Source organism: Nicotiana tabacum, chromosome 12, assembly GCF_000715075.1.
Source record: "Nicotiana tabacum cultivar K326 chromosome 12, ASM71507v2, whole genome shotgun sequence".
Lineage (NCBI taxonomy): Eukaryota > Viridiplantae > Streptophyta > Magnoliopsida > Solanales > Solanaceae > Nicotiana > Nicotiana tabacum.
Genome location: NC_134091.1, coordinates 16768880 through 16834116, shown reverse-complemented (window position 1 = coordinate 16834116; position 65237 = coordinate 16768880). Strand labels below are relative to the sequence as shown.

At 36.7% G+C, this 65237-nt stretch overlaps 3 protein-coding genes across 8 annotated transcripts; all 3 read left to right on the top strand.

Moving 5' to 3' along the window:
• Positions 1-7161: 7161 nt before the first annotated feature.
• On the top strand, positions 7162-8656 carry LOC107808346 (BRI1 kinase inhibitor 1-like). The gene has a single exon (XM_016632859.2). It carries the CDS (start codon positions 7408-7410, stop codon positions 8380-8382), a length of 975 nt encoding a protein of 324 aa, XP_016488345.1. The 5' UTR covers positions 7162-7407; the 3' UTR covers positions 8383-8656.
• Positions 8657-14794: 6138 nt separating this feature from the next.
• LOC107808338 (phosphatidate phosphatase PAH2) lies at positions 14795-25496 on the top strand. 4 transcript variants are annotated; one of them, XM_016632846.2, is made up of 11 exons: positions 14795-17588; positions 17848-18152; positions 18280-18353; positions 19694-19778; positions 20068-20154; positions 20245-20317; positions 21263-21306; positions 23010-23144; positions 23225-23323; positions 24789-24908; positions 25122-25496. In XM_016632846.2, exons 1-10 carry the CDS (start codon positions 15653-15655, stop codon positions 24834-24836), a joined length of 2886 nt encoding a protein of 961 aa, XP_016488332.2. In that variant the 5' UTR covers positions 14795-15652; the 3' UTR covers positions 24837-24908; positions 25122-25496. The 4 variants fall into 4 exon arrangements, with proteins under 4 accessions (XP_016488332.2, XP_016488335.2, XP_075082295.1 ...); XM_016632849.2 differs by having other exon boundaries at positions 23003-23144; XM_075226194.1 differs by lacking the exons at positions 20068-20154; positions 20245-20317.
• Positions 25497-29965: 4469 nt separating this feature from the next.
• On the top strand, positions 29966-37596 carry LOC107808344 (phosphatidate phosphatase PAH2). Of its 3 annotated transcripts, XM_016632856.2 has the most exons (10): positions 29966-30144; positions 30308-30995; positions 31125-31198; positions 33479-33563; positions 33836-33922; positions 34014-34086; positions 34821-34864; positions 35598-35726; positions 35801-35899; positions 37090-37596. In XM_016632856.2, exons 2-10 carry the CDS (start codon positions 30615-30617, stop codon positions 37138-37140), a joined length of 1023 nt encoding a protein of 340 aa, XP_016488342.1. In that variant the 5' UTR covers positions 29966-30144; positions 30308-30614; the 3' UTR covers positions 37141-37596. The 3 variants fall into 3 exon arrangements, with proteins under 3 accessions (XP_016488342.1, XP_016488343.1, XP_075082294.1); XM_075226193.1 differs by lacking the exon at positions 29966-30144 and having other exon boundaries at positions 30297-30995; XM_016632857.2 differs by lacking the exons at positions 33479-33563; positions 34821-34864.
• The last annotated feature ends 27641 nt before the right edge of the window (positions 37597-65237 follow it).

Sequence of the window (65237 nt, the reverse complement as noted above, 5' to 3'; positions counted from 1 at the left end):
AATATACCCCTCTTCTTTCAAAAATGGTCTAAGAATATCCCTCGTTATACTATTGGGTTATTTATACCCTTGCAATCATACTTTGGGTTCAAATATATCCCTCATTTAAACGGAGGGACACGTGTCACTATCATGTTGGTCAATTCTAAATATCTTCTAATTAATTAAAAAGACTCATTACTCATACCCGAAAAATAATTTTTTTTGTAAAAACTGGAAAAAACTAAAAAACAAATTTACAAAAAACTGAAAAATATTTTCTAAAACAATATTTTTGTAAAAACTGAAAAGTAATTTTAAAGAAATTAAAAACTAGAAAAAAGTGAAATATTTTTAACTAAAAACTGGGGAAAAAAAAAGAAAAGAAAATATTTATTTTTTCAGTTTTTACAAAATATTGCTTTAGAAAATTACTTTTTAGTTTTTTTTAATTTTTACAAAAATATTGTTTTAGAAAATATTTTTCTATTTTTTTAAAGTAATTTTTTTGTAAAAACTGGAATATTTTTTTTCCAGTTTTTAGTAAAAATAAATCAGTTTTTACAAAACAAATTGCTTTAGAAAATTGATTTTCAGCTCTTTTTTTTTCAGTTTTTACGAAAATATTATTTTAGAAAATATTTTTCAATTTTTTCTAACGAAGTTTTTTTGTAAAAATTGAAAAAAAATTATTTTCGTTTTTTCAGTTTTTAGTAAAAAATAAATAAATAGTTTTTTCCAATTTTTACAAAAAAAATAATTATTTTTTCGGGTATGAGTAATGAGTCTTTTTAATTAATTGGGAAATATTTAGAATTGACTAACATGATGGTGACACATGTCCCTCCGTTTAAATGAGGGGTATATATGACTGCAGGGGTATAGATAACTCAATAGTATAACGAGGGGTATTCTTAGACCATTTTCGAAAGTAGAGGGGTATATTTGGCCCTTGGCCGTTTTACAAAATTGGACTCCAAAAATAGATACTTGTTATAAATATATTATATTATGGATGTTCATTTAGTACTCCGTTGTAAATAAGCTTCCTAAAGAAGCTTCTCCGTATGAGACTCCACCGTTAATATGTTTATCTATTTAGTACTCTATTATATATAAGCCTCCTGAAAAAACTTATCCTTTCAGTACTCCGTTATGGATAAATATTACCCATGGTAGAAGGTTATCTATATCTGGTACAACAGCTTAGAGTAGCAGCTTACAAGCAGTTTGCAGCAGCAGCTTACACAATAGCTTGCAGTAGCAGCTTACACAGCAGCTTCCTTTCTTCTATAAATAGAGGAGAATTCAGTTCATTATGTACATAAGTTTGAATAATATATCAATTTCTCTCTATACTTGTCTTTACTTTACTGTCTTTATTTTATAACACGTTATCAGCACGAAACTCTACCATCTCGAGAAAATACTTTGAAAGTATCAGAGGTGCGAATTTTCTTTTTCTAAATAATGTCAAATCTTTCTAAACTTGAGTTTGTAGCCCTGGATATATCAGGCAAAAGCTACATGTATTGGGTGCTTGATGCCGAAATTCATCTTGATGCGATGGGTCTGGCAGACACCATCAAAGATAAAAATCATGCATCAAACCAAGACCGTGCCAAAGCAATGATATTCCTACGCCATCACCTTGATAAGGGCCTGAAAATGAAATATCTTACTGTTAAAGATCCAGTCATAGTGTGGAATAATTTGAAAGATAAATATGACCACCTGAAGATGGTCGTTCTTCCACATGCACGTTATGATTGGACTCATCTAAGGCTACAAGATTTTAAATCTATCAGTGAGTATAATTCCGATATGTTCAAAATTATTTCCCAATTGAAACTATGTGATGACAATATTACTGATCATGATATGTTGGAGAAAACTTTTACCACTTTTCATGCCTCGAATATGCTCATGTAACAGAAATATCGAGAGATGGGATTCAAAAAGTATTCTGAACTTATCTCACATCTTGTTGTAGCCGAGCAACATAATGGGCTATTAATGAAAAACCATGAAAGTCGACCTACTGGTTCTTGTCCATTCCTTAAAGTGAATGAGACGAACTTCCACCAAGCTAAGCGTGGAAGAGGACGTGGCCCCAGTCATGGTCATGACCGTGGTTGGGGAGGAAACTCTAATCGTAGTAATAACAATGCACCAAAGAACCCTCCTCACCACCAGTAGTGGAAAAGGAAGGAACAAAAGCATGAAACGGTGCAAGCAGGAAAGCCAAAAAATGCATGCTATAGATGTGGAGGAAAAGGGCACTGGTCACGTACATGTCGTACGCCAAAGCACCTGGTTGAGCTGTATCAAGCCTCCCTGAAGAAGACAAAGAAAAATGCTGAAGCAAATTTTATTTCTGAAGATAATTTAGACTTTATGCATTTGGATGTAGCTGATTATTTTGCACTCCCAGAAGGAGAAACAAGTCATGTGATCGGTAGTGAATCTGTAGAATTGTAAATATTTTAATTTTTGTTGTTTGTAGTAGATAGTATGGTTATGTAATTGTTGTACATAAATAAAAGTTATGCTTTGAAAATGATGTTTACTATCATATTTATTTTATTTTTGAAGAATATGGATAATCCTCAAATTATGTTTGGATCAAAGACCAATCATGAAGATATTTGTATAATTGATAGTGGAACAACTCATGCCATATTCAAAGATCAGAAATACTTTTCTTATTTTCAAAAGGAAAAAGCAAATGTTTCTACAATTTTTGGTAATATAAGTTTGATTGAAGGCTCCGGAAGAGCTATTGTATTTATGTCTAAGGGAACAAAACTTATTATCGATAATGCATTATTCTCCTCAAAGTCCAGAAGAAACTTGTTGAGTTTTATAGATATCCGCCGAAATGAGTATCATGTTGAGACAATAGATGAAATGAACGTGGAATATCTTTGTATTACAAAGAATATTTCTGGCCAGAAATGCATTGTAGAAAAGTTACCAACTTTATCTTCTGGCTTATACTATTCAAAGATTAGTACAGTTGAAGCACACTCTATCGTAAACCAGAAGTTTACTGATTCAAATACTTTTGTGCTTTGGCATGGCCGTTTGGGCCATCCTGGATCAATAATGATGAGACGAATTACTGAAAATTCGAGTGGGCATCCATTAAAGAACCTGAAGATTCTTACAAATGATGAATTTTCTTGTGATGCTTGTTATCAAGGCAAAATGATCACTAGACCATCACCAATGAAGGTTGGCATTGAGTCCCCTACCTTTTTAGAACGTATACATGGGGATATATGTGGACCTATTCACCCACCAAGTAGGCTATTTAGATATTTTATGGTCCTAATAGATGCATTTTCAAGATGGTCTCATATGTCATATGTGCTTACTATCATCTCGCAACCTGGCGTTTGCAAAGTTATTAGCCCAAATAATTCGATTAAGACAATTCCCAGATTATCCTATAAAGGCTATTCGCCTTGATAATGCTGGAGAATTCTCATCTCAAGCTTTTGATAATTATTGTCTATCAGTTGGAATAAAAGTTGAACATCCTGTAGCTTATGTTCATACTCAAAATGGCCTTGCAGAGTCATTTATTAAACAACTGCAATTGATAGCAAGACCACTACTTATGAAAGACAAAATTGTCCACTACTGTTTGGGGGCCATGCTATCTTGCACGCAACATCACTTATCCGTCTCAGTCCAACATATTATAATAAATATTCTCCGTCACAATTAATTTTTGGTCATGAACCAAATATTGTCTATTTACGAATTTTTGGATGTACTGTATATGTGCCAGTAGCACCACCACAGCGCAGTGAGATGAGCCCCAAAGAAGGTTAGAAATATATATTGAGTTTGAATTACCCTCTATTATTCGCTATCTTGAACCATTGACGAAAAATTTATTTACTACACGATTTGCAGATTGTCGATTTGATGAAATAAATTTCCCACAATTAGGAGGAGAGAAAAAGAAAATCAAAAGAGAAAGTGTGTGGAAAGTTTCATCATTATCTCACTTTGATCCACGTACCCCTATATGTAATCATGAGGTCCAGAAGATCATCCATTTATAGAATATAGCAAATCAAATGCCAGACGCATTTACTGATTTGAAAAGGATAACTAAGTCGCATATCCCTGCAGAGAATGTGCCTATCCGAATTGATGTCCCATCAGGAGCATCTACTAGTATGGGAGCTAGTGAACCTAAAGCATGCCTGAAGCGTAGTAGACCTTTGGGTTCTAAGGATCGAAATCCTAGAAAAAGAAAATCGACAAATGATCAAAATGATATTATGAAGGGATCTCCTAAAGAGACCCAAGATCTGATTAGTTCTGAGATTCCTGAAGAAATCAATGAACCCGAGACTCAAGTGAGTGAGAAACTTTTAATAAGTTCTACTCGTGCTGGGATTAATTTAAATCGATCTGAAGTAGTGGTAGATAGTATTTTTTGCATATAATGTTACACTTAACATTATACAAAATAGTGAGAATCTTGAACCCCGATCTGTCGAAGAATGTCGACAAAGATCTGATTGGCCAAAATGGCAAGAGTCAATTAAATTGGAATTTAAATCACTTGCTAAAAGAGAGGTCTTTGGACCAGTAGTCCAAACACCTGCTGGTATAAAGCCAGTTGGTCATAAATGGATTTTTGTGCGAAAAATAAATGCTTAAAATGAAGTTGAAAGATACAAGGCTCGCCTTGTTGCACAAGGATTCTCACAACGACCTGGAGTCGATTATGAAGAAACATATTCACCAGTTATGGATGCCATAACATTTCGATATCTCATCAGTTTAGCGTTACGTGAAAGGCTTGAAATACATCTAATGGATGTGGTTACAGATTATCTGTCCAGGTCACTTGATAATGAAATTTACATAAAAATCCCCGAAGGTTTTAAAATGCCTGAAGTATATTCAAAATCTCGAAAAATGTACTCAATCAGATTACAAAGATCTTTGTACGGTTTAAAGCAATCTGGGCGCATGTGGTATAATCGCCTCAGTGAATATTTACTGAAAGAGGGTTACATAAATGATGTTATTTGTCCATATATTTTTATAAAGAAAATTGCTTTAGAATTTGTTGTACTTGCTGTTTATGTTGATGACATAAATCTTGTTGGAACTTCAGAAGAGCTCCAAAAGGCAATTGAATATCTTAAGAAAGAATTTGAGAGGAAAGTTCTTAGAAAGAAAAAACTTTGTCTTGGTCTACAAATTAAACATTTAGCAGACGGGATCTTTTATCCATCAATTTGCCTATACAGAAAGGGTCTTAAAACACTTTTACATGGACAAAGCGCACCCATTGAGTACACCAATGGTTGTTCGATCACTTGAAGTGAATAAAGATTTGTTCCGACCTCCAGAAGAGGATGAGGAACTCCTTGGTCCCGAAGTACCCTATCTCAGTACAATTGGTGCATTAATGTATCTTACTAATGCTACAAGGCCTGACATAGCATTTTCTGTTAATTTACTAGCAAGATATAGTTCTTCTCCTACACGGAGATATTGGAATAGGATTAAGCATATATTGCGATATTTAAAGGGAACTCTTGATATGGGTTTGTTTTATGCTAACAAGGATAGTGCAGATCTTGTTGGTTATGCAAATGCAGGTTATTTATCCGATCCAATAAAGCTAGATCTCAAATCGGGTACATTTTTACACGTGGAGGTACTATCATATCATGGCACTCCACAAAGCAATCTATTGTTGCTACTTCTTCAAATCATACTGAAATAATAGTTATTCATGAAGCAAGTAGGGAATGCGTATGGTTGAGATCAATAATTCATTTTATTCAAGAAAAATATGGTTTGGAATGTGAGAAAAGACCCACAATTTTATACGAAGATAATGCTGCATGCATAGCCCAATTGAAGGGAGGATTTATAAAAGGAGATAGAACGAAGCACATTTCACCAAAATTATTCTACACACACGATCTTCAGAAAAATGGTGATATTGATGTGCAACAAATTCGTTCAAGTGACAATCCGACAGATTTATTCACTAAATCTTTACCAACTTCAACTTTTGAGAAGATGGTATACAAGATTGGAATGCAGAGACTTAAATATTTGAAACAAGATTTTCATCAGGGGGAGTAAAATACGCGATGTACTCTTTTTTCCTTACTAAAGTTTTTTCCCACAGGGTTTTTTCCTAGTAAGGTTTTAATGAGGCACATTATCTTTTAATGAATATCCAAGGGGAGGAGGGGTGTTATAAATATATTATATTATGAATGTTCATTTAGTACTCCGTTGTAAATAAGCTTCCTGAAGAAGCTTATCCATATGAAACTCCGCCGTAAATATGTTTATCTATTTAGTACTCTATTGGAAATAAGACTCGTGAAGAAGCTTATCCTTTCGGTACTCCGTTATGGATAAATATTACCCATGGTAGAAGATTATCTATATCTGGCACAACAACTTAGAGTAGCAGCTTACACAACAGCTTGCAGCAGCAGCTTACACAGCAGCTTCCTTTCTTCTATAAATAGAAGAGAATTCAGTTCATTATGTACATAAGTTTGAATAATATATCAGTTTCTCTCTATACTTGTCTTTATTTTATAACAATACTCTTGTTAACGATACAAGTCGAGGTGCATTCAGAATGTTTTAAGTGCGTGTATAATAATATAATAACAGTACGGTTAATATTTTTTATCAATCATTTATATTTATATCCATCAAATAAATACAAATATAAATATAAATACATACGTATAGTTTGAGTTTAAGACAACAAGTACATTTCTTACGCTTATAAAAAGCTACATCATCCCATGAGTAGTAGTAGATGACAGTACATTTATACTTAAATAAGTTATATTCATTATTTACTTTTTATAGTTATATACCTAAATTATATATTGATTATATATGATTATACACATCTTATATATATATTATAGTCAAGCTATTTTTAGTTTAAGCGATTGAGTGAATGACCAATCGTGTTAATTTTTCTAATTTTTTTCCCCACCAATTTTGGCAAAAACATTAAAAAAATAATAATAATAATAATAAAGCTAGAAAGCATTGGATTTTGTTGTGTTAGGGTACTTTTCCTGAAATTAGCACCATATAGCTGTTCATATAAAAAGGACCCCACTTCCCTTTACAAAATAACTTCATCTCCATCTCATAGCCACCACATAACCCCTTCTCTTCATTCAACAATAAACAATATTCATATCACTATAATTGCCACACAAAACTCTTTTGTATAAGACATTTTAGCCTAAATTCCCAACACCCCCTTCTTCACGTATCTTATCTTCTTCTTTTTTCTTTTTCTCCTCAATCAAAGAAAAACAAGAAAACTTGAAAAAAAGATCCAATATTAGATCTTAGTACTAAATTTATTACCCTTTTAAAACATTTTTAGTCATGGACAAGATGAGAGTCAAAGAAGAATTGAAGCAGCCCAATCAAGAAAGCCAAAAGGCAAAGCAAATACAACAACAACCACCACCGTCCACCACCGCCGCCGGCAGTGCAGCTGCAGCTTCACCACCTTCAGCTTCATCATCTCCATCACATGAATTTTCCTTCACAATTTCCTTTAATGAAAATAATTCAACAAAAACCCCTCTTGATAATAATAAAACAAAGCAAAATATCCCACCATCTTCTTTTGCTATAGATTTAACTCCAGCTGATGATATTTTTTTCCACGGCCATTTACTTCCTCTTCACCTTTTATCCCATCTTCCAGTTTCTCCTCGCTCTTCTACAAATTCCATTGATAGTTCACTTCCCATAAAAGACTCATTAGAAGAAAAGAAAATCCAAAATTCCAAAAACCAAAAAGAATTAGAACATGATGATGATAACTCTTATTATGATCTAAACCATAGCTTTCATCATCCTCATCAAACAAATTCTTTTACTACATCAAAAGATCAAAAACCAAAGTCCAAATCTTTTTCTTTATTTGGATTACCAAAAAGGAAAAAGGAGGAAAAAGAAGACAAGGAAAAACAAAGGAAGCTAAAATTTGATGTGAGTCAAGTCTTGAAAAGGTATATTAGAATGGTGAGACCTTTTTTATCTTTTAGAAGCAGAAAAAATATGCAATTACATAGACAAAGTTATTCTTATTCTGGGAATTTAAGTTTTAGAAGTGGGAAAAATAAGGAAATTAGAGGAATAAAAAGAGGTGCATATTCAGCTCCAGTATCTATGAAAACTTCTCCTACAAATAGTGGTCTACTTGTAGCAACACCAGGTGCTAATTATCATAATTCATCTTCAAGTGATAGTACTATGGAAGAATTACAAGCTGCTATTCAAGCTGCTATTGCTCATTGCAAGAAATCTAGTTCAGTTGAACAGAAAATCAAATGCCAAGAAAATGATTAGGTTATTGAAGTTCACTGGCTCGACTAATACAGATTCGCGTCGCTAAGGATAAAATGCTCCAGAAGTTACCTCTGGTTATAATTCGATCCTACCCCTTGTGGTATTTTTATCCTTTTTATTATTGCTTCTTTCTTGCATACTTAAAAATTGTTTTTTCATGTATCATAATCATGAAGTATATTTGTAAATAAAGTATTGTATTACATGAGTTTAAAATATGAATTATTTATTTATGGTGAATGATTAGCAGGCAACAATGTCTGAATGTTTTTTCATGAGTTCTTTTTCTATAATTTTTTTTATGTATATAGAAGTTAAACTCTTTTTCTATATAGAAGTTAAACTCTTTTACGAAACTGATATCATTTCGTCTGAGTGAGGCTATTAAAAGAATAGCATTGGTCTATTATTGTTTTGAAAGTTTGAATGTTCAAAGTTTGTTATATTAATCGAGTGTCTATCGTCTAGGTAATGCAAATTAACACATAGATTTATCAATAAAATATAGATGTATCGTTTACTAATACCAGTGGTGTTTTTCAGATCACATTTTTCTACAATTTCAATAAACGACATATAATCACTCGATTAGTTTATAAATCTACTAATGTAGAAATCAATGTTTGCGGAAAAAAGAAATAACTATAAATAACGTCACTTTTTTTAATCTTTTTTTTAATTTTCTTCCCATTTGATTCCATTTATTGGAGCTATTGCTCCTTTGGTGACTCGAACCTACAATCCTAAAATTGTACGTGAAAGGTGTTGACCATCGGAGCTAACCCCTCTTATCTTTTTTGATCATTAATGTTTGAACATAATGAGAAAGCTCTGAATTAGGTAATTAATGATTAAAATGACAAATCAGAAGTCATGAAACCTTTTCCATTTTCTCTACTTCATCTGTGCCGACTTTTTCTAGTTCTATTAATGAATACTTTATACATGAGAGATAGGCATTCTAAAGAAGGCCCCCCCCATAAAAACTTAGAGCAATAGATTAGCCATAGATGAGTGAGACATTGTCTATGACTATATAATGTTGGTGTAATAATGGAACACCAAATACAGAGCATGTGTTACATGTAGCTTTCAATGTGTTCATGCACAACTCAACTTTTAAATTTTTCTTCACTCCATTCTTCTTTTTGGTCTTTGACAACTCTTCTTAATTAATGGTGACAACAAGCCCCAAATCCTTGTGCTTTTTAGTCTCTTCCTTTTCGAATCTTTCCATCTCTTTCATGTCATGGCATAGTCTAATAATTTTACATAAAATTTTATGAATGCTATATTGCTATTGTTCAAAAAGAGATAGAAATGTGAATGCTTGTAAATTATTAGTTTAATTGATTAATTACGTCGAACATAGCTTTAGAGGCTCTTATTAGATAAGGCGACAGAATAGAAGTCTCACTGCTAGGTTTTAGTCTTAAGCATGCAGCGGTAGTCATGAATGAATGTTATACTAAATTATCCGCTATTTCATTAGGATAGCACTTGCTTAGTCTTTTTCTAGCTTGATTGCGAGGCATGGTTTGGAAAGTTCAGCGGAAAGATGGTGTATATCCACATTCAAACATATTCCTTTGTAGTTGCCCCCAATGTTTAACATCATATTTCCTCTACCTACATATGAAAAGTAAGCTAGCCGTATTAGTTTATCAACTCACGTTAATGCACCCTCACTTGCGGACTTGTGTACGGTATCACTTGCCTAACAGCTTGACAGACTTACTATCTCATTTCTTATCTTAAAGAAAGAGAAATGAGAGAGAGAGACAAATTAGGAGAACTTCTCCGAAGCAATTCAAGTATCACTTAGGTAGTAGTACGAAACCTTAAGAAAAGGTGATCTACTAGTTGAAAAGGATGCAGTTGAAGTTTTAAATATTTTTTCATATATATTTATGCTAAATCTAAAAAAAGAAGGTAATAAATTCTAGAGGTACTACTCTATACTCGCCTCTGTTTCCATTTACATTTGTCCATTGTCGTCATGATTATTTTGATTTCTCATCCGGTGTCTGGTACCCGTATTGGACCCGACTATATACGAATTCACATGGTGTAGAGCCCCATTTGGGGGGAGCACCCCCTACCAAGAATTTTTTCATATTCAAAACTTGAACCCGAGATCGCTGGTACTGCACCACATCCTTTGGTGGTAAAGATAAGAAAGAATAGCAAACTAGTGGAAGTAGATCTAAAAGAGGTTCTTTACTGGAAAAGACAGTAGACAATAAGAGAGTTTCATCTTGTCAAAAACAATGTTAGGAGCTTTGAAAAAGTAAGGAATAACAATTAGGACCAAATATGCAGTGGGTCACATGAGTTGATGTTTATGGAATTTCTTTCTTTAGTGCAAGTACAACAATAATGTAATGTGGTACTTAGTTTGGTCCAGTTTCACATCCCAACAACTAAGGACACACTGCTTTTTCCTTTGTTAATTTACACCTTCTATGATTATGATCATTAATATGATTTGCTCGTGATGATCTGACCTGGTGAGCAAGTAAAATAAGCAACAAGAATGGTTTACAATCATAAGGTAATTTCCACTGCGAAATTGGATTTTAAAAAATATAATCAAAGGTACAATTGTTTCTAATTGAAAAAAGGTATTAACAAGTTAATATTTTTTAATGAAAAATTTTCAGAAACCACTAATTAACTTCCTACAGCTACCATATATATAATTACTTCCTATAGCTACTATTCAGTTGTTACGGTAGTGTATTCGTTGTATTCGCGTTGCTGTATTCATATCAGGGCAGTCCAGCTGTACGCACATGTATTTGCGTTGTTGTATTCATGAATACAACAGTAAAAAGTGTCTAAAATCAGGACAGTTCAGTTGTACGCGCATATATTCACATGTATTCGCGCCATGTATTCATGAATACAACAACAAAAAGTGCCTAAAATCAGGGCAGTCCAGATGTACGCGCATGTATTCACTTATATTTGCGTCATGTATTCATGAATACAATAACGTCAATCACCTTAAAAATAAGTATGTCCGGCTGTCTAAGAAAGAAGAAAAACATAAATTGCGTATTTCATGCCTTAATTATTTCATGCATCAATGGTAGTATATGCCATAAATATTTATTTTGCTATAAAATATAAAATATAGAAGGTAAAATTTCCTTTTTATTTATTTATCTATACTCTATGTGGGCTTGTAGAGTAAACAAATCATTGAAGCGTATGATATAAAATGAAAAAAAATGAATTAATTGACTATCGAATGAAGCCCTTACCAAGATGACTATGAGTAATTCGGGTGAGTTTATAGTTTTATACTAGCATAAGATCCATGTCAATCTTGCAACCAAATTATTTAACTTTAACTGCGGGAACCTCCAAATAAGCACATAATTTTATACAAGAATCAAAACTCTTAAAGTAAAAATAGTCGACGAATGTATAATATATATATATAATTTATGTGTAATATGTATATAACCATGTATAATATATATAGCGGCTAAAAAAAAGTAAACTATGAATCTGAAATTTATAGTGGCTCACTTATATCTTCAAAACTAGAAACTAAAATCAGTGTCTTTCTTTTATCCAAGAAGTCAGCCATCTTACTTCCAGTACGCGGAAAATTTGGTTCAATTCACAAGTTGTGCACTATATATTAATTTAAATTTGTACCGTATAGCTATTTGTTAAGTAGCAGATTAATTAAGATTTTTCTGAAAAGTGCCTCATTAACCATTTTCCCAAATGTTTTTTCCTACTTTTTGACTGAGGGGCCACATTTCTGAAGATATCATGCAGAAGTTGGATCCGATGCATAGAAACTAAGTAACAAGTAAGGCTTTTAGTTTGGAATTCCAAAGAGTATTAAATGAAAAAGGGTAAAGAAAACAAAAAAGAAAAGATACTTAAATGGGCTCGATAAAGATTTTAGTTATCCTTTTCTCGTGATTGGAAAACCGTGCAACCATACTTGATTTAAGTTCAGTCCTTTTCTTTTCTGACATTCCCAATTGAATGAAGAAGAATTCAAAAAGAGAAAAACAAAAGAGGAACAGATTTTGATGGTCATTTTTTTCTTTTCAGTTTGGTATGATTTCTCGTAGAAATGACACCATGTAGCACTCTAAAGAGTTGTTATTTACGAATTAGTCAATGCGTCTTGGATTTCAATTTTTCAATTCAAAAATATCATTCAATGCGTCTTGGATTTTAATTTTTCAATTCAAAAATATCATGAGTTGTCCTGAAGTTAAAATTTTTTGTTTAAAATTTTAAAACAAAAATAAGTACTAGTCTATGCACTTGCCCCATTTCTTTTTGTTGTTCTACTGGGCTTCAGATGTTGATGTTCCTTTAAATGGGCTGCAGTAACATACAGTCCAACTTGTACAAACAATAAATTACCAATTTCAACTCTTTTAAAACCCATAGTTTATAGTATTAAAAATTGGCCTGGGCTGGAATTTGGAAACTCCGCGTGGGCTAGAGTTTAGAAGACGTTCGAGATTTTAACGTAAATTTTTTATGTGGCGTCCAATTTTACGCTGCTCGTTGAATTTGTACCTATTTTTAAAAAAGAAATTGTAACAGATACCCAATTTTTAGATAATTTTAGATACATACATTTTTCTCTTCTTCTTCGTTGTTGCATTCTTCTTCTTTGTGCTTAGAATTTCTTCTCCTTCTCCTTAGTTGCAAAATGGATTTGTTAAATTCGTTGTTGTTTTGATAATTTGATAATTGAGGTTTGTTCTTTGTGATATTTGAAAGTTATGTTTCAAATTTGAGCTCATTTGGAGTAGATTTAGGCATTGAATCGTGTGTTGGATTGTTGAAATTCGAATAACAAGTTTATGATTTGGAACTTAAGATTCAAAATCTAAAGTTGGATAGGAGATTAAAGTACTTAAGATTCGAATTTCTGAAGTTGCATTTGAGAGATAGAAGAACTTGAGATTTGATTTTTGAAGCTGCAATGAAGAGCCTGAACTACTTAAGATTCGAATTTTCGAAATTGCATTTGAAAGATAGAAGAACTTCAAATTTGATTTTCTGAAATTGCATTGAAGAGGTTGAACTACTTCATATTCGAGTGAGTACACTTTGCAAATTTTTGTGCAATGCGGGTATAACTTCAATGGTGACATCAAAAATGGGTATATATGAAAATGCCCCGCTTTTTACATATTTTGCCGGTCGATTGAAACTAATTACAGCTGCTACAAATATACATAAAATATATACTGATATATATATATATATATATATATATATATATATATATATATTCTGCTATTGTTTTGACTTTTGGGGAGCGTCTATATTGTGTAGATTTCCCGAAAAGAACTCCTAGTTATTCGACTATTTTGTTTCAACTCTTAATGAATTTCAAGAAATTTGTAAGTTTTTGCCTTAATGGGATATCCGAGACCAAATGAATGAAACCTGTTTATAGGAAAAATGACACTGTATAGCCGCTTCTCAAAATAATATATATATATATATATATATATATATATATATATATATATATATATATATTTTATGTACTGAATATATTTTTCGACTATCGAATTTAAATAGTTTCTCGCGGGCTAAAAGTGAAAACCCCATTTAAATACTGTGCTGAGTTAGTGAGAGTGACCTTTTGCAAAGTACATTGTGTTAAGTTGTAAGAGCATTCTTAAAACAAGATTACTCTTAATCATTATGCCAAAGTATAAGCTTTAGATTTGGTCAACGATAAATTTATCAAGTAAAACTAATGAAAGTCACGCATTGGTCTAGAAAATGAGATGTTGTCTTGACAATCCTCACTTAATCAATTGAGTTAGACCCAAAAATTATTTTTATTACGGTTATAATCTTTAGTTAAATGATCGTTTATTTTGTCTCTAATTAATTTATCTAATAGTCTTAATTATTTATGTTGAATTAAACTTGTATTCATAAAATCGCATACAAATTTAATTGTTATTCAATTTTGGGGTAAACAATATTTCCCAAAAATTAGGAACTGAAGTCCGAATTTATTTAAAAAATTGGCATAACTGAACCCTACTTATTTTAATTGGATGGAATAGTTTAAAGAAAAGGAAAATAAATACAGCAGAGAATTTTAAGACACAAATTGAAGTCTCCCAACTAACTCAGAGTTAGGGGTGTCAATGGATATTTGAAAACCGACTAAACCTGATACGGGCTATAAAAGTGAAAAAAGTCCTTATATTATTTTAATTGGATAGAATAGTTAAAAGAAAAGGAAAATAAATACGGCAGAGAATTTTAAGCCCCAAATTGAAGTCTCCCAACTAATTCAGGGTCCCTCATTGAATTCAAAACTGACGTGTCACTGTCACATGTAGAAATCTTTTTTTGCTTCTCCAAATGTTGTAAATCCTGCAAAAATATCAATCAATTACTAGTACTAGTACTATATACCAAATATTAACGTTGTATTTCCTGTTCAGTGTCTTCTCAGGTAAGTTCATCTTGTCTTTACAGAAAAACCCTTTTGATTTCACACTGTAATTTTATTCTTCATTGATTACTTACACGTTATATACGTGTATTCATTTACGTAAATACAGGTCAGGCAGTATATAATTATAAGTAATAAAGTTTTAGACACAAATGGCGGTGTCGTTTTATTGGACTGTGTCAAATGATTATAACAGAAGCACATTCGGATCATATTAAAAAGAATATACTTTTTTTCAGCCAACTGTTCTTCAACTTATAGTCTTGGCGGTTATTGGTTCTGAACTATGATTTCTTTTCTATTTTATATTTCTTTTTTTGGTTTTCTTGATTTGGGACCCTAATCAGCTCAACACTGAATTTTGAGCTGGGTTCAGTTTCTGATACCATTTTATTACTGTTTTTTTCGTTTGATTTGCTGGGTATTCAGCAAATTTTGTGTATTGTTGTAGTGTATGTGTATCCCCTTTTAGTTTTCTTCTTCTTTTTGTCTGTCTTTTTTCCAACAAAGACAGATTCTTTTCTTGATCTGTCTTTGAATTTTGATCAATTATTGTTCTTTGATCCTTTTCTTGAAAATTCAAATAAGCCGGGGACAATAAAAATTGGGGAAACTATTAAAAATTGGATCTTTGTGGGAAATATTTGGAAATTAATGGATGTGATGAGTGAAATGTAGCAATTAAGCTTAAAAATTTACAATCTTGATGAATTGGGGTTGTGATTTGTGATGTGGCAATAAGACTGTGTTAAGTGGAAGCTTTGGCAGATATTCGTATTATTTTTAAAAATGAATACTATGGGGAGGATAGGTAGCTACATTGGGAGAGGAGTAAGTAGTGTTTCTGGGACTTTCCATCCATTTGGTGGTGCTGTAGATATCATAGTGGTGGAGCAACCAGATGGTAGTTTTAAATCCTCTCCTTGGTATGTTCGGTTTGGGAAGTTTCAAGGGGTTTTGAAGGCGAAAGAAAAGGTGGTTCATATAACTGTCAATGGCGTTGAAGCGGGATTTCATATGTATTTAGATAATAGAGGACAAGCTTTCTTTCTAAAGGAGTTGGATATAGAAGATGGAGGAGACTCTTTATTTTCTTCTTCATCCTCGGGTGAGGATACTGATGGGCAAACGAGTAGTAAGCCGCCAACAAAATCAAAGAGTTGCAATTATGATGCTGTTGACTCTATTTCAGTTACTCAGATTAATGTGAGCGGTGAGGATGTCTTGGTGAGGGCTAATTCCCGAAAACCTGGGATTTTAGGCAGGGTTTTTGGGAGGAAGTCGATGAAGAGTTACAGGCCTCTCGAGGAAGACACTAATGCCAGTGTTATCAGGGCAGACTCGTTGGAGTGTGCTGAAATGGCAGCTGATCTGTTAGAAATGAAGTGGTCTACTAATCTTACCCCCAAGAGATACAGTAGAGATTACGCCACACGAATTTCTGTCGAAGATACATCACAGGGTGTTAAAGATGAGTACTTGCAAATTAATGACACAAAAAGTGATATGAGTTTTCCGTCACATGATAACAAGTTAGACAATCTTGATTTCCGTGAGTCTGCTCGTGAGAAGGATGATGGTAATCAACTGATCTTTCAGGCTCTAGAGAAGTCTGTCAAGAAATCTAGTAAACATGTGTTATTTTCAGCATCTGAGAATGCTGCAAGAGTGTCAACTGTTGTCCAAGGTGGCGAACATTATAGTGGTGAAGAAAGCTTAAAGAGTTCTTATGACGGTGGTGACCTAGGCATAGTTAATGCTGATCATGATGCCAAGGGTATTACATTTATATCTGAGGTTTCAAATTCCAGTTCACAAGTTGTGAACTCCGCTGAGCTTGAGAGACACGATTCTTTTGCAACTAACCATCTTTCAGAGGAGGAAAATGAAACTGCTGCGGTCCAATCTTTTTCCTATTGTGAAACTGAAGAGAACTCAACAGCAGTGCTAGATGTTTCAATTGAACAAGTTACTCAAAACTTGTGTGCTTCTCGTGATCTAGAAGCTTGTATGCATCCCCAAACGCTTCTCGGTGTGAATGATTTAATGGCAGTGGGGAACTCTCAACCAGAAGAGGATTTATTAGTTGAAAAGGATTCTTCAAATGTTCAAGGATTTGAAAAAAATGAAAACTGTTTCAAGGATTTAACCAACAAAATCTGTGCAAACTCAACCACTCATTTTTTAGTCTGTGAGAGTGGCTCATTGAATAGCTCTGCTGCGGAAGCAGATTTTGGGTGGATTTTGCCTATGTCTTCTTCAGAAGCTCTTGGTGATCCTCATGAATCTAGCGGCAGTTTGGTCCCACTTACTGTTCCTTCATCAGAAAGCTTGGAGGAACAGCAGCTTCTCTTTGGTGACATTGATGGTTGTGGTGACACGGTTGCCAGATACGCAGAGTCCATTTCTTTAGATTATAAGGAAAAAGACTATCTAGTCCCAAAGAATGAGCCTGGTCCTGCTCTGGAAAAGTCTATCCAACGTGATCCGCCATTTGTTGCAGATGGAAGAAAACTCAAAACTGTATCAAGCAACGTTGACATTCCTGTAGTAGTTCAGGATAACGAAGTTATGCGGATGAGCAGATCTCTACCCAATATGTGGTCTCCTGATAATGATATGCCTTCTAACCCCGATGACCTAAACTCATCAATTGTACTACAGACAACAGAAGTTGCTGAGGTCGCAGAGGAGGTGCAAAATATTTCAGCCACTCCAAAAATTGGTAAAAGAATATTTAAATGTGCACCTTTTTTTAAATCATTTTGAAGCTTATTATAATGCTTTTTCTACTCTTTACTCGTGTACTATGTGTATTAGTTTGAGTTTCAGATAATTTTCTCATTTCTCCGGTGAAACTGTGATTTTACCTTGAGACACTTGAAGTGTATTTTTGTTTTAGATCGCCTGAGTGGTTATGCCTCTTTGCTGGACCAATAAATTAGGAAAGATAATTATTGACGAGTTTAATTGAATCTTTACAGAAAGAGATGCCAGATCCAATAATTTATCGAGTGGGAACTGGAGATCATGGTCTTTTTCTTATAAGAGATCAAAAAGCCAGAAAAGTTCTGGCTCATCCGTGGATGAAGATGTAAACTCTGATGCTAAAAGTATTTCAAATAACACAGGTGGTGTCAGAGAAAAAGATGTGCCCAGGTCAAGGATTTCTAAGAAGAAAATAATGTTAACCACTCCAACATCTGAACAGCTGGCCACTTTGAATCTGAAGGAAGGAAAGAATATAGTTGTATTCACGTTTTCGACTGCGATGCTGGGAACACAGCAGGTCATTTGCTTGGACTTTTATTTACATCCCCCTTTTGTGTTTGAGCACGTTCAAGAAACTTTACATCTATCTTTCTGTGTGCAAACGCTTCCATGCTTATAATTTGTCCTAGATGCATACTTCACAGGTTGATGCACGTATATATTTGTGGAGATGGGACTCAAAGATTGTTATATCTGATGTTGATGGAACAATTACTAGGTAATTGATTCATTTCTACTATAGATTTTGAATGGATGCCTCAGTGTTTATTATTCAATATCTATTTGTACAGGTCAGATATGCCAACCTTTTTCTGTTACAAAAATCTGGCTTATCCTTTTTTTTGGATAAGTAGGAATCGTCTTGTCCGATCATCAACTTTAGCAATTACATTTTTAGCCGTAAATTGCTTTCTACATGTGGTTAACTTTGTAATTCACTTCCATGTCCTACAATCTAAGCATTGGATGTGATATGTTCTCAATTGATGAGCCTTAACATGATGCACCTGGAACTGTTGAAAATTCCACAAGCCGAGGACTCACCCTTCCCCATAGATTGTCATAAACCAGATTTAAGAATAGAGTTCAATTTATAATTTATTGTAGAGAAAAACGGTCAAAAGTTAGATATGAAGTGGACGTTTAGGTACGAGTGAGATTTTATCTTTTAAAAAGGGAACCTTCAAGATGGAATTTGGAAAACAAATTTGGAAACTTCTTCCAAATTCTCCCTTAACTGTGTACCAAAATTGTTTTTGATCGGTAATACATAAGTGTATTGTAACTAGAAATCAATTCAAACTTCTGACAGAGAATCAATGCTGAGAAAACTGCTGAACATTCATGTAACAACGCCCATACTTTACACCATCTGACCTTGAAACATTCTACTGGAAAATAGAGATTGTTTGGTGGTGCAGCCTGAAGTGTATGGTTATCAGAAAGAAGGAAATGAAGGATCTGATACTTATTTACTGTACTCCAGTAGGAATGCAATTTAGCTGAGTTCAAGCAAATAATTGATAAGTTTGGCATGCCTCCTGACTTTTAGATCAGCTAGATTGAGCCGTAGAATTTTTTGATTGAGATTCTATGTTGTGTCTTTCCATCAAAACATGGAATATCAACAGAAAAAACCTGTCATTTCTAGCAAATTTTCCCTCCCTTGTCTTTTGTTTTGTTCTGCCCTCACTTCTACTAATTCATAAGTGTTACTTTTTAAAGGCGGAAAAATTACAACTCTTCTTGGTTGAGTCATTCTTTATCTGGAAATATCTATAAACTGAGACGATATATTGAAACAAGTGGAAGTTGGTTTACATTTTTCAACTTGTTCGATCAGATCTCTAGGGTCCAAACTTTGTTATGCTGGTTTTCTTTTCTCCTCTTCAAACTTCTGTTGGGTCCACTCTTTGGTTCCTTAGCGAACAAGAAGAGTAGACTTCTATCTGAGCTGATTGATATATGACAAACACTATAAATGTTTTATATAACAAAGGTAATATCCCCTCCTTTTCCCTGTGCGTCTTTGATGTGATATTTTTCTCAATTAAACAGATCTGATGTTCTAGGGCAGTTCATGCCTTTGGTTGGGATGGACTGGTCACAGACAGGCGTTGCACATCTTTTTTCGGCTATCAAGGTCCGTATACTTCATTTGTTTTCTCTTCTCCCCTTTTCTTGAGGTTTATTCAGACTAAGTGTGAGAAGGTATTCTGCCACTTCTGTAGTTCTGGCAAGTAATCTGTCATTAGATCCCGGATTTTACTTTAAGAATGTTCGTCTTATATATTGTGAATATGTTTTCTGCCCTTTTTCCTCTGTTTGCTCAGGCTCGAAATGTTTCTATACTTCTTCTATGTAAATAAAACAATTTGTCACTCATTATAGGATAAGAGTGCATAATCACTAGACAATCCTCTTTGCTGCAGGAGAATGGATATCATTTGCTTTTCCTAAGTGCACGTGCTATTTCACAGGCCTATCTCACTAGACAATTCCTGTTTAAACTTATGCAGGTAGTTTGATGAAAAGAAAATTTGGCTCAAGTAATCACTTATTTTCTCCTCATCCACTAATTTGACTTCATTTTTTTAAAATAATTTCAGAATGGGAAGGGATTACCGGAAGGACCAGTTCTTACATCTCCTGATGGAATTTTCCCTTCTCTATTTCGAGAAGGTCACCCGTTATTCCTTTCTTTATATTGTGAAGAGTTTGTTTTTCTTTGCTCCAAACTATGCATCCCATTGAGTTGCAAATATAATGTTTTCCATATTCTTATGAATCATGATTATTAGAATTAAACAAACCCATCCATTATCACCTGGGTAGACTAAAAATAAGACCATGTTGTACTTTCTATCCTATGTATTATTTTTATTGGGGATGCTGGTAGAGCATTGAAGTAGAAGTAAGCTGTTGTTGCTTACTGTTTGCTTCCTCTCCTCTTTGATGAGCATATTTGCACCGTAACCCCACTCTTGCTACCCCACGTTTCTGAAAAGCATTTCCTTACTGGCAGAGTGCTCACATTGCTGCTCCCACTTTTATATGATTTTTTATTTAAGTGCATTTAAAGAGGGAATATATTCAAGAAGTAACAACTATTTTATTGGAATTATCTACTCCAGTGAACATGATATGATGCCTGAAAGTTATATGCTATCAATTGTTAGATATTTTCTGATTTTTCTTGCACTTTTTTATGTCCTTTTTTAGTTCTTTAGTTGTTTTTGCGATTTTTAACTATCCTACCATTGACAATTACCTCTATGGCTCTGTGATAAAAAGGAATGATAGTTGTTATTTCTGGCAAACGTGCCTCAAACTGTATTAGTAATAACATGCATTTAGAATGCAAAAGGCATTATTGGTTCAGTCGCTGCTGGTTTCATGCAAAACGCATTATTGGTTCACTGGCTGCTGTTTCATGTTTTTGCTACAGCATGAACTTAAAATGTGAAAGAAGCTATTTTCTTCGGCATTGCAACTTTAACCTCCATGCTTGCAGCATGTCTTGATTGAGTAACTAAATATTAAGTAATTCCTTCGAGAAACTAAAAATGCTCCAAATGTTGCTAATATTATGATTGAGATATGCATCTACCCTTTTACCTTTTGCAGTGGTTAGAAGAGTTCCTCATGAATTCAAAATCGCTTGCTTAGAGGTCAGTTTCTTGATTCAGACATGCTTCCTTTTTTTCTTAATAGAACTTTTAGCTTATTAAGCAAACAAATTTTTGTACGTCTTCCAAAGCCATGGGGCTAGGGAGGCTCTCAGACTTTTGCTTCGATGATCTGCATTTGGTAGAGTGCTTTTGTCTTTTTACTGAATTAATGACGACTTAATTCTATGTTTAGTCCAATCTTTTTTTTCTAGCTTAAGGGAGTTTTAACATGTAAACGTAATACAATCCGAGTAAGAGAAATAGATGGGTATTTAGTGCTTTTGAATTTTGATGCACGAAGACTCACTCTTTACACTAGCAGATTTCCAAATGCTCAAAATGTCTAAACCAGTTGGTTGATACACTGAGATTTGGTCACTGTTTAACTGATCTTACTGCTGTTTAAGGTGATGAGAAATTGGGTTGTTTGGGGTGCCGCACTTAAAATATGGCTGTGCAGAAACATCAAAATGTATTTATTGAAATAAATTGCAAGATGGATATAATAGCTGTTGCTTCCAAACGCACACGCAAGTATACGTGGACAGGTAATATAAGATTGTAAGTCAAGATATCTTACCCACAGGGACTTGTGATTAACTATCAACTAAATTAAACTAAGACAATTAATCTATTCAAGCGATTTTCTAAAGATTATTAACTACAACTAATCTAGAATAGCAAACTAAGAGATTAAAGTAAACAATTTGGCGACAATATTCTAGAGCTATAGGTTAGCTAACAATCCCGTTGAGTTTTCTACCTAAATTGTCTAATTAATTTATCTAGTTTATTGATTGACAGGGTTAATATTACTCGTAGCCTTCTCCCGAAGTACTAATCGCCTATTCAAGCTAACCTAACGCCTATATTCCTATGGAATTAGGATTAACAAGAACGCATTAATAATTCCTGTATAGTAACCAAGTAAGGCGATTAGGTATATTCCTTTCCTAACCGCAAATCCGTTCCCGATGCTCAGGTTAAAGATCTTTCTCTACTCAATCTTATATGCAATCTAGAATTCCCTCTCCCGAGTTTAATCCTAGATTCGTAGATAGTATTTAATTGGTGATCAAGCAATCAAATAATTAAGCCCAAGATTGAATAAATAAACCAATATGATAAAATAATAAGAACAATTCAAGCTTCAAACTACAACGTTCATGTAGCACCCACAACTCTAGAACTAATGAACTATAAAGTTAAAGGAAGAGAAGAGAAAGAAAAAATTGAGAATCCTTGCTCCCGAGTGTTCCGTGCGTGTTCTTCCCTCTCAAAGTGGCGTCTCCACTCTCAAAAATATGTTCTCCCCCTCCAAAATAGGTTTAGACTTGCTTTTATACAAGTTGGGGGCGTCTTGGGTCGAAATAACCTTGTCCCGGGCGAAGTAGGACAACTTCCCGTCAACATACTTTAAGCCGAATATCAATAGCTAATAAGAGAAAACATGAAACTTTGGGAAACATCTTTTACCATAAACGCAAGAAAGGTTTTCTTTCTTTTTCTTTTCCTGTATTTTGTTTTATTTTTCTGTTTATCATGGGTTTTCTATGGGAATAATAAAGTATGCAAATTCTTGAGGTCAAGGAGTATCTAAATTACTGTCTCTGCAGAAGATATATTTACTAACTTTGAGCAATTTCTCTTATATCTATGGCAAGAATTGCAGATTGATAACCTGTTAACTTTCAAGTTTGCAGGATGTAAAAGCATTGTTCCCTCCTGATAGGAATCCCTTTCCCTTCTATGCTGGTTTTGGAAACAGACTCACGGATGAGATCAGCTACCTCAAGGTTGGAATACCTAAAGGGAAAATCTTTACCATCAATCCAAAGGTATGTAGTCAACTGTTACTGTCAACTGTTGCAGATAACTCTTAAAGAACGTTTCTGATGACATTTTTTATAATCTACAGGGTCAAATTGTTGTAAATCGCCACATAGATACAAAATCATATACCTCTCTTCATTGTCTTGTCAATGGCATGTTTCCAGCCATGTCCTCATGTGAGCAGGTTGGATTTTTTCCTCTATGAATGATTATTAGCTGGTTAATCATGTGATAGAGTAAAGAGCAGTATGTGATCTGTTCCTTCAATTTTTTCTCATCTGCAAAGAGATGTAGGATGTAATTAGATTTCTTGAAGTGGAGTATCAGAGTCACTTTCGTCGTGATGTTCACTTTAACGACTCATCATCTTGTTCAGTCATGAACAAGGTTTTCTTTATTTAGAGACTTAAAACTTTTTCTAAAGTTATAGTAGATTCGCTACACTCAAGTTCTCTTCCTTGTCTTCCGTGGAAGCTGAAACTTCTGCACTTGTCATCATTCTGTTTCAAAAGAATGTCTGTTGTGCAAGGTCCGGCAGTGAAGTAGCAGCCATTTGGTGTGCCCCTCTCTGCAGCGTTGCTGTAGTAGTGTTTTTTTCTTCTTTGCTGATTATTACTATTATCGAGGTTGGGATTGAGGCATAGTTGGTGTATCATCGTTATCTTTATTCTGTTGGATGACACCTACTTTTAAGCGTGTCCCCTTCTTGAACACTCTGTCTATGAAACGGGGGTTGGACAAAATTCTTTTTCGATAATTGAACCAATCTTAGAAAGCTAAAAGGTAAAACTTTAGGAATGTCCTTTGGCTGGAAAGTTTTTATGGCCAACATGAAAAGTCTAATAGTTAATGAATTGGAAGAAGTAATTGGTTGCATTGTTTTGCAGGTTATGGAGCCTAATAGTGCTGAAATTTGAAATCTTATTTTAGAAAGTTAAAACCATGTTACGGAGTAAAGAAAATTGAAGTAAAGAGCTTTGAACCTCAGTCCTTTTCGCTTGGCCGGACATGTTTTTGTTATTGTACTTAAAAAATCAGAATCAAATAAGGGATACCTAGCTTATCCTGGATAGCAAAAATACCAACATTTTCAGTTGAAGCTACACTATTTTTTCGATGTTAATGTTAAGAGTATCCCACACCACATTGGTTGTGGGAGTAGGTTGTGTCCTTGCATGGTTTTGGAAAAATCTCATCATACGAACTAGCTTTTGCGGTTGAATTAGGTTCAAAGTTAATTTTCTTAACATGATATGACAACCAGACCCGTCATTGTTGTTGTGTTTTCCAATGTTGTGGCCCTTCAATTACGTTACTCATGTTCAAGATGTCTAGTGCTGGGTGTGCGGAGGTGTTACAATATCCCAATTGAGGAAAGTTTTTATTGTTCCTTTTTGTGTGTAAATGTTAAATTAGATGGCAGCTTGTTGAAGAAGTAATTAAGTAAATAAAAGTATGCTATTTGTAATAGCTTAAGCTTTTAGATCAGAAAGTCGCACACTTCAAAATAGCTTAATCAAAGTGTTGCTTGATTGTATCCCGTATTCTCTTGGAATATGAGTTCTTCGGTGCTATATGTCTGATATACATCCAATGCTGACTGAAAAGCAAAACCTTACTCTTGCCCAACAATTTTCGGTTTTCTTCAGGAAGATTTTAATTCGTGGAATTTCTGGAGATTTCCACCTATTGATTGAAAATTAGCAGTCCATCCTAAACTATTTTTTAAGATTCAAGGGTGGTACTCCCACGGCCACGGAAAGATTCAGGTAACTATTGTTTATGCTTTAACTTAAAATTTATTCTTGTTTCTAAGCGATAGCCTGTCTGCATGCTAAAGATATCATTTACCAAAGACAGAGAACTGAAATTACAGGATTTTGTTTGCCAAGACATAAGAGTAGATTCAGTACTCAATCTGTGGTCTAATGTATATGCTTTTACTTTTACTTTTACTTTTTCTTTTACTTTTTCTTTTGCAGCAAAAGGCTAGAGTCAATACTATAAATAGCTAGCATGTGCTTGACCGAACATACAGACAAGCTCCTTGTAACTGTATATTTTGTACACTCATCCTGGAGGAAGAAAATCGTATACTCAATTTTCCGATATTGTACTCATCGATCATAGGCTTGTCGATTTGCTTGGACATAACATGTATATACATAATTATGGGAGGAAAATACAAACAGGTTCCACGCTTCAGGATGAGGTGAACTTTGTAAATTGTTGTAGTATTATATGTTCTTGAGAAGGTGTAGATTTTGTAGTAGTTCAGTCATTTATATATACATTAGCTTATAATGAACAGAACTGTTATAGCAAAGTGTTATTGATATGAAAAGCTGTTTTTAGCCTGTGATAGTTCGTTGACTGTAGAGCGTGATACTAATGATGCATACATATTTGAATTGTGAACGAGACATATGAGTATATTGGACCTGCATTTGAAGTAATTTTTTTGTATGAAGGCTTTAAGTACTGGATTTAGTACTTGAAGCTGTTTAAATTTACGGCGAAGGGCCAAATATATTCCTGTACTTTCGAAAATGGTCTAAAAATATTTCTCGTTATACTATTGGGCTATATATACTTTTCCCGTCATACTTTGGAACAAATATACCCTTATTTTGGATCGAACGCCACGTGTTAGCACCAGATGAAAACGATCCATTTTTTATTTTACCCGATCCGTTTTAAAAAACCCATCACCCGATCCGTTTTAAAATTCAGTTTTTTTAAAGCATATATTTTGTAAAAATTGGAATTTATTTTTGTAAAAACTGAAAGAAAAAAAAAAGGAATTTGCAAAATATATATATTTTTAAGTCTTTTCAGTTTTTTTTAAGTATTTTTTTTGTAAAAATTGAAAAAAAAATAAAAAGAATTTGCAAAATATATATTTTTAAGTCTTTTCAGTTTTTTTAAAGTATTTTTTTTGTAAAACCTGAAAAAAAATATGTTTTTTAAAAACTAAAAAAAAAAGACTCTCCTAAAGCAGTGGACTACATATGCATTAGTTTTAAAAAAATAAAAATATTTTGTAATTATTTATTTTTTTCAGTTTTTACAAAAAAAAAACTTTAAAAATGCTTTAAAAACTGTAAAATATATATTTTACAAATTTCTTTCTTTTTTTTCTCCAGTTTTTACAGAATATATATTTTTCAGTTTTTAAAGCATTTTTAATTTTTTTTAATTTTTTTTTTCATTTTTTACAAAACAAATACTTTAAAAAAACTGAAAAGACTTAAAAATATATATTTTGCAAATTCCCTTTCTTTTTAAAAAAAAAATTTTACAAAAAAAAATTCCACTTTTTACAAAATATATGCTTTAAAAAAATTGAATTTTAAAACGGGTCGGGTGATGAGTTTTTTAAAACGGATCGGGTAAAAAAAAAAATGGGTCGTTTTCATCTAGTGCTGACACGTGGCACTCCATCCAAAATAAGAGTATATTTGTTCCAAAATATGACGGGAAGAGTATATATAGCTCAATAATATAACGATGGTATTTTAGACCATTTTCGAAAATACAAAGGTTTATTTGGCTTTTCACCGTTAAATTTAATACTTTCTCCTGGACCCCGCGCAACGCGGAAACTTAGTGCACCAGGATTTTTTTTTTTTTTTTTTTTTGGGGGTAGTACGAGTTAGAGTTTGCGATTTACCTGCGGACTATTCTCTCTCCTTTCCTCCTATGTAAGCGTGTAACAAAAGAAGTTAAAAGAATTTTTTCAAAGGAAAGCGATAGATTATATTAAATTAAACCACAAGTGTTACAAGTCTCAAATAATATTCAATAAGTACATGCAGCAACATTTGTGAGAGACCCTTGAAATTAAAAAGAAAATACGAGTACACTCTAATACACTCTTGCCTTGTCTTCACTTTGTGTCCTCTCAAGTAAATACAGCTTACACGCCTTAACAAAAAAAAAAACTTTTGATTTAACCGTCTATTTTTTTAATATACTATTTTTAATTATTTACACATTTGATACATGTGTAGTTTAACAATATACGAGTCACAATATATGTTTTTTCGGGAAAAAAAAATATATAAAATAGCTAGATTTATAACTGGTAATTAAAAAATAGCCACAATTTCAAAAGTAATCGAAATTTAGTCACTTTCATGTAAAGATAAAATCTGAATAAAAACAACCTTAAAGATCCTGAACAGGGGCGGCTCGACCAATTTCGTGGCCTAAAGCCAAACTTTATGAGGGGCCTTGACTTTTTTATTAATAAAATATATTTTATTTTATTTGAAGTCTATTTTTCTAAGTTTTTTTAGATGCAAAGTTATTATTAATTTTTATAATCAATTTCTCCTAATACGTCTTTCTCAATTGACAATATAGTTAATTCATTTAATATCTTTAAGACATTGTTGATCTTAGGTAAGGTTTTATCAATTTTAATTTTGAAAAACTTTTTTCCGTTGAAGCAACAGTAATAAGAGTTATTAACATTATTCTATAAGTAAAATAGGCATTTGAAAAATAATCAAATCCTTTTATTTGATTGAGTATATCAATTAAATTGTTATCTTCTAATTGTACTATTTTTCTTAATATTTTTGATTCATAAAATAAATATAAACTATCAATACCGGGTTGATTATTATGATTTAAGGAGCATTCAAGATGAAGGAAATATTTTTCAAATTTTCATCAACTAGTGATCTCAGTTTTTACTGCTAGATAGAAAAATAAAAATATTTTCATATGCCTCTAATTGTTCAGATCTATTTTAAAGTGAAAAAACAACCTTGTCAACTACTATCTCCGGCCCATAATAAGTATTTTTTTTTTGCCTTTTATTTTGGTCCAAAATAAGTGTCCTTTTATATAATCGAGAATGAATTAACTTTATTTTTCCAAAATTTGCCCTTATTTATATATCTCAATGTGTCAAGTTAACAACATATAAATTTTAATTAAGGATAATTCAATCAAAATACATTTTTGTTCTAGGAGTCAGTATTTTTTTAAAGGGCACATTAAAGGTTAAAAAGTCATTTATTATGGATCAAAGGGAGTATGTATAAAAAGTAATCAACTCTAAAGGACACTACGAGAGATTTTGAGATTTTACTATTAACATTCTCCTCAAATTGTTTCTTCATATATATTACAGGTTTCTTATGAAATTCGGGTTCGATATTAATTTCAAATGCAATTTCCTTGGCCGATCAAAGCAGTTGCAAATCCTTCATCCCTTTATTTGTTAAATAAAGAAATCAAACCTTTTCACTTCACATAACTTTTTTAAAAATTTATATATAGCCTATTAGGTGGGAAAAAAAATTGGGCCTCCACAAATGTGGGGCCTAAATCAGTTGTTTTACCTGCTTTATGGACGGGCCGCCCCTGATCCTGAAATATTCCAGCATAATATGCTGGAGTTCGAAATTTCTACATATGAGGTTCCAGCATAATGTGCTGGAGTTCCAACATAATATGCGGGAAGTTTATATGCAGGAGCTCCATAATCCAACATATTATGCTGGAACTTTACGTGTGATGGAGTTCCAACATCATATGCTGGAAGTTTATACGCAGGAGCTCCATAGTTCCTCATATTATGCTGGAACTTTCCGTGTTTAAGCAAAACAATGGCTATTTTTCAATAACTTTACAAATAGTGGATGTTTTTGTGCTATTTTTTCCCTTCCATCTCAACTTATATAATACGCTCTCCTTTTAGTTGATAAAAAAGAATATTGTATTTTATATTAAATAATTTATTTATTTTACCTTTAACGAGATAATTTATAAATACATAAATATGTATGATTTATTTTAAATCATAAATTTAAAAGTCTTTTATTTTTTCTCATTATTAAATGGAGACAAAAGAAGTATAAGTGTATAAAAATTACTACTCCATTAGAGACATTGGCGGTGTCGTCTTATTGGACCGTGTCAAATTAGTGAGAAAAAATATCAGCTATGTCCATTTATAAGTAACCTATTATAAAAATTGGCCAATTTATAAAATATTATTAATATTAATCAAATAGTTATTTGTAGCCAAAAAAGGTCAAATATTTGCTTTCTTTTGAGTGTGTGTTATTAGAATAGATTTGGTAAATCTTAAGGAGCTTGAATCTCAGTTTTGGGACGATTTTGTGGAGTTTTGAGGTGGTTTGAATTGAAAATTCGAAGTAGAAGATGAACATGAAAAAATGATAGGTGTATCACACTGTGTATCACTTTGTATATCATATTTGTATCAAATGTGTATCAAGTGTGTATCACATGTATATCCATGTATCCACTACGTGTGAGATACATGCGTGATACATGTGTCGCAGAAGAATTTTTTGAACTCGATTTTAACTACGAATTTTGAAATCAAATCAGTTCAAATCACCTCCAATCTTCCCCAAATTTTGTATATTGATTCATCTATATGTTTTCAATGAATCTCAACCATACCCATTGAAAAAAGTCATTTTTTGCTTAAATTTTTAGAATTCTGTTTATATATATATATATATATATATATATATATATATATATATATATTGTATTTCATCACCTTATTTGTTACTTCATTCATAAAATTTTCTTCCTGTCTTAGCATTTAATACTGCTAATCACGCTTAAAATATAAAATTTGTATGTGATTATTAGAGAGAAAACACCTTATTTTTTTGAGTTTTTAATTTTTATATATATTCCGCTAGTTTTGATAAGTACTACAGTGCGGTAAGTTAGGAGTTAGGACATTTCGGTAAGATTCCAATTAATTATAGCAGTGGCACATTCGGATATCTTTTTAGAAAAGAATATATGCTCTTTCAGCCAACCTTTTTTTTTTTTCTTGGTCGACCTTTCAGCCAACTATTATTCAACGTTTAAGTTTGAAGTCTTGGCGGTTTTAATACTGCAAGAATACTATCTTTTTATTTTTCGTTTTTTTTTCATTTGTGACCCTGTCCACTGATTAATTTCTTGAGCTGGATTCAGTTTCTGCTACAATTTATTTAGGTATACTTTTCTGTGTTTTCAGCAAATTTGTGCATTGTTATAGTATATATATGTTTTCCTTCAGATATTCGTCTTTTATCTGCCTTTTTCTAAGCAAGAAAGCTCGTTTTTTCACCGGTCTTTGAATCTTTATCAATTAATGTTCTTTGATCATTGTTGTTAGAATTCAAATACGTGAGCGAGAGAATTGATTTGGGAATCAAGTAAAGATTGAATCTTTGTGAGAGAATCTAAAGATTTACGTGAGGGAATGAATGGATTGTTGCAGATGAGCTTAAAAAAAATCAATCTTGATGAATTGGGGGTTTGATTTGTGACGTGGCAATAAGACTGTGCCAAAGTGGAAACTTGACAGATTTTCTTCTATTAAGAAAATGAACACTGTATTTGCATAATATTGGCATGAGATGATTTAAACGAGTAGCGGAACCGAATTGGTACTGAGGCGTATTTGTTGTTGTTGTAAGAGAATGAATACTGTGGGGAGGATAGGTAGCTATATAGGTCGAGGCGTACGTAGTGTTTCTGGGACTTTAAATCCATTTGGTGGTGCTGTGGATATCATAGTGGTGAAGCAACCAGATGGGAGTTTGAAATCCTCTCCTTGGTATGTTCGATTCGGAAAGTTTCAGGAGGTTTTGAAGGCAAAAGAAAAGGTGGTTAATGTAAGTGTCAATGGCGTGGAAGCGGGTTTCTGTATGAATTTAGATAGTAGAGGGCAAGCATACTTTCTAAGGGAGCTGGACATGGTAGATGGAGATTCTTTAACTACTCGAACATCCGAACAGCTAGCAACTTTGAATCTGAAGGAGGGAAAGAATGTAGTTGTATTCACATGCTCGAAACAGCAGGTCATTTGCTAAGACTTCTTTTCATTGCACATTGCTTCGGTGTTTGATTCTTTTTTTTTACTATTGGTTAACTATTGTGTGCTTATGCAAATGCTTGCTTATAATTTGTTTGAGATACATACTTTGCAGGTTGATGCGTGTATATATTTGTGGCGATGGGACACAAATATTGTAGTCTCTGATGTTGATGGAACAATTACTAGGTAAAATTGATTCACTTTTCTGCTATAGATGGTTGGTGCTATTGATTTCTCTATGAGCTTGCTGTTGTGTCCAAGACTTGCTATTTTGTTCTACTTTGATCACGGAGAATGTAACAATTATCAGCTTTTTTGATTAAAAAAGTTGATAACTGTTACATTCTTTGTGATCAAAGTTGAACATAATAGTTCAAAAAAGTTGCTACTTGTGATATTCTTTATGATTAAAGTTGAAAATAGCAAGTCTTGGACACAACAATTACTCCATCAACTTTTGATTAGTCCAAATGGAGTGTTAATGGTAATTATTTGATATTTTCTTGTGTAACTCTTTTCTGTTACATGAACCTCATATCGTAACATCAACATCAACTTTATTAAGTACAATGTTTGGCTGTAAATTGCTTTTTTGGTGTAGTTAACTTTGTGATTCACTTCCATGCACATATCCTAGAAGCAAGGAGGCGTTCTTAATTGATGAACCATAGTGTGATTCACTTAAAAGTGTTGAAAACACAAGTCCAATATCCCTCTTCCTGATTAGATTTTCTTAGTTTGCCCTGGAGATTGAGAACAGAGCTGATATATAATTTAGTGTAGAGAAAAGTGGGTCCCAATTTAGAGGTAATGTTGTCATTTTTGGTATTTTTGAGGTTTTATCTTCGTACTTTCGAAAGGGAACTTTCAAGATGCAGTTTGGAGTCCCAACACGGAGACTCCTTCCAAATTTACCGTTGACTCTGTCCCTTAAATTTTCCAGAGAGTTGCCATGGTATAATAATATAACCAGAATTGAATTCAAAACTACAAGAATCTATGCTGAAAAAACTCGTTCACATTCATGCTATGTTGCTCGGACAGTTGGACTCTCCAAAAATGTCTCCGGTGTGTGCCGGATCCTCCAAAACTAGTGCATTTTTTGAGGATCCGACGCGGGTGCGGCAGCTTTTTTTGGAGAGTCCGGGCAACATAGCATTCATGTCACGTACTACACACTAGGTTACTTCAGTCATAAACTATTTCTGAACCCAAGCTGACAATGAACTAAATGTTGTCTAAGACTTCATTTGTACTTCTAAGGCAAATTAGTATTACAAGCTTTGACAATGGACATTGTTGAATATTTATCAATTCCAAGTCTATGAACAAGTGGTACTTATTGTGATACATGGAGAAAGCATATTACCTTTATTTAAGATGCCGTCTTGTTCGTCTTCTCTCCCTCTGTGATCTATGCCGGAATTGAAAGCTTTAAATAGTGGACCTCACATCATAATATTATTTCTGTTACTCTTGATCTCTTCTGGTCAAAATATTTACCATTTGATGATTTTCAAGATCAGTAAATTTTGATCATGATTTCTTGAGCATTTTTAATATTTTGGATTGGAAAAAGATCCTGTTTGTAGTAGTTTTATATAGTCTCTAAATAATATTTCAAATGGTACATCTTATCATATGTCTATTATTGCTTTGACTTTCAGTCAAAAGTGAGTGGGATGGAAGAGTATCAGTGTAGGATTAATTATTAGAGTATCAGTTTAGGATTAATTAATCTTTTATGCACATGCAGCAAGTTCTATTTGACATTTGCGATTTGTTTTTTAGACTACTTTTGTGATCAGTATAGTGTTCAAGAAGTACTGGATAGTTGAAGTGAAGATTTCCGTTGTCAAGAGAGGGAGGGAGGGTTTCTAAGATATAACCAACTTGAATTGTATAGCTATCAGAAAGAAGGAAATGAAGGATATGGCCCTTCTTATATGGGCCTACAATTGGGATGCAATTTAGCTGAGTCAATCAAACAGTTGACCAATTTGACTTGGCTCATGACTTTTGGAACAGCTAGATTGAGCTGCGGAATTTGTTGATTGAATCCAACTCTATGACTATATGTGATGTCGTTCCATCGAAACATGGAATAGCAACGATGACAACTGTCATTTCTAGCTAATATTGCCACCTTTGTCTCTGGTTCTTTTTCTTCACTTGATTGTTGGCAGGATTTAAAGCAAATATCTACTACCTGAGACAATATTTCGAAACAAGTGAGAAATTGGTTTACATAGTCAACCTTGTTAGAATGAAGCTCTGGGCTCTAAAATTTTCTACGCTAGTTTCCTGTTATCCTCGTTGAACATCTGTTGGTTCGTCTTCTTGGTTCCTTAGTGAACAACTTTGTGAACAAAAATGCTAGACTTCTGTTTGAGTTGGTGATAGAAATATGGATGATATTATTTCCTTGTGCCTGCCTGATGTGTGATATTTTTCTCAATTAAACAGATCTGATGTTCTAGGACAGTTCATGCCTTTGGTTGGGGTGGATTGGTCACAGTCAGGCGTTGCACATCTCTTTTCGGCTATCAAGGTTTTAGGCTTAGTTCATTTTCTCTAATCTTTTTTGAGGTTTATTCAGACGAGCTGTGATGTGGAATGATGCCAATTTCATAGTTATGGCAAGTAATTGGTCAGAATTCAAGTCTTTAGTTCAAGGATGTTCTCTTATGTTGTGAATTTGTTTTCCCTTTTGCTATGCTTGCTAAGGATTGAAATGTCTCTACAGTTCTTCTATGTAAATATATGTTTTAGTTTTCGTCTGATAGTAGAATAAGAATGCATGATGTTGTCCTCTTGTTGCAGGAGAACGGCTATCAATTGCTTTTCCAAAGTGCACGTGCTATTTCACAGGCCTATCTCACTAGACAATTCTTGTTTAATCTTATGCAGGTATGAAAAGTAAGTTTGTCTCAAGTAACCACACTTCTCTTTTTGCTCCTCATCAATTAATTTGGCTTTTTTGTGTTTTTGATAATTGCAGGATGGAAAGGGATTACCAGAAGGACCTGTTCTTACATCGCCTGATGGACTTTTTCGTTCTTTATTTCGAGAAGGTTACGGGCTATTCCTTTCTTTATTTCGTGAAGTGCCTTCTCTTTATATTTTTCGTTGCTCCAAACTATGCATCCCATTGAGTTGGTTATATTCTGTTTGTCCTGTTTGTCTGTATTTTTATGAATCATGATTAGTAGAATAAAACAAAATTATCTATCAACATATGGGTAGACTAAAACCTGATATGGACGGTGCCTGGAAATTTTGTTTTTATTAGATAATTTATATATAGCACGTTGTGCTTTCTATCCTTTTATTGCTACCCTTTTTAATTTGTGTCTGGATTGCTCAATTGCTGGTCCCCTTTTTATTAACTTGCTCTTTGGTTTAAATGTATTTAACATTGAACTTAATCCTGAAGAGAGAACAACTATTTTGATGGTTGAAATTATCTACTCCATAAAAAAATGGTAATGACGCCTGGAAGTTTTTTAGTATCCATTGTCAATATTTGCTGACAATTCTTGCAGTGTCATGTTCTTATGTCCTCCTTTTTACTCTTTAATTGTTAGCAATTTTTAATATCCTGCCGTCGGCACCCTATTCTCTAATTGGTTCAGTGGACTGGCTGTTTCATGCTTTTATCTATGAGCTTAAATGGTGAAATGTGCTATTTCCTTCTGCATTTCTTGCACCATTTAGTAATATGATATTAAATTCTCCCAGAAGAACCGCTTCAAATTCTGCTCATAATATTGATTGAGAGGTGTATCTACCTGTTTACCTTTTGCAGTGGTTACAAGATCTCCTCATGAATTCAAAATTACTTGCTTACAGGTCAGTTTCTTGATTCATATTTTCCCCCCTAATAGTAACTTTAGCATTTTAAACAAAAAAGTTATGCATGTCTGCAAAAGTTGTGAGGCGAGCTGCATCTGGTAGAGTGCTTTTATCGTTTAATGGAATAAAGATGACTTACATCCGTGTTGTCTAATCTTAACTTCTCTGCTATCTTAAGGGAGATATGCCTTGTGATGTAAACAAGTTGAGTGAGAGAATAAATGGGTATTTGGTGCTTTTTAGTTTAACTGCACAAAAACTCCCTGTTTAACACACGCAGAAGTCCCAAATGCTCCAAAATTTACAAGTGGACGTTTGATACAACGCGATTTGGACATAGAAAAATACCATTTAACAGATCTTACTCCTGCTTAAGGTGGATGAGAAGTTGTGTGTTTGTTGTGCCACACTCAAAATATGGCCGTGCAGGAACATCAAGATGTAACTAATGGAATGAATAATCGCAAGATGGATATAATGACTAATAAGAGAAAGCTCGAAACTGTAACTCAGAGTGGATTACGTCTTTTATGATAAATGCAACAATGGTTTTTATTTTGGTGTTTTTCCCCCTATTTATCATGGGTTTTCTCTTGGAATACTATAGGCAGGGAGTATCTAAATTACGGGCAATTGTAGAAGTTTTAGTGGCTAACTTTCAGCACTTTATCTTGTCATCAGCTTTGGCAACATATGCAGATAATTAACTTTTAACTATTGAAATTTTCAGGATGTCAAGGCATTGTTCCCTTCTGATAGGAATCCCTTCTATGCTGGTTTTGGAAACAGAGACACCGACAAGCTCAGCTACCTCAAGGTTGGAATACCTGAAGGAAAAATCTTCACCATCGATCCCAAGGTATGTAGAATCAACTAAGGACATTTGGCAAGTAACTTTCTTCGAGTTTTTGATGGTAGTTCTATAATGTACAGGGCCAAATTGTTATGAACCACCACATAGATACAAAGTCATACACCTACATACATGGTTGCGTCGATGGCATGTTTCCACCCTTGTCCTCACGTGAGCAGGTTGGATTTCTTTGCTTTTCTTGTTCTGAATAAACGATAATGGGCTATTTAGCACATGATAGAGCAAAGAGAAGCCTGTGATTTCTTGAGCTTCACTGTTATCCTTCTCCAAAGTGATGTGGGACGTTGAAAGTTAGCTATCTTGAAGTGGAGCATCAGAACCACTTTCACCATTATATTCGTTTTGACGATTGGCTATTTTTTTTATTTAGTCAGCATGTTTGTTTTTTTTGGAGACTTTAACTCCATCTACATGGCACCTAGAAATTATATATTCAAATGTGGATAATTAGAATTAACTGCTAAAAAATTAGTAGGTTTCGAAGGGGCTAGTTTTATCCCAGTTTTAAAGTTCATGCCATGTTTGCGATGTACGGCGTAGACGACCCAAAGCGTAAAGTATGAGCGGAAAAGTCTCACCGTTGCAGTATTATCCCCATGACTATTTAGGCTCCCTTGATCATTTCAGGGTACATAGAGCTTGCATGTCTCAGCTTTGCCTTCTCAAAACAATTTTACATCGTTCTATGGAGTCCTGGAAATACTAGATTTTGCTGGTTCGAAATTTAATTTTATAATACATATCTAGTGTTTTCTTGAAACCTCAATCATCTTACAGTCGCCAAACAATTTCACTTTTCTAGGAGGATTTTAATTCATGGAATTATTGGAAGCTTCCGTCTCCTATCCGAGATTAGGCCAGTCCATCCAATTATTTTTTGAGATTCAGGGATGGCACTCCCATGGCTATGAAGAGATTCATATAAATTTTTGTTCAAATATTAACTTGGAAGCAACTTGTCCCCATTTCTGAGAAAAGGAGGGGGGGGGGGAGTGATGGATTCGTGAGAAACTGCTAATTTATGTGTGCACCTTACAACTAAGGTTGACCAAAGACAGCCTCATTATAGCTGTATATTGCACATGGAAGTTTACTAGTATGCTGTTGTATTATACACCCATCCTTCAAAAGGAAGTATTTTACTCAATTTCTGATATTTTACGCATCAATATTCGATAGTAGGATTGCTCATTTGTTGTGCTTTCTTGTATATGAACAAGTGTGGAAGGAAATTACTATATATATTCCACATTGATTGAATAATTTGAACTCTGTATAATGTTGTAGTTTATGTGTGGATGAGAGGTATAGATTTTGGTCATTTATAGAATCTTTTGTTAATGAACAGATTTGTTATGGACAAAGTGTTATTACTAAGAGGAGGTTTTTTCGCCGTTGATGGGTAAATGACTGGAGAGTGTGATGCTACTGATGCATTCATCGTTGTGAATGACACATATACTGGAATAATGGAGACCTGCATTTGAAGAAAATTCTCTCTGAACTTTATGTAGGGGATCTGGTCTCTGTGTAACTGGTTTTGTCAAGAAATGTCCACCTTAAGAGCGAAAGGAAGGTTCGTTTTATCAAATGCTCTAGATATTAGATTGTTAGAATAAGATTTTCCCCTTTTACGCATGAAGAGCCCATTGTGTTTGTCAATCTGTATCCTATAATTCATGTGTAGGTTTTTTTTTAATCACAGATCGACAGGTGATCCGTCCTATCTCTCCTTTTCGTCATAAGGCTTGGTCTGACTTTGAGAGAAAAAAAATCATGTGTTTAGGTCCCTTACTAAGTAGAATTCGTAAACTTTGCAATGGCTATTTGAATGCTTTTTCAAAAGCTTTTAGCATTTCTCAGCTTCATGCTACGTGTTAAATGTGAAGTACAATATACAGGAGTTATCCATAGAAATGTGAGGGAGTAAGAGAAAGTGAAATAGAAAATAAACTTAAGTTTGGAATTGTTAGGTGGTTGTCATAATTTTTTTACTATATTTGGTTTTCCTATCTCACGAAGGAAATGACTACATATTTACCATATTTAGGTTTTTTTTTTTCCTTAGCTAGTCTTTTTTCTTGAAGGAAAATGTTTGGACTTCTATAAATTGAAGATCATTCCTTCTCATTCAGTAGCATCCACAATGTAGCCATATAGGGTTTGAGAGTTGTTTAGGGGAAGAATTTCGGGACAAGTGTTAGCCTGCCACTTGTGTTTGCCTCTTCCTGTGGTTGTTCTCTCGATATTTTGTACTCTCTTTTATATAGTAGATTGCTCATCTTCCCCCGTGGACGTAGGTTAATTGACCGAACCACGTTAAATGTTTGTATCTCTTTTGGTATATTTTTTTTTTGTTATCTGATTTATCGTTGTTCAAAGTTAGCTTTACTAGCTTCCGCATGATACCTGATTATTTCGATCCTAATAGAAATATATATACACAAGTAGACTTTTTAACACACAAAGACCACTTCAAAACATAATCCTAATACCCAAGTGCTTCTGCGCAAACTGCACAAGGTTGTTGATTTCATCCTCATCAATGCACCCATTGCCGTTAGAGTCTGCAGATTTAACAGCCCGTTTGCTCTTTAGCCGGTAGAACCAGCCTCCGTTTGAACTAAGGGTGGCATGTGGGTTGGGCCCGATCCTAAGTGGGCTTCGTAGTTTCGGTCCTAAGTGGGCCGGTCCTAAGTGGTCCCGTGCTTCACAGGCTTCTTGTTGGAATCGGCCCGGGACCACGAACTAACGGTCCCGGGTTAAGTGGGCCGGTCCCAGGCCTAAGTGGGCCCAACATATATATATATATATATATATATATAACTAATGGTCCCGGGTTAAGTGGGCCCAACTGATATTTTCTATTTTGTTTTTAAATTTTATAGAAGTTAGAGAAAAAAATGGTAATAAAAATATCTAAGGCAATTCCTTGTAAATTATATTATAGAATTGTGACCTAAATTTTTTAATTCAAATTTAAAGACAAAAATATTGTAAAGAGATATTCAAAGTAATGCGTTATAATATATATATACTATACTATACTATATATACATCTTAAGATATATAAGCTATATTCGATAAAAAATATAATTATAAAAAGTTTGGGGTTAAAACAAAGTTGTGGGGGTTAAATGACTATTTTGTAAATAGCCCACAACTATTTTGGCAGAGGAAACGACTAGATTTTAAATGCCCAAACAGATAGATTTTTTTTAAAATTTTGGCCGTTGGGACCGTTTGGGATCGTTTAGGCCCGCTAGGACCGGTCCGGTCCCGATCCCAAACGGTCCGGTCTCGACCGGCCCACTTGCCTAATGGAATACGCGTAAGTTATATTCCTAATGGAATAAGTTCGAATTCAAAGTGTTTCAAAGGAGTATAATGCTCTCAAGCCATTAAGTGTGATTGTAAAGCTCAACCTATGTACCATATCAAAATTGATGATTAAAATCGAGTAACATGGGCATTGAATTTGTGTACCTATTAACAATATCGGAAGTTTTTGTAGAATCTGTTCCAATCAATTGCTCGAATCTGATTTCGTCTCTCTTGGAAACGAAATTCTTGTTCACGAACTAAATACCTTGTTTTTGTTTATCATAGTGTGTTTCTTACTTTGGGAAAAATCACTTCTTAATCCCATTCTCTGTTGAGGAAGATAAATATATAAAGGAGAGAGAAGTTTAAACGGATCGCACATTCCCATTATTTTTTAACGTGCAATAATTTTTTATTTTATTTATCTATATTTTAACTTTCCTAGGTAACCTCTTTAAGGTTTTATCTCTTCTAAATGAGTAGGGTCAGTCCATATGGGTGACCCGCGACCCAAACCCAATATCCAACATCTCCCACTTCGCACATGATGGGCTAGATTCAAACTAGTGCCATGTGAATAACACACGTAATTTATACTAGTAAATAATTCGTGTGACTTGCGAGCAACTGGAGCTATAATATTTCTGACTGTTTAAGGTTATTTAATATATATAGCTTAGTCTAGAAATCCAATCAAATTAGAAAAGGATTCACTACTAACACGAAGATTTTATTACTCGTTATACCCCAGACATCGTTGGCTACTCTAAGTAGTTAGTTATTCGACCCCTCATCCTCGAAAGAGGTGAACTCGAGTTCATGTATAGCTTTATCCACAATTACACTTGTTACCCTATGGTAAGTGTAATGGCCAACCAATGAATATAAGTTATATTATTTATTTATTTTAGTTGTCTCCCTTTTTTACTCGAAACTATCCATCCCAGATCAACTGCTTTCCTAGACATGCACTGCATTGCTAAATTACACGTAGCTATTAGTGACATGCTAAAGTAACAACATTGATTGGTACTTCAAGATACAATAAAATGTCAAAGGGTATTCCAAAGAAAGTTAATTATGATTTTCTGGGTCTCGCACAATGAAGAAGCAGGGATCCATTCTTTCATTAACCCATTGGTTGCTAAGCACACGTGGTATGCAATACGTGCTACAATATTCTTGCCTTATATTGGCGCATGCGTCTTATTATTTTTAAATAATTCATTACCGTACGGATCTTAGTCTAGACACCCACAAATGTCTAACTTGAATTTCTCACTTCAATAATCCTCAATCCATCTTCTTAGAGAAACTCGCATCTGGCTTACAAAAATAAGTCATAATCGAATGGTGGAATTTATGAGTCTGACTAGTTATCAAGACCGACCTTTTGCAAGTGAATATAACCTCGTATTATCCAAGGTTCTATAAGGTCTTATGTCTTCACGATTCTTAACGTAAGAGGCAATTGCTCGTGTGAAAGAGCCAATCTCGCGACTTGTTCGACATACTTTATCAACAAAACATCATCACATGTATACGAGATATAAGCATAATTTTACGAGTCAAATATTGATGAGCATATTATAATAATAAAGTCATTTTACAATACATAAATATGTTCATATCCTTTGCAAACCAAGAGCCATAGCATGTTTCTCAAACAAGTCTCTAGATATCGCCTTTATAAAAGGACTAGCTATCATGCTTCGCGTAGGAATGTATTGTAAATTTATCTCTCCACTTGCTACCATGTCTCTCACAAAGTTATACTTGATGTCAATGTATTTGGTCTTGTTGTGATACTTAGGATCTTTTGTGTATGCCTATCACAATAAAGAGTCATGGGACCCTGAGAATTCTTTGTAATATCCAAATGTTCGAAGAATCTCTTCAACCAAACAACTTCTTGTACGTCAGATGCACAAGCCACGGACTCAACTTCTATCGTCGGAAGATTAGTACACGTTCGTTTTTTACTTTTCTGTAAAATAGCACTACCATTAAGTAAGAAAGCATATTCGGATGTTGGTTTTCTATCATTTCGGTCACCAACCCAATCAACATATTTATATCCTCTCAAGTATAAATCATTTTCACTATAACATAGTGAATAATCTGTAGTCCCTTCATGTATCTGGAAATTCTCTTCACAGCTTTTCAATGATCTCTTACAAGATTGGATTGATACCTGCTAACCAGACCTACGGCATAATAAATGTCTGGGCTAGTACATATCATAGCGTACATCAAGCTCCCGACAACACTTGAATACGGAAATCGAGATATGTCTTCCTTTTCATTTTCAGTCTTGGGACACATTTTCAAGGCTTAAAGTTTCACTTCTCGCTATAAGAGTATTCATGGATTTGCAACTATTCATGCAAAAACGCTCCAAATTTTTCTTTATATAAGTTTCTTGAGATAGACTCAATACCTTTTTGGAACGGTCTCTTTGGATCTTAACTCTAAGGATATAGTCTGCCTTACCCATATCTTTCATGTCAAATGACTTTGAAAGCCATGACTTGATACTTTTCAAATACTCTAAATTATTTTCGGCCAATAAAATATCGTCCACGTAAAGAGAAAGAATTATAAATATCCCATTGGACTTCTTCACATAAATGCAATGGTATTCATTGATCATGGTGAAATCATACGAGATCACCTCCTTGTGAAATCTCAAATACTATTGCCTTGCCGATTGCTTCAGGTCATAAATAGATCTTTTCAATTTAAAGGCCTTTTCTTGGATTTTAACGATGAAGCCTACAGGCTGTTCCATGTAGATTTCCTCGTTTAGTTCTCCATTGAAAAAAGCTATCTTCACGTCCATTTGGTGTAATTCCAAATCCAAACATGCAACAATAGCCAAAAGTAAACGAATTGAGGTAAATTTCATAACTGGTAAAAATATTTCTTCATAATCTATTCCAGCTTCTTGAGTAAAGCCTTTTGCCATTAATCATGCCGTATATCTTTCTATTGACCCATCCACTTTGAGTTTAACTTTGAGAACACATTTGTTCCCAATGGCTCCACGCCCTGACGGAAGGTTAACTAGATCCAGACTTTGTTGGTTAGTATGGACTCTAATTCTTCTTTCATTGATTTTATCCACTCATCTTTTTTAGGGCTCGATAAAGCCTTAGTCACAAACTTTAGCCCATCCATTTCTATGGGAGATACCAAGAAAACGTAATCATCAATCTCATAAGTACGTTTGAGTATATTTTTCTTGGTACTCTTTCGTAGTGGAAATTCAAATTCGTTAGAAGAATTTTGGGATGCGAACTCCCACTCCCACTCGGATCAAGAATAAGATCTTGATCGATTTGATTATCAGCTGTGTCAGAAGACATTTGCTGACTAACTGAGTTCAACATTTCATAAAAAGGCTCTCCATTCTTTAACTCGCCCTTCTTTGGAAAATTATTTTCCAAAAACTTGACATCTCGTGATTCAATCTCAGTAACACTTTCATCCTCTAATTCACCAATGAACATATACCCTTTGGAGTGTTTTGAATATATTATAAAGATACATTTCTTGCCTTTTGGACCTAATTTACCAAATTTGCTAATTTTTTTTTTACATATGCAGCACAACCCCAAAGTCGCAAATCATTTAAGTTTGATTTATTACCACTCCATAGCTCATACGGAGCCAAAAAAACTGATTTAGAAGTCACTTTGTTCAATATATAGACTGTAGTTAATAACGCATCTCCCCAAAAGAAGATATGTAAATTTGCCTGTGCCATTATGGACCTTATCTTGTCTAATAGTATTATATTCCTCCTTTCTACTACACCATTTTGTTGAGGTGTGTAAGGAATAGTTAATTGTCTTGTGATGCCCTTTTCATTATCCAATTCTTCAAATTATTTTGATAGATATTCATGCCCTCTATCGGTTCGTAAGGTCTTAATCCTTTTGTCTAATTGATTCTTACCTTCATTCAAATATTTCTTAAAGCATTCTAGTGCTTCAGATTTATGAGAAATCAAATAGATATAACTAAAGAGCGTGAAAACGTTAATAAACGTTATGAAATATAAAGCACCCGACATAGCCCTCACATTCATTGGACCACATATATCATAATGGATTAATTACAATGGAAAATAAGCTTTCTTAGCCTTTCCAAATGGTTTATATGTAATCTTTCTGGCAAGATAGTTTTTGCAAGTTGGCATTCAATTTTAGAGAAAGACCCTAAATGTCCTTTCTTAACCAATCTATTCATTTGATCTTGCCCTAGGTGACCTAATCTTGCATGCCATGTAATAACATCAACACCATTATCACTAGAATAACATGCCATAACACAACAGTCAAGATAATAGTTATACGTAGAAGGATTACAATCTAACACGATAAAACCATCATAACGATGTCCAAAACCATAAAAAAATACTGTCTAGAGTAATTCTAAGACCAATGCAACTAAAGTTCAAATTGAAATCTAAATCTAGAAGAACAGACACATAGACTAAGTTTCGTCGAATCTCTAGAACATATAGGACGTCATGCAACATCAAATATCGGCCACAACGCATGTCCATTCTGCAAGTGACTATCCCTTGGACTTCAAGCTTTGCATTATTTCCCACATATACATGCTTTGATCTAGGTGGAACTCGGCGAAACTCTATAAATACTTCTCTATCACGGCTCACATGGTCGATGGCCCCTGAGTCTACAATCCACACAGGATGAAATTCAGTTAGTAAAACAGTGCTAGAAACATATATAGAACTAAGAGATACGTTTTGAAATGCTACATTTTTCGGCTCAATGCACTCACGAGCAAAATGCCTTAGAACTTGGCAATTGTAGCACTTCATCCTACGTTTGTCTTTCTTCTTGTACCGTTTTCTTTCTTAGAATATGGCTTGTTTCTTTTCTTGGAGGATCCTTCTCCGGTCTCTTTATCCTTTCCATTATTTTTTTGAGTTTCTCTTGCGCTTGAAGCTTGATCTCTTTGTACCACTTGGTTCTGCCACAAAGGCATTAGGCACAGCTTTAGCTGCACCAAGCCGCTCATCTTCAAGCTCCACATGATGGACAACATTAGTAAAATTTTTGATGCTATCATTGTGGATCAAGTTGACCTTTAAATGTTCCCAATTATTGGGAAGAGACCGAATCACTGCCTGAACCTGTTGCTCATCAAAGAGAATATGACCAACATTTTGAAGTTGAGCAATCATATCTGACATCACCCTTAGATGTTACTTGACACTGTGATCATGCCATTTTTTGTATGTGTCAAACTTGATTGTTAGCTGTCTAAGGCGAGTCACAGTGGCACCGCCATATGCCTCTCTTAAATGTGCCCACATGGCTTGAGCAGTAGGATATTGCTTACATTCGTGGATGAGATCATCATCAACTGAACTTACAATAATTTCACGTACAGTGGATTCTTTATTTTTTCAAATATTGTAAGTTTCCATATCCCTCATGTGTTGGGCAGTGTTACCCTCCTATGAGTGACTCATAATATGGTTAATACTTTCAAGAGCATCTTGTTCTTTGAGTACATACCACATCTTACGACTCCAGATGTCGTAATTTTCACCCTTCAGTTTGTCACCCTTGTTCAAGTCCGCAATAATACTTTTCGATGCCATGTCTGTTATTAGAGACAATATTACAAGTTTAACTCATCAATATATACTTTAGTCAATTTATGCATGTCGAAAGATCAATATATTTCCATTCATCATCTATATCTAAATATTTTAATTAATATTAAAATCACTTCTTAGTGTGTACTTTATTTCAAGTATCAATCCATTATAAAATAAAATAATAAATAATATTTGTAACTAGTGAGACAAACAACATAATTTAAATTTCATGAAAATAAAATATATAATAATAATTTACATGTTTGCTAAGACATACATGTACCAATCGAACACTAACTCTTGCACAAATATACTAAAAGGTGAACTAGGCCAAATATTATGATAAATCTCAGTTAAAACTTCACCCAAGACCCTCGAAAAGAGTCCGCTAAAATAGCTAATGCTTTCCAATCAGTAATATCTATGTAATTCGAGTAATTCGAACTTGTCCCTATTCAGCCATATCTGAAATAGGACCAAGAAAATAATAAAAATGGGTACAACCATTCAATGCGACAATATATGTCACAATAACTTGTAGAAGAATAGGGGTATATGTAACTAAGACTAGTATTCTTAATATTTAAGTACTCTGTTTAAGCACATAAAATAATATGTGATCACTTTTTCTATCAATACAGATTGACTATAACTTGGCTTAATTCCATTACGTCAAGGCACAATCAGTACATATTGTTGACATGTTAAATATGAATATCATGCACCCATTCAAAAGATAAGTCAATCTGCCCAAAACAAATTGTAGTTTCTCATGCCTCATTGTGTTGAACATATGTCAACCCAAAAAAAGGAAGGCAAGTATTCATTAATACTTAGTTTACAAAACAGAGAAGATTATAATACAAAACAGAGAAGATTATTATTACAAAGAAGCCCTAACAAATAAAAAAGAAAATGCGACCTAGGCATCTAATCATAGAGAAACATCTCTTTAACATTACATAAAAACATTCATGACCCAAATCATAACATGTGAAGCCACTTCTTTAGAAACAAATATTGTTATGAGATTTCTTTCAATATTTGTGAAGACTTACTGGCAATGGCTTTAAGAATTTAAAGAAAATGCCAAACAGAGAAAGTGACTACTATATAAGTGCACACATGTGTCTCAATCAAGATTTGTGGGTTCCATCTCTAATTATAGTGACTACTTCTCATTTGTTCTCCTTTGCATATAGAAGATGTCTGAACCTATACTTAGAAAACTTGTCACCATATAACGATGGAGGGCCGCTATTGACGGCTTCAAAAACATACAAAAAATAAATTCTACAGCCGATACATTAAAACAATTTGAGTTCTGGTTTTAATCCACCACAACAGGAGTATCATTTTTCACTCGGCGATACTCTTGACCTTCTTAATTTGAAATTGAGTTTCACGCCAAAACATCAAAAACAGTTTCCAATAAACGAATTGATAAAGAACTTTGGGTGTGTTTGGTATAACGGAAAATGTTTTCCGTAGAAAATATTTTCTTGGAAAATAAGTAATAATTTTATTCATTTTTCGGTGTTTGGTACGCAAATTAAGGAAAATAACTTCTCAAGAGTATTCATAAATAATTTAGATACAATAAACATGAAACCATAAACTTTCGAACCAACAACCTTCCGAACCCACAAATTTCATAAACTTCCGAACCGCTAAACTTTCGAAACCGCGAAATTTCGAACCCGTAAACTTTATAATTTCTAAACCCGTAAACTTTCAAACACATAAACCTCCGAACTCATAACTTTGAAACTTGTAAAATTTCGAACCTGTAAACCGAAAGATGAAAAAAATAAACTGAAAATATATGGGAGTGGGGGGTGGGGGCAGTGGAGTGAGGGAGGGGGATGGGTGGTGCAGAAAAACAAAAAAATAGAAATTTAAAATTACAAAAAAAAGTAAATTTTTTTTTTTATTTTTGCGGGGCGAGGGAGTAGGGTGGGTGGTGACGAATTTATTTTTTTGAAATTTGAAAAAAAAAGCCTTTTTGGAGAGAGGGGGTGGGGGTGGGGTGGGTTGGCGAGGGTGGGGAAGGTTGAGAAGGAGTTTTGAAAAATATTTTTCCTTCTCTTGATAAGGAAAACATTTTCCTCCAATTGGAGAAAAATGAGTTCATAACGAAAATATTTTTCAAAACATTTAAACAACCAAACATAAAAAATTAAAAAATATTTTTCGGAAAATATTTTCCTTCATACCAAACACACCCTTTATGGCGATATTTTTCAACTGTGTATTCAAAACAATAGAACACACAACAAAGGCTCTAATGCCAATAATGATTAAAATCGAGTAACAAAGACATCGACTTTGTGTACCTGTTAACAACAACATAAGTTTTTGCAAAATTTGTTCCAATTAATTACTCGAATCTGACTTTGTCCCTCTTGGAAATAAAATTCTTGTTCACGAACTAAGTATCTTATTTTTGTTTATCACGACATGTTTCTTACTTTAGTAAAAATCATTTCTTAGTCCCTTTCTTTATTGAGGAAGAAAAATATATAAAGGAGAGAGAGGTTTCAAGAAAAAACTGTCGCTCACACAAACTGATCGCACGTTTCCATTATTTTTTAACGTGCAACAGTTTTTTCTTTTATTTATCTATGTTTTAACTTGCGTAAGGTTTTATCTCCTCTAAATGGGTAGAGTCAGTCCATATGGGCGACCCGCAACCCAAACCCAGTATCCAACAACTTTCACACACGGTAATTTGCACAACAATGGATTAAAATTTTTTAATTTAGTTTTACTATTAAACAAATAAATTTGGTTCAAAAAATTAATCGATAAATCCGATCATTTGACAAAATCCGAATTGATTCGAAGCCGAAGCCTAGCGACGACGACGACACGAGGCTTGTCTTCTTCTTGACTCTTTAAGAGCTAAAAGAAGTGCGATATATATACCTAACAAATGAGCTTTTCTCCTCCAATAAGGGACAATATTCCTTTGTAAAGGAGGAAAAATTAAAATTTTATTTTTTTCTCCATTTCCCATTCATCTCAATTTTTAACTAAAAATCCAACAATCTCCCACATGAATGGCGAATGGCTATAAAACGGAAATATACATGAAAAATCGTGTGATTCACAAGCAATGATTAATCACATCTGGATAAGTTGGTTTTCCTTTGAGCTTTCCGTAGTGAACTTATGTCGGATATACTTGGTCAATCGGTAGGTTTGATATCTTTAAACTGTCAAACTTTAGTGTATACCTAGACAACCATAGGTCACACTATCATTCCTTAACTGCCTTTGGTTCTCACTATTGTGTTCATTTATGCCATGGACACTGTCTGGTTTTATAAGTGTGATGGCACGACTGGTCATTTTGAGTATTGTAGCCCCGTTTCCCCATTTACCGCTTCTTTTATGTTTATTTGTGGTTATGTAACTTATCGGGGTAGTTATTTTGATTCCGGGGATAATTCGGAGTGAATTGGGACACTTAGTCCCAAGGTTGGAGGCTTAAGTTCTTAGAGTTGATAGGTGTTTGACTTTGTGTATACGACTCTGAAATAAAGTTTTGATGGTTCCGATAGCTTCCTATGGTGATTTTAAACTTATGAGTATGTCCAGATGTTGATTTGGAGGTTTGTATGTCGTTTTGGATTGAGTTGGCAAAAATTAGAAAGTTGAAGGTTTGAAAGGTTGAGAGGTTTGACCGAGAGTTGACTTTGTTGATATCGACTTCAGATTTCAGTTTTGGGAGTTGGAGTAGGTATGGTGTGTCATTTATGACTTGTCTGCAAAATTTAAGGTCAACCGGAGTTGGTTTGGGATTCGGCATTAGTTTTAGTAGTTGGAAGTTCATTAGTTCATTAGGCTTGAATTGGGGTGCGATTCGTAATTTTGATGTTGTTTGATGTGATTTGAGGCTTCGACTAAGTTCATCCTGTTTTAGGACCTATTCGTTTGTTTGGACTAGATCCTGGGGGCCTCCGGTGTGATTCAGACAAAGTTCGATTTCATTTTGGTCTTAAAGAACCGCTGATATGATATTTGGTGTACTCTTCTTCGCGTTCGCATAGTGTTATTGATGGCAGGTGACTTTTTTCTCTTCGCGTTCGCAACACAGAGGTGGCATTCGCGAAGGCTTGAGGAGGCCGTGCATCGATCGCGAGCAGGGAGCCGCGTTTGCATAGAAAGAAGATCGGCTTGGGGTCATCAGGCATTTAGCCTTCGCGTTCGCTAATCGCGTTTGCAAAGGAGGAATTGGCAGTTGAGGAGATTTGTGCTTCGCGAACATGAGGAACCTTCCTCGTTCGCGAAGAAGAAAGAATTGGACATACTGTTAAAAACCCAAAACGAGGGTTAGAGTTATTATTTCATATTTTGAGTTGTAGAGCTCGGTTGTAGGCGATTTTGGAGGGGATTTTCAAGATTTTAATTGGGGTAAGTATTTTTGACTCAGATTTATTATTATTTCATGATTCCATCTTTATTTTAAGCATCTAATTAGTGAGTTAAAGTGAAGAAATGGAGGATTTTGTGGAAACTTTTCAAAAATAAAAATGGATGTTTGAATGTCAATTTGAGGTTGGAATTGGATAATTTTGGCATGGTTGGACTCGTAATCGAATGGGTGTCTGGAATTATGAATTTTGTCGGATTCCAAGGTGCGTGCCCGGGGTTAACTTTTTGGTTTTGATTAATGATCTTAGCTTTATCATATGGAATTGTGTCCTATAGCTTATATTGATTATATTAAATGTTTGTGACTAGATTCGAATCGTTCGGAGGCCGATTCGCGAGGCAATGGCTTGTTGGAGTAGTAAGTTGTACGTTTTGAGGTAAGTAATATTTCTAAACTTGGAATTGAAGGTAATTATTCCTGGGAAATGTGTTATTTGTGTTGTGTTAGGGTGATAGACGTGTGGGCGTGCACTGTAGTAACCATGATCCGGGTGGCATTTTTGTACTGAGTTGCTATCAAGTCTTATTTTATCCGTGTAATCCCTACTCGTTAGAGTAATTAAACTGTGATTCATGTTAGAAATCATGTTAGGTTATGTGCTTATTCGGTTGTGACCTAATGAGGCTATTTCTACTATTTTTGAGTTATTAGCTTTAACTGCAATTATGTACTCAATCATAATTCTTCATTTGCATATCATATCTCAGTCTCTGTTATCATTCACTATTACATTACATGTTATCATTATTTGGGCTGAGAGGTACGAGATCTGTGAGCCCTTGAGACTTGAGAGATTGATGATTGAGTTTATCTTGAGAGCCGTGTTATGAGTGTTATTGTGGATTGGGCTGCACGCCGCAACATGCTTTGTTGTCTTATTTATCATTTTAGATCGGGCTGCACGCTGCAGCATGCCTTATAGGCTTTATATTAGCGCTTGGGGTACTGTAACAGCCCGACCGGTCATTTTACTTTCTAGAATCCCGTTACCCTAAATAAAACTTCCCGTACGTGCTTTTACTATTTTATAACTTGCGGGGATGGTTGATTCGGGATTTGGAAGGGTTCGAGTCGAAATCGAAACACTTGGTTCCTTAAGTTGGCCTTAAAAGGCTAAGTTTGATTTCGGTCAACATTTTGAGTAAACGGCCTCAGAATCGGGATTTGACGATTCCAATAGGCTCGTATGATGATTTCGGACTTGGGCGTATGTTCAGATCGGGGTTTGGATGACCCGAGAGCATCTTGGCGCCTAATAGTGAAAGTTGGTTCTTTGAAGGTTTTAGAAGTTCTTTAAATTTGGTTTGGAGCGGGTTTGGTGATATCGAGGTCCAAATAGAATTTTGAGACTGGGAATAGTTCCGTAATATCATTTAAGACTTGCACGCAAAATTTGGTGTCATCTTGAGTAGTTTAAGTACGTTTCGGCGCATTGGGAGTAAATTGAAGAACTTAAAGTTCATATGTTTGATTCAATTGGTTTTGGGGTGTGATTCTTAGTTTTAATGTTGTTTTGGGTGTTCTGAGAGTTCGAGCGAGTCCGTCTTGTGATTCCAAACTTGTTGGTATGTTCGGGCGGGGCTCCAGGGCCCCCGAGTATCAGTCGGACGAGGCTCAGATCAAGTTAGAAATTGGGAGCAACAATTGAACCTCCCAGCTGCTGTCATAATCGCACCTGCGCTTGGCCAGCCGCAGGTGCAAGCTCGCAGAAGCGGCCAAGGAAGGGCAGCCCAGGATCCGCAGGTGCGCCCCAACCTCCGCAGAATAGGGACCGTAGAAGCGGGACCCCATCTGCAGAAGTGGAGCCAGCCTGCCTGGGCACTTCCGTAGAAGCGGACTTTTGTCCGCAGAAGTGATAACGCAGGTGCGAGATCGCTGGAGGCAGTGAGGTCTCTTTTAAAGCGGGGCTTAGTCATTTTGGCTCATTTATTTCCATTGTTGGGCAATATTTAGAACTCTTAGAGAGGGGATTTCACATAGTACTTTAAGGTAAGTAATTTCTATACAATGTGTGTTAAATACATAGTTTATGGGTAGATTATAACGTGTAAATTAGTGAAAATTATGGGTTTAGGTGAAAACCTAGGTTTTTGATAAAATTGAGATTTAATCATGAAATTCGTTATGGAATCTAGTAAAAATCATATATTTGAATTCATAAGGTTATGGGTAACAACTTTCTTCAAATATTTCCGGAATCCGGGCACGTAGGCCCGGGGGCGAATTTTAGAAAATTTGCAAATAGGCTTGGGAAATCACTTTGATAGTTGAGATATGAACTTTTAAGCGCGTGTTAACTATTTTAAAGAATATTTGACTAGTTGCGAGTCGTTTGGCGCCAAATTGAGGGTTTGGGCACAATCTCGGACCGTAAAGTAGGCCTTGAGACGAGGTAAGTCTCTTTTCTAACCTTGTAAGAGGGAATTAACCCCATAGGTGAACCTAATCATTATGTACTTCTATTAAATAAATATTTGTACCTAATTGCGGGAGGCTACGTACGTATGAAGTGACGAGAGTCCGTACGTAGCTACTATTCATGCTTATGTCCGGGTAGATTTAGGCTTACACCATATTTTGTTGATACCGTTGCTTGTTTATGCTTACTAATTCTTTCGATTAAAGCGGAGGTTGAGAATTTCAATATTTTAAAGGTTCCTAGATGAATTTCTTACCTTGAAAAAGAATTGAGAAATATTATGATAACTTGAGAAAACTTCGCAAGTATATTCCGCGAGCGGGGTAAATTTCTACTACTCTTATGGGAGTAGGCCGTTCGCCTCGGCAGGTTGATTGATGTATCTATGGTTCGGGCCGTTCGACCCCCTGCAATGCACAATATATTTATATGTATATTTGGATCGGGCCATACGTCCTCGGCATAATTCGTGCGTAAAGATATTGGAACCCTTTTATATTTAATATTGTTCCATGGACTTGAAAGGTGAAAGGATTAGACGAGAGAAATGACTTGGTTCTCACTTGAAATGAAAGGACTGTTTACTTATTTTTCCTGCTATGAGTTCTATTATCATTTTATATATCCTGTTTAATTATAACTTCATACTATTATATTTTTGGCCCATAGTAAGTGTCGAAGTCGACCCCTCGTCACTACTTCTTCGAGGTTAGACTAGATACTTACTGGGTACATGTTGTTTATGTACTCACGCTACACTTCTGCATTTGATATGCAGGGTCTGAGGCAGGTGCATCTGGTTATTAGTCCGGCGCGCACGCTTGACTTCTTGCCCGAGACCACACAGTGAGCTTCCCTTTCGAGCCGTTCATTAGCAGCCAGATTCTCTCTTTTGATTTATTTTCTGTCTATTTCCTTTTAGACAATAGACTTGTATTCTTTTGTATATTCTAATAGAATGCTTATATACTTGTGATACCAGGTCTTGGCATACACTAGTAGACTTATAATTTTGGATTTATTTTTATGATTACGATTTGCACTCAGTTGCTTTCATTTAATTATTTTAAATTTGTAAATTCATAAATCTTTTAACAATGAGGAATGTTATTCTCTTAGCAAACTTATTAAAAATGGGAAACCACTAGATTGATCAGTGTTGGCTTGCCTAACAATGGTATTAGGCATCCACACGGCCTGTAATGGAAATTGGGTCGTGACAACATGGTATCAGAGCACTAGGTTCGCGTAGGGCTCACAAGTTATGAGCATACCTAATAGAGTCTTGCGGATCGGTGCAGAGACGTCCATACTTATCTTCGAGAGGCTATAGAGTGTTAGCAAACTACTCTTTATTCATCCCCTATCGTGTAGTTGATGGTAAACTATGTTCTTTCTCTTATTCTCTCACAGATGGTGATAACGCGCGCATCAGACGTTACAGACCCGGGAGGAGCTGCTCCCTCTATTGCAAGAGGCCGAGGTAGAGGTCGGGGGAGGGCACCAGCCCGAGGTAAGGGACGAGGACATCCCAGAGTTGCCCCAGTTGTACCAGCAGCGAATCCAGTGGAGGATCCCATTGTTGAAGAGCAGGGCGAGGTGCCCCCAACAGAGCCAGTCTGGTAGATTTCATGTCAGCACCGGGCTTTCAGGAGGTCATGGGCCGTATGCTGCGGTTCGTGTATTCTATGACCCATGCTGGTTTATTTCCAGCAGACCCAGCCACACCTCAGGCGGGAGGGGGAACACAGACCTCTACTGCTCAGGCACCTGGGCATGCAGCTGCCGTATATCAGACCCCGGGTACACTACCCGTGGACGGGTCCCAACCAGTTATAACGGCTGTACCTGAGCCTAGACCAGCTGCAGCCGGCGAGCCGCAGAAGCTTTTGGACAGATGGACTAGGCTACACCCTCCTGTCTTCGGAGGTGAGCGACATGAGGATCCCCAGGACTTCATTTATAGGAGTAGGGACAAACTACACAACATGAGGATATTGGAGTCCCATGGGATGGATTTCATTACTTTCCAGTTGGAGGGCAGGGCCCGAAGGTGGTGGCAGTCTTATCTTCTCGGCAGGCCAGTGGGTTCTCCTCCCATGACTTGGGACCAGTTTACACAAATTTTCTTGGACAGGTATATCCCACCCTCCTAGAGGGAAGAGTTGCGGTGTCAGTTTGAGCAACTAGAGCAGGTTCAGATGTCAGTGACCGATTATGAGGCAAGATTATCTGAGTTATCTCTCCATGCACTTATGATACTTCCTACTAACTTAGAGAGAGTACGGAGGTCTGTTGCAGGGTTGCACTCTAGTTTTTGGGCTAGTATAGCCCGGGAGGTTGAGATGGGGACTTCTTATCAGCTAGTGGTAAAGATTACTCGGAGGATTGAGGGATATCGCCATAGGGGTAGAGAGCAGATACAGCGGGACAAGAGGACCCATTTCTCTGGAGAGTTTAGAGGTGCCCCGGCTGGGGGCAGAGGTCAGTTTGGGAGGGGTCAGCCTAGCAGGCCCGCATATCCAACACCACCATCTCCTCGAGGTGCTCCAGCGTGACCTTATTTTAGTGCTATGCCAGAGAGTTCTTACCGCCCACCAACCATTCAGGGTTCTTCCAGTGGGTACTCGGGTCATCAGGTTTCTTCTAGCGCCTATTTTAGTGCCATGCCAGAGAGTTCATACCGCTCACCAGCCATCCAGGTTTCTTCTAGTGGGTATTCAGGCCATCAGGGTCAGACTTCGGGGCAACAATCTATAGTGCCGAGATGTTATTATGAGTGTGGGGATTCGGGTCACATGAAGAGGTTTTGCCCTAAAATTTGGGGCAAGAAAGTACAACAGGGTCATCAGCCCATGATTTCAGCACGTAGCATGGAGGAGCACGAGCAGCACTTGAGAGCGGTGCTTCAGACCTTGCAGGAATAGAAGCTACACGCTAAGTTCTCAAAGTGTGAGTTTTGGTTAGATTCTGTGGCATTCTTGGGGCATGTTGTATCTAGCGACGGTATTAAGGTGGATCCCAAGAAGATTGAGGTGGTTCGTGGAGGGCTTCTCATTTATTGCAGCATCTTTGACTAGATTGACCCAGAAGGGTGCTCAGTTTCGTTGGTCAGATGATTGTGAGACGAGCTTCCAGAAGCTTAAGACGGCTTTGACCACAACACCAGTCCTAGTATTGCCTTCCGGTTCGGGTATGTATACTGTGTATTGCAACACTTCACGCGTTGGCTTGGGTTGTGTATTGATGAAGGAGAGGCGAGTTATTGCATATGCTTCGCGCCAATTGAAGCCCTATGAAAAGAATTATCCTGTGCACGATTTGGAGTTGGCCGTGACTGTTCTTGCTCTTAAGATCCGGAGGCATTATCTTTATGGGGTGTCCACTGAGGTTTACACTGATCATCGCAGTTTGCAACATTTGTTCAAGCAAAGGGAACTCAATTTGAGGTAGTGTAGGTGGCTTGAGTTACTAAAAGACTAAGACATCACCATTCTTTATCATCCGGGCAAGGCGAATGTGGTCGCGGATGCCTTGAGTAGGAAGGCAGAGAGTATGAGTAACTTGGAATTCATATCTTGGACATTCAGTCTTTGGCTAACAGACTTGTGAGGTTGGATATTTCAGAGCCCAGCCGAGTTCTTACATGCGTCGTTTCCCAGTTTTCACTATTGGAGCAGATCAAGGCTCGACAGTTTGATGATCCGCACTTGGTGATTCTCAGAGATACAGTACTGCATGGTAGTGCCAAGGAGGTTTATATCGGCGAGGATGGTGCTCTGCAACTCCAAGGTCGTTTATGTGTTCCTAATGTCGATGGCTTGAGAGGGAGGATTCTAGAGGAGGCACACAGTTCTTGGTATTCTATTCATCCAAGTGCTATGAAGATGTATCGTGACTAGAGACAACATTATTCGTGGTGGCGGATGAAGAAAGACATAGTTGAGTATGTATCTAGGTGCTTGAATTGCCAGCAGGTTAAGTGTATGTATCTAGGTGCTTGAATTGCCAGCAAGTTAAGTATGAGCACCAGAGGCCAGGTGGCCTACTCTAGTAGATGACTATACCAGAGTGGAAATGGGAGCGCATTACTATGGAATTCGTAGTTGGGTTGCCGCGGACCTTGCGGAAGTTTGATGCAGTTTGGGTCATTGTCGACAGGTTGACAAAGTCGGCACACTTCATTTCGGTTGTGACTATGTATACTTTAGAGAGGTTGGCCCAAATTTATATTCAGGAGATAGTTCGGTTGCATGGTGTGCCGATTTCCATCATATCAGATAGAGACCCTCAGTTTACTTCACATTTCTGAAGAGTCGTAGAGAGCGAGTTGGTGTAACGACCCGGCCGGTCGTTTTGAGAGTAATAGCCCCGATCCCCTATTAACTGCTTCCCCCGTATCCTTTTAAGCTTATGTGACTTGCCGGGAGATTTTATTTTTGGGTTCGGAGTGTTTTGGGACACTTAGTCGCTAAAACGGAAGCTTAAGTCTTAGAATTTTGACAGTAGTCGAAACTGTGTGAAGATGACTCCGGAATGGAGTTCCGTCAGTCCCATTATCTCCGTTGGGTGATTTTGTACTTAGAAGCGTGTCCGGACTGTGAATTTGAGGTTTGTAGCTCATTTAGGCTTAGAATTGCGAAAGTCGAATTTTTGGAGAATTTGACTGGAAGTGGACTTTTTGTTATCGGGGTCGGATTCTGATTCCAAAAGTTGCAGTAGGTCCGTAATGTCATTTATAACTTGTGTACAAAATTTGAGGTCAATCGGACGTGATTTGATAGGTTTTGGAGTTGTTTGTAGAATTTGAAAATTTTGAAGTTTCTTAGGCTTGAATTTGTGTGTAATTCGTATTTTCGATGTGGTTGGAGGTGATTTGAAGATTTGATTAAGTTCGTATGATGTTATGAGACTTGTTGGTGTGTTTGGTTGAGGTCCCGGGGGCCTCAGGTTGATTTTGGGTGGTTAACAGACCAAGGTTCGAAGTTGAAGAATGGCTGAAGGTTTGCAACTGCTTGTGTAATCGCATCTGCGGATTGGGGACCGCAGATGCGTGATCGCAGAAGCGAGAAAATGGACCACAGAAACGGCCAGGGAGGCCATGGACAGAGGCCGCAGATGTGGCCATTCGCGCGCAGAAGCGGCTTGTGCAGAAGAGCACACAGACACGCAGATGTGGGCAAGGCGCATATGCAGGGGATTTTCCGCACATGCGATTGGCGCTAAAGCGGGCAAGGGGCGCACCTCCGAGACCGCAAAAGCAGCCAAGTTGCCGTAGGTGCGGAAGGCCTGGGCAGAGTCCTTAAATGCGAGACTTCGCAAAATTTGCTTTATTTCATCATTTTGAGATCGGTTTTGGCAATTTCTTGTGAGCATTTTCGAGGGATTTCATGAGGTAAGTCCCTTGTGCTTATTTTTGATCAATAATCTTGCTTCCCCATTTATTTTCCACCTAGTTAGTGTGTATTTAAGTTGTAATTTGGGAGTTTGAGGCTATGGATTTGAAGAGTTGGATTTTGGGTTTTGAGTGGTCATTTGAGGTCGGATTTTGATAAATTTTGTATGGTTGGGCTCGTGAGTGAACGGGCTTTCAAATTTTATGATTTTTCCCGATTTCGAGACGTGGGCCCGGGTAACCTTTTTAGACGGATTTCAGAATTTTTGTTAAAATCTTGATTTCACTAATTAGATTAGTTTATTATAGTTGTATTCATGATATGTAATTGGTTTTGGCTAGATTTGGGCCATTCAGAGTTGGATATTCGTGGAAAAGACATTGTTACCAATTGATTGAGCTTGGTTCGAGGTAAGTGCCTAACCTTGTGTGGGGGAAATTTCCTTAGAATTTGGTACTGTTGTGATATGTGAGCGCCGTGTACGTGGGGTGACGAGTACGTACACGGGCTATTTGTTGAAAACCCCCTTTTATTTTACTGAGTAGCAACCTGTTTTTCCTTTAATTTGAGGCGGTTCCTCGGGAGTTTTCCCTGCACATTTACTTTTGAGACTACGAGGCAGTTCCTTGGGAGTTCTCGCTGCACATTTACTTTTGAGACTACGAGGCGGTACCTCGGGAGTTCTCCTTGCACATTTATTTTTGGGTCTACGAGACGGTATCTCGAGATATCCCCTACTGTTTATCCCTGTGTGTTGTATCGCTATATCACTGTGTTTCTCTTTTTGTTAACTTCCAGTCTCTTATTATACTGTTATATTCTCCTACTTTATTATTATATACCTTGGTTATTGTACATGCCGGGCGACATTGTTAATAGTTATTCAGTTATCCACTGCTGTTAGTTGCCAAGCTTTACTTTCGTTTTGTCATTTTCCAAAATTTGTTAGGCTTACCTAGTTGCAGAGACTAGGTGCCGTCACGACGTTATACGGAGGGAGTTTGGGTCGTGACAAGTTGGTATCAGAGCTCTAGGTTCATAGGTGTCGAGAGTCACAAGCCGGTTTATTAGAGTCTCGCGGATCGGTACTGTAACGTCTGTACTTATCTTCGGGAGGCTATAGAACTGTTAGGAAAAATTATACTTCGTTGATTCCTTATCGTGCGAAATTTGTTGACATCAAAATTTCTAAACTTCTGTATTCTATTCTTTCACAGATGGTGAGGACACGTACATGCAGATCTGATGACCAGGAACCCGCGCCCCCTAGTAGAGCTGCGAGAGGCCGGGGCCGGGGATGGGGTAGAGGCCGAGGACGTTCACACGGTGCAACTAGAGCACCCGCACGAGCTGCTACAGAGGAGCCCCCAGTAGCTCCAGCTGGAGGGCAGGCACCTGAGGTACCTGTTGCTGCACCGGCCCTCCAGGAGACTCTAGCCCAATTTCTGAGCATGTTCAGCACCTTAGCTCAGGCTGGATTGATTCCACTTGCTCCTGCCACATCTCAGGACGGGGGAGGAGCACAGACTCCCGTCGCCGATACTCCAGAGCAGCGGGTTCAGGCCGACCAGATTCCAAAGATTATACCTCTACAGCCGGTAGCTCCGGTTTAGCACGAGGTTAGGGCAGTAGTTTCTGAGGCGGAGCAGCTCAGACTTGAGAGGTACAAGAAGTACCACTCTCCTGCCTTCAGTGGATTGGTGTCAGAGGATGCCAAGGTTTTCTGGAGGAGTGTCATCATATTCTCCGTACTATGTGCATAGCGGAGATGAGTGGGGTTTCTTTTACCACCTTCTAGCTTAGAGGAGCAGCCTATCAGTGGTGGCGTGCTTATGAGTTTAGTAGTCTAGATGAGGCAACTTCACTTATATGGACTCAGTTTTCGGACATGTTTTTGAGAGAGTATGTCCCTCAGAGCCTCAGGGATGCATGGCGCGCGGAGTTTGAGCAGATGCGCCTGGGTGCTATGACTGTGTTAGATGCAGTTTGTTTTAGTGTTTTGGCCCGACATGCACCGGCCTTGGTTGCCACAATTCGAGAGAGGGTTCATTGATTTATTGAGGGACTCTACCCTAGTATCCGTATTCGTATGGCCAGGGAGTTGGAGATGGATATTTCTTATCAGCAGGTTGTGAGTATTGCTAGGAGATTGGAGGGCATGCTTCCCCGGGATAGAGAGGAGAGGGAAGCCAAGAGGTCTCGAGAGTCTGGCACTTATAACGGTACTCGTGCCCCAACTGCAGTTCGACATGGTAGGGGTTATGAGAGTCACCCCTTTCATTCAGCCCTTCCAGCCGCCAGTGGTGTTCCAGCCACTGCTAGAACCCAGAAGCCTTATTATGCACCGCTAGTAGCTAGTGTGCCTCCTGCTCGGGGTTCTTTTAGCGGCCAGTACAGCATACCTGGACCGAGTCAGTCACAGCAGCCACGCCCTCCGAGGGGTTGTTTTGAGTGTGGCAACAACCGCCATATGGTGAGGGATTGCCCCAGACTTAGGAGGGGTGCACCTCCGTAGACTTCTAAGCCACCACGTACTCCACCGGGTCATCAAGCTATGATTCTAGCACCAGCTACTACCCACCTACTCAGCCAGTTCAAGTGGAGGTCGGGGAGGTCGAGGTCACCCTAGAGGGGGAGGCCAGGCGAGATATTATGCTCTTCTGGCTCGTATAGAGGAAGTTGCTTTCGACTCTATCATTATAGGTATTGTTCCGGTCTATCATAGAGATGCGTCAGTATTATTTGACCCAGGCTCTACATATTCCTATGCGTCCTTTTATTTTGCCCCGTATTTGGGCGTATCTCGGGATTCTTTGAGTTCCCCTATTTATGTGTCCACTCCTGTGGGAGATTCTCTTGTTGTGGACCGCTCGTATCGGTCGTGTTTGATTGCTCTTAATTGTTTTGAGACCAGAGCCAATTTATTATTACTCAACATGGTAGACTTTGATGTTATCTTAGGCATGGACTGGTTGTCGCCCCATTATGCTATTCTTAATATTCACGCTAAGACCGTGACGCTGGCTATGCCAGGTTTACCGCGATTTGAGTGGAGAGGTACCTTAGAGTATAGTCCCAACAGAGTTATTTCATTTCTTAAAGCTCAACGAATGGTTGAGAAGGGGTGTGACGCGTATCTTGCTTATGTGAGAGATCTCAGTATTGATACCCCTACAGTTGAGTCAGTTCCAGTAGTGAGGGACTTTCCAGATGTGTTTCCAGCTGATCTTCCGGGCATGCCGCCTGACAGAGATATTAATTTTGGCATTGATTTGTTGTCGGGCACTCAACCCATCTCTATTCCTCCATATCGTATGGCTCCTCCTGAATTGAAGGAGTTGAAGGAGCAGTTTCAGGAGTTGCTTGATAAGGGCTTCAATCAGCCAGTGTGTCACTTTGGGTTGCTCCTGTCTTATTTGTGAAGAAGAAGGATAGTTCTATGCGGATGTGTATTGATTACTACCAGTTGAAGAACATGTATCCATTGCCTCGTATTGATGATTTATTTGATCAACTATAGGGTTCCAGGGTATTTTCCAAGATTGATTTACGTTCCGGCTATCATCAGTTGATGATTCGGGAGCCAGATATCCCGAAGACTACTTTCGGGACTCGGTATGGTCACTACGAGTTCCTTGTGATGTCATTTGGGCTGACCTATACCCTAGCTACTTTTATGCACCTGATGCACAGCGTATTCGAGCCTTATCTTGACTCATTCGTCATTGTGTTAATTGACGACATTCTGGTGTATTCCCGGACTCGGGAGGATCATGAGCAGCACCTGATGACTGTTCTTCAGACCCTGAGAGAAAGGAGGTTATATGCAAAATTTTCAAAGTGTGAGTTTTGGCTAGACTCACTGGATTTCTTGGGTCATGTAGTATCGAGTGATGGGATCCAGGTGGATCCAAATAATGTGGAAGTAGTGTAAAGTTAGCCTAGACCATCATCAGCTATGGAGATCCGAAGTTTTCTTGGTTTGGCGGGGTATTACCGTCTATTTGTAGAGAGTTTCTCATCTATTGCAGCACCTATGACCAGGCTAACCCAGAAGGGTGCACCGTTCAGGTGGACAGAGGAACGTGAAGAGAGCTTTCAGAAGCTCAAGATAGCTTTGACTACAACCACAATATTGGTATTACCTACAGGTTCAAGGTCTTATACTGTATATTGTGATGCATCGCGGATTGGTCTCGGTGCAGTGTTGATGCAGGACGGTAAGGTGATTGCCTACGCATCCAGACAGCTGAAGGTGCATGAAAAGAACTATCATGTCCACGACCTTGAGTTAGAAGCTATTGTTCATGCCTTGAAAATTTGGCGGCACTACTTGTACGGTGTCCCTTGTGAGATTTACACCGATCACCAGAGTTTGCAACATCTGTTCAAACAGAAGGATCTTAATTTGCGTTAGAGGAGGTGGTTAGAGCTGCTTAAGGATTATGATATTACCATTTTGTACCACCCTAGGAAGGCCAATGTGGTGGCCGATGCTTTGAGTCGCCGAGCAGAGAGTTTGGGGAGCTTAGCATGTCTACCAGCAGTAGAGAGGCCAATGGCATTAGATGTTCAGGCCTTAGCCAACCAGTTTGTTAGATTGGATATTTCTGAGCCGAGTTGAGTATTGGCGTGTGTGGTCTCTCGGTCTTCTCTTTATGATCATATCAGGGAGCGTCAGTACTGTGACCCCCATCTGCTTGTCCTTAAGGACACGGTCCAGCACGGTGATGCTAAGGAGGTCACTATTGGGGATGATGGTGCATTAAGGATGCATGGCAGACTATGTGTGCCTAATGTGGATGGTTTGCGTGAGTTGATTCTCTAGGAGGCTCACAGTTTGCGGTATTCCATTCTTTCGGGTGCCGCGAAGGATGTATCAGGACTTGAGGCAGCATTACTGGTGGAGAAGAATGAAGAAGGACATAGTGGAACATGTAGCTCAGTGTCTAAATTGCCATCAGGTGAAGTATGAGCATCAGCGGCCAGGTGGGTTACTTCAGAAGTTAGAGATTCCGGAGTGGAAATGGAAGCGGTTTACTATGTATTTCGTTGTTTGACTCCCACAGACTCAGCAAAAGTTTGATGCAGTTTGGGTGATTGTGGATAGGCTGACCAAGTCAGCTCATTTCATTCCTGTGCTGACTACCTATTCTTCCGAGCAATTGGCTAAAATTTATATATGCGAGATCGTCAGGCTTCATGGCGTACCGGTATCCATCATCTCTGACCGGGGTACGCAGTTTACATCACTGTTCTGGAAGGCTGTACAACAGGAGTTAGGTACTCGGGTTGAGTTGAGCACAACATTTCCCCCTCAGACGGATGGACAGTCCGAGTGCACTATTAAAATTCTGGAGCATATGCTCCGCGCTTGTGTGATAGATTTTGGGGGTGCTTGGGAATAGTTCTTGCCACTTGCGGAGTTTGCCTACAATAACAGTTATCAATCGAGCATTCAGATGTCACCATATGAGGCTTTGAATGGTAGGAGGTGTCGGTCTCCAATAGGTTGGTTCGAGCCAGGTGAGGCTAGATTATTGGGTACAGACTTGGTTCAAGATGCTCTGAATAAGGTGAAGGTGATTCAAGATCGACTTTGCATAGCCCAATCTATATAGAAGAGTTATGCGGATCGGAAGGTTCGCGATGTTGCATTCATGGTTGGAGAGTGGGTCTTGCTCTGGGTTTTGCCTATGAAGGGCGTTATGAGGTTCGAGAAGAAGGTCCAGCTGAGACCAAGGTTCATTGGTCCATTTGAGGTGTTGCGGCGAGTTGGAGAGGTTGCTTATGAGCTTGCCTTATCTCCCAGTCTAGCATGAGTTCATCCGATATTCCATGTTTCTATGATCGGGAAGTATCACAGTGATCCGTGTCATGTGCTGGATTTCAGCTCAGTCCAGTTGGACAAGGATCTATCTTATGTTGAGGAGCCAATGGCTATTTTGGACAGGCAAGTTTGAAAGCTGAGGTCAAAGAATATTGCTTCTGTGAAGGTTCAGTTGAGGGGTCAGGCGGTCGAGGAGGAAACTTGGGAGACCGAGCAGGATATACGCAGCCTTTATCCTCATCTTTTCACCACTTCAGGTATGTCTTTATGCTCGTTCGAGGACAAACGATTATTTTAAGAGGGAGAGGATGTAACGACCCGGCTGATCGTTTTGAGAGTAATAGCCCCGATCCCTTATTAACTGCTTTCCCCGTATATTTTTCTGCTTAAGTGACTTGCCGGGAGGTTTTATTTTTGGTGTCGAAGTGTTTTGGGATACTTAGTCCCTAAAACGGAAGCTTAAGTCTTAGGATTTTGACCGTAGTTGGAACTGTGTGAAGACGACTCCGGAATGGAGTTCCATCGGTCCCGTTAGCTTCGTTGGGTGATTTTGGACTTAGGAGCGTGTCCGGACTATGAATTTGAGGTCTGTAGCTGATTTAGGCTTGAAATGGCGAAAGTCAAATTTTTGGAGAATTTGACCGGAAGTGGACTTTTTGATATCGGGGTCGGATTCCGATTTCGGAAGTTATAGTAGGTCCGTAATGTCATTTATGACTTGTGTGCAAAATTTGAGATCAATCGAACGTGATTTGATAGGTTTCGGCGTCGTTTGTAAAATTTGGAAATTTTGAAGTTTCTTAGGCTTGAATCTGTGTGTAATTCATGTTTGTGATGTTGTTGGAGGTGATTTGAAGATTCGATTAATTTCGTATGATGTTATGAGACTTGTTGGTGTGTTAGGTTGAGGTCCCGGGGGCCTCAGGTTGATTTCGGGTGGTTAACGGACCAAGGTTCAAAGTTGAAGATTGGCTGAAGGTTTGCAACTGCTGGTGTAATCGCATCTGCGGATTGGGGACCACAGATGCGTGCTCGCAGAAGCGGCCAGGGAGGCCTTGGGCAGAGGCCGTAGATGCGTCCATTCGCGCGCAGAAGCGGTTTGCGCAGTAGCGCACACAGGCGTGCAGATGCGGGCAAAGGTGCAGATGTAGGGGAATTTTCCGCACATACGGTTAGCGCAAATGCGGTCAAGGGGCGCACCTACGAGACTGTAGAAGCGGCCAAGTTACCGCAGGTGCGGAAGGCCTGGGCATAGTCCTTAAATGCGAGACTTCACGATATTTTCTTCATTTCATCATTTTGAGCTCGGTTTTGGCGATTTCTTGAGAGCATTTTCGAGGGATTTCATGAGGTAAGTCCCTTGTGCTTATTTTTTTATCAATAATCTTGCTTCCCTATTTATTTTTCCACCTAGTTAGTGTGTATTTAAGTTGGAATTTGGGAGTTTGAGGCTAGGGATTTGAAGAGTTGGATTTTGGGTTTTGAGTGGTCATTTGAGGTCAAATTTTGATAAATTTGATATGGTTGGACTCGTGAATGAATGGACTTTTAGATTTTGTGATTTTTGTCCGATTTTGAGACGTGTGCCTGAGTCGACTTTTTAGGACGGATTTTGGAATTTTTGTTAAAATCTTGATTTCATTAATTAGATTAGTCTATTATAGTTGTATTCATGATATGTAATTGTTTTTGGCTAGATTTGGGCCATTCAGAGTCGGATATTCGTGAAAAAGGCATTGTTACCGATTGATTGAGCTTGGTTCAAGGTAAGTGGCTTGCCTAAACTTGTGTGGGGGAAATCCCCTTAGGATTTGGTACTTTTGTGATATGTGAGCGCCGTGTACGTGGGGTGACGAGTACGTACACGGTCTATTTGTTGAAAAAACTGTTTAATTTTACTGAGTAGCAACCTATTTTTCCTTTAATTTGAGTTATACCGCTTAAAGGAGTATTAGTCTGTTTTCATTCTTAATTGAGCTATTCCAAAATAGTTTTCCCGTTTAGTTTAATATTTCATATCTACATATTTTAACTGCTTATTTGAACTCTGTGAAGCATGCCTAGTTGATTTTCCTATTTTTCTTGTTCTTTATCAGTCTTAACTATAGAATTCTTGCTGTTAACTATGGTATTTATCAGTTGAGCTGTGTGTTTACTTTTGAGACTACGAGGCGGTTCCTCGGGAGTTCTCCCTGCGTATTTACTTTTGAGACTACGAGGCGGTTCCTCGGGAGTTCTCCCTGCACATTTACTTTTGAGACTACGAGGCGGTTCCTCGGGAGTTCTCCCTATACATTTACTTTTAAGACTACATGGCGGTTCCTCGGGAGTTCTCCCTGTATATTTACTTTTGAGACTACGAGGCGGTACCTCAGGAGTTCTCCATGCACATTTACTTTTGAGACTACAAGGCGGTACCTCGGGAGTTCTCCTTGCACATTT

Coding starts and splice junctions, on each gene's coding strand:
- LOC107808346 (XM_016632859.2), top strand. CDS start 7,408: ATGGACAAGATGAGAGTCAAAGAAGAATTGAAGCAGCCCAATCAAGAA.
- LOC107808338 (XM_016632846.2), top strand. CDS start 15,653: ATGAATACTATGGGGAGGATAGGTAGCTACATTGGGAGAGGAGTAAGT. Junction 18,153..18,279: donor CGATGCTGGGAACACAGCAG/GTCATTTGCTTG, acceptor CATACTTCACAG/GTTGATGCACGTATATATTT. Junction 20,318..21,262: donor CCCTTCTCTATTTCGAGAAG/GTCACCCGTTAT, acceptor TACCTTTTGCAG/TGGTTAGAAGAGTTCCTCAT.
- LOC107808344 (XM_016632856.2), top strand. CDS start 30,615: ATGAATACTGTGGGGAGGATAGGTAGCTATATAGGTCGAGGCGTACGT. Junction 33,564..33,835: donor ATCTCTTTTCGGCTATCAAG/GTTTTAGGCTTA, acceptor CTCTTGTTGCAG/GAGAACGGCTATCAATTGCT. Junction 34,087..34,820: donor TCGTTCTTTATTTCGAGAAG/GTTACGGGCTAT, acceptor TACCTTTTGCAG/TGGTTACAAGATCTCCTCAT.